Source organism: Micromesistius poutassou (genome assembly GCF_964030765.1).
Source record: "Micromesistius poutassou genome assembly, chromosome: 16".
Taxonomy (NCBI): Eukaryota; Metazoa; Chordata; class Actinopteri; order Gadiformes; family Gadidae; genus Micromesistius; species Micromesistius poutassou.
The window spans coordinates 5,269,667-5,332,601 of NC_140286.1; the positions used below are offsets into that span (position 1 = coordinate 5,269,667).

The 62,935-nt window shown below is 45.9% G+C and overlaps 4 protein-coding genes and 1 long non-coding RNA gene across 7 annotated transcripts in view; all 5 read left to right on the forward strand.

Annotated features, from left to right (window-relative positions):
- LOC311361126 (regulator of G-protein signaling 5-like) overlaps positions 1-899 on the forward strand; it is a 2,400-nt gene extending 1,501 nt beyond the window's left edge. Inside the window, exon 5 of the mRNA XM_084481327.1 lies at positions 1-899. This exon is cut by the window's left edge and continues 48 nt beyond it. Within this exon, the coding sequence (XP_084337453.1) occupies positions 1-129 (129 nt within the window). The 3' untranslated portion in view covers positions 130-899.
- A 4,615-nt stretch (positions 900-5,514) lies between these two features.
- On the forward strand, positions 5,515-20,773 carry LOC311361272 (carboxyl-terminal PDZ ligand of neuronal nitric oxide synthase protein-like; the record flags this gene model as incomplete). The annotated part of the gene is made up of 12 exons (XM_084481451.1): positions 5,515-5,619; positions 5,835-5,906; positions 8,189-8,281; positions 8,379-8,437; positions 9,114-9,222; positions 12,815-12,947; positions 15,053-15,180; positions 17,704-17,850; positions 18,890-19,058; positions 20,142-20,227; positions 20,296-20,312; positions 20,356-20,773. 12 exons carry the CDS (start codon positions 5,515-5,517, stop codon positions 20,771-20,773), a joined length of 1,536 nt encoding a protein of 511 aa, XP_084337577.1.
- A 3,076-nt stretch (positions 20,774-23,849) lies between these two features.
- On the forward strand, positions 23,850-39,762 carry ddr2b (discoidin domain receptor tyrosine kinase 2b). 2 transcript variants are annotated; one of them, XM_084480848.1, is made up of 17 exons: positions 23,850-23,930; positions 25,950-26,056; positions 28,131-28,233; positions 29,021-29,258; positions 29,592-29,739; positions 30,296-30,398; positions 30,946-31,129; positions 32,564-32,804; positions 33,385-33,450; positions 33,908-34,044; positions 34,646-34,904; positions 35,484-35,713; positions 36,220-36,350; positions 37,034-37,249; positions 37,674-37,908; positions 38,340-38,489; positions 39,307-39,762. In XM_084480848.1, the coding sequence occupies exons 2-17, from the start codon at positions 25,972-25,974 to the stop codon at positions 39,439-39,441; spliced, it is 2,661 nt and encodes an 886-aa protein (XP_084336974.1). In that variant the 5' UTR covers positions 23,850-23,930; positions 25,950-25,971; the 3' UTR covers positions 39,442-39,762. The 2 variants fall into 2 exon arrangements, with proteins under 2 accessions (XP_084336974.1, XP_084336975.1); XM_084480849.1 differs by having other exon boundaries at positions 33,385-33,417.
- A 1,623-nt stretch (positions 39,763-41,385) lies between these two features.
- Positions 41,386-47,948, forward strand: LOC311360749 (uncharacterized protein). Its single transcript, XM_084480838.1, has 4 exons — positions 41,386-41,445; positions 46,533-46,616; positions 46,817-46,934; positions 47,044-47,948. The coding sequence occupies exons 3-4, from the start codon at positions 46,835-46,837 to the stop codon at positions 47,577-47,579; spliced, it is 636 nt and encodes a 211-aa protein (XP_084336964.1). The 5' UTR covers positions 41,386-41,445; positions 46,533-46,616; positions 46,817-46,834; the 3' UTR covers positions 47,580-47,948.
- Positions 47,949-49,397: 1,449 nt separating this feature from the next.
- On the forward strand, positions 49,398-59,591 carry LOC311361044. 2 transcript variants are annotated; one of them, XR_014638543.1, is made up of 5 exons: positions 49,401-49,709; positions 50,386-50,541; positions 50,891-51,049; positions 51,169-51,264; positions 58,665-59,589. It is a non-coding gene; the product is annotated as an uncharacterized lncRNA (long non-coding RNA). The 2 variants fall into 2 exon arrangements; XR_014638542.1 differs by having other exon boundaries at positions 49,398-49,709; positions 50,386-51,049; positions 58,665-59,591.
- The last annotated feature ends 3,344 nt before the right edge of the window (positions 59,592-62,935 follow it).

The following is a 62,935-nucleotide window of genomic DNA, read 5'->3' on the forward strand; positions in this document are numbered from 1 at the left end:
CAGGCGGGCCCCGGGTGCTTTGACCTGGCCCAGGCCAAGATCCACGGCCTGATGCAGAAGGACTCCTACCCCCGCTTCCTCAAGAGCCCCGCCTACCTGGAGCTGGTCAGGGGCGCCAAGACCGGCTAAAGTGGCCGCCACTAAAAGAGCGGCAACCCATCAAACTGAAGCCCTGAGCTGGGGGCCTACTCGTCTGGCAGTTGGTCTGCGCCGGCAGCGACCCCCCAATGTGACGCCGGGACTCAAAGTCCTCCCTCGTCTCAGAGAAGCAATCCCACTGATCCAGGAAATGCAGGGTTTTTTTGGATGAGGAGGGGCCGCTGGGCCCTTGCTCAGACAGCGGGTCACATGACATTTGACTCTGGAGGAACCGGAGTTCTAGAACAATTTACTACTGACCTGAATTTATTTATTTAAATATGCAGTGAACTCATTCGATATGAGCCTGTGCATGTGTATGAAGGATTGTGTGCAAATGCCAGTTCAGTCGAAGTGAAGCGTTGGCCCTATTTATTTTTGGATGATTTACAGCTGAACTGAATTTATTTATTTACTCATTTACTCATGAATTTATTTATTTACTCATTCAATGTGAGTCGAATGGGTGTGAAGGATTGTTTGCGAATGCCAGTTCAGATGAACCAAAGCTTTTACCAGATTCTAGAATGATTTACAACTGAACTGAATGTATTTATTGAACAAAGAGAAGAATGTCAAATTAAAGCTTTCACCGATAGAAGGCATATTTATTATTTAATATTCTTAAAATCTTTTTTTTTACAACACCATTTAAATGTTTGCTGTTTAAGTGTCAAATGAAAATAATATTTATGACTATTTTATATTTTTTTAATCGAAATGCTGGATGCAAAAATTAGCTGAATAAAATCCTTACTGTGTTCAGAAAAACGATATTGTGTGTTTTCTCTCAGTGGGGTTCAACGTGTGGAAAAGATGGTGCACACTTAATGAATGCTTACGCACAGACTTACAATGATGACTGACGTCTTGGGATCCATCTTATGAGCAAAGGCGGTGTCTCTTGTCAGCCTGAAAGTGAATTATATTGAATGTTGGCAAGCCCCATGGGTGTGCAAATGTGTGTGGGTGTCTGCTTGTGTGTGTAGGTACCTGTGTGTGTGCATGTGTATTTTTGTGTATGTGAGTGTCTGTGTACGTGTGTGTACGAGTGTATGTGTATTTGTGTGTGTGCGTGTGCATGCATGTGTGTATGTGTGTGTCTATGTATGTGTGTGTGACGTGTGTGTGCTGTATGTGTGTGTGTGTGTGTGTGTGTGTGTGTGTGTACCATCCAAACAAAGAGGAATCACCGGCACATATTTCTCACCAGAAAACATCTGTGTGGAGCGCGAGGACCGGTCTCCATGACGACAGTGTGTTCATGTAATGTGTATCTGCACAGTGCCGTTTGTGTAGTTGCTGGGAGGGTGGGGGCTGTGACTCACACCTCCATTCACTCCCCTCCTTTCCATACGTTCCCCTCTCTCAGTCATCCCTGTTGCCTCCGCGTGGTCCTCCTCCCACTCCTTCCGACTCACTCTCTCACCCCCCCCCCTCCCCCGGTGTCCACTCCCACTCTCCCACTCTCCACTGACGACTTCCTCCCTTACCCACACCATCCTCCTCTTACACTCCTACACCTCGCCATGGCAGCCCAGCAGACCAGCCCGCTGTGTAGACATTTACACACCAGTGTGTGTGTTTGTGTGTGTGAGTGAATGAGTGTGTGTGCGGGTGCATGTGTGTGTCTGAATGTGTGTGTGTGTGTATCTGTATCATTTTTTTTGTGTGTGTGTGTGTGTGAGTGAGAATGTGAGTGAGAGTGTGTATGTGTGTGTGTTTGTTAGTGTGTGCATGTGTGTATGTCTGTGTGTGTGTATGAGCATGTAGATGTGTGTGTATGTGTTTGTCTAACAGAGCGTGGATGTGTGTGTGTGTGTATGTGTGTTTAACACACTGTACTGTTTGTTTGTATGTGTGTGTGTGTGTGTGTGTGTGTGTGTGTGTGTGTGTGTGTGTGTGTGTGTGTGTGTGTCTGCGTGTATGAGCGTGTGTGTGTGTGTGTGTGGGCTCTCGTCATACAAGGGGAAATAACTTTGGTCACCACTAACTCTCACACACAAGTGAGTGGTGACTTTACATTGCCACAGCCCGCCTTGCTGCCACGTGAAGTACTTCCTCTTCTAGGTTTCGCTATCCCTCTCAACTGGGATGAAAATAGTGACTTTTGGGGTAGGAAGTAAGTATCTGTCAGATAGAAACATGATGTAGTGTCACAGATAAAACCAATAATAGAGGAAGGCCTGAATGACTTGAATAGACTGTTGGAAAGTACAGAAATCATCATCGTCAGTGTTGTCATTGTAGTTAAATACAATTGAACTGAATGAAATAGAATTGGACACATTGGACATATATTGGACATATGATTCGGTAGGCAGATGGTATGTTAATACAAGTGTATAGACCCTACATTTAAATAAATCGAAATACAATGACCTTTCAAATAAAAAAATATATTGTTTAAAATAACCCACATTTATTTAACCCTCTGCTGCCTCAGCAAAAGGTTACCTTCTCGTAACACAGATGTCCCCTCGTCTACCTGGAAAAAAAACGCTAACGTCTGAGTCTGTCACACGGAGCAATTGGCAGTCTCTCTGAGTGTCATACAGGAAGAGAATCATCAGTGGGGACAAATAAGTTAGGGCTCCGATCGACTGGTGGCACGCCTGAGTCACATCAGGCCTGCTCATACACCATGAGTTGCGGCCGATAGACTTAAAAATAACACTTTTGGATTTCAAGAGTGCATATAAAAACACATGAGAGCACTAAAGCCATGGTTACCAAGTTGCCAAGGGAACAAACGGTGGAGCGCTGAGGAGCGGTGACATTTGTGGAGACAACGTGAATCACGATATCACGTGGCGGTCGTATTTTTAAACGCAAGAACCACGTCTCCAGACTTAAACCTCTCGTCACTTAGCTCTGATCCCATAATATGTTATATTGATTTGTGGTCTGAGAATTACACTGTGGGCTGCTCCTCCTGTCTTTACCTCTGCTAATTGGCGCCAATTGTTGCTCTCCTATCAAATTAAAGGTCCCCGAGGGAAATACATTGTGATCGTGAGTCGTACAGTACGTCTTGACTTTGAGAAGGTATGGCGTCCTGCACGATGTGAATTAAATACCTGCTTTTAGATTGTTTTTAATAGCATAATACGAAAACCAAGTTCTTCATAACACTTTCTTTTCTGAATACAGCACATTTGGTCCTGAAGTTTGAGCTCCAGGAAACTTGGTTGGATGTTTGATTGGTTTGGTCTTGGGGCCTGAGTTCCAGTGAAAACCCCGGGCAGCGGGGAACACCCCCATTTCCCCTGACAGACTATTAGGAAGAAGAAGACTTGGGAATTTTTAAATGGACTCAAAAACCCCATTTAACCAGAAGTAAAAATAGGTTTGATGAGTTACAGCGAGCTTCAACAAGAATGGAAGTTTTCCACCAAAATGTGTGGATGATTAATTTTTCTTTTTATTGGATTGACACAATGATGTAGGCCTACTGATAATTCAATGTGTGAGTTTATTGATCATTGGTTGTTTCAAACCATTCAAAGCGAAACAATCCACGCATACAACAGGCCTATATCATGGACTGTAATGGAAACGGTCGTCATTTTCATCCCAAATAAACACATATGGGATATTGTGCTCATTGAGGCTGAAGAGAAAACGTGGCCACAGGGCAGATACGGAAAACCCCTCACACCGTTTAGGACACGATCTCACTTGTAGCCGCCCTGAAACACGCCCTGCAAAACACGTGTGGAAGGTGTATCGGCATTTTCATCCGTGCGGTAATGACAATATATATTGTATTCACAGTGGGCCATAATAACGTTCAGATTCTTTGAGTAGGAAAATACCTGCTGGCATTGAGCACGAGAATATCTTCGTAAGTCTGACGCACAGACACGCAAGCGCCACCTCTTCAAACTGCGCTTCTATTAGCCTACGTACGTACATAGCCAAAAGCCAGTGTACCCAGCTTTATCTAATTACTTAATTAGACTAGATAACTTAATTTTATTTAAATTAAAAAGCTACTAGGTCCTATGCATTACGAATGATATGATGATTAATGTTGTGTGAGTTGCGTATTTGCATACATATTAAGTCATTGACTGGTTCCGTTCTTCTTCGTAAAAAATAAAATAAAAAGGTACCGTCGTCCCATCGCTTGCACTGAGTTTAATAGAAAGGAAGGGCCGTTTGGGTTTGGTGAATGTGGACGGTCCTGGTTGGTACCCGGGAAGTTGGAGAATACAGCCTGTGTATATAAATCTATTTTGAGCCTATTTTCTGGAAAAGGTGGCAGAGGACTGTGTCCGGTCTGGCTCGGGAATGATGAGAAGAGGAAGGTGATGTGTTGATTCTAGAAGGCGTCACGGCGTGGCGTATAGACGAGGTCCCACATGAAGGGTCAAAAAAGACCCCGAGGGTTAAAGCAAATTGTTTCGAAATTCAATTACTTTGAGTTTTAAAGAGTTTCAATGGTGTCGAACAATCATCTTTGTGGGTCTTATACCCTCGATTATCATTCAGGTCTTTTCTGACTGAGTCTGGAAACTAGAGTTATACTGCCCTCTGTCGGGAAAGATAGACGTTGTTACAAAAACGTCATTATTTTAAAGTAAGAAACAGCAATCGTTTAAGAAAGTATGCCAAATAACAACCAACTCACCGTAAATAAATAATTGTAATTTGGATTTCAATTGTAAAGTGACTTTTATTCGTCAGTTAAATGCCTACTTTTCGTCAGTCATTATTCACGCACTGCAACATTAGGCCTTTTTCAAGCCCCTTCCTTACATTATCTGAAGACACAATTTGCACTGCGACTGCAGTGATTAATTCCCTGTTGCAGTACCCCATCATGCCACTAGATGTCATACCATCGTTATCATATAGGCCTACCAACTGTAGCTGTAATGTCCTAAAGGGGGGGGGGCGGTCTCGTCTACAATAGGTTGCTACTAAACAACACAACCGGCTGCAGTATTGGGCTTGTTTTAATGTTTTATTCAATGCACTGTCCTATATCGATATAAGTGGACGTTTACCGGCAGTATCGCATGATAATAGATAGGCCTACATGACAACACGGGTGTCTTCACCTACATGCTTCATCGGAAACCCGACAGCATCCATCCCATCCCTACGGGTGTCTTCGTGTCTTTGAAAACCGGAGTGAGTGGGGGAAGAAACTACGGGATCACTTAAAGATCGATTTAATTGTTCCCAATACATCGACCAATCAGTCCGTCGCCCAGTTCTCCAACCTCAAACGACCTCTGGGCGCAGACTCGCGCCAATCAGCGTGCGCGTGGCGATGTTGAGCGCGATGCGCATTCGTGCGGGTCACTAGCGTTGTCATAAAACAAGTGTGGTGGTGGTGACAAGTCGCACGCCGTCGTTGAAGCAATGCCAGGCGTAACAAAGTACAATTTAGTGGACGATGTACACGATTTGAGGATCCCTATGCACAACGAGGACGTGTTTCAACATGGGGTGTGCTTCGAGGCGAAGGTAAACGTACAGGTCTTCCTGCTGCAACAGATCATTGGAAGTGGCACATAGTGGTGTCATGCAGTTATTATTATGATCATCACTTGTCTGATAAGCTACGCTCTCTCCTTCTGGTGAGCGATTTGAGACCGGACATTATGATGCTAGCTGGGAGTATTATATGTTCATAGAATTAAGATTTCCCTTTTTTCTTTCTTTCCTCATGGAATGTGCAGTACATAGGCAGTTTGGAGGTGGGTCGACCAGGCAGCCGAATGGAGATAGTTGCTGCAATGAGGAGAATACGGGTAAGTGACATAAGTGACCGGTTTGAACTAGTAACTAGGTAACCAACTATTAATAACCGTACAACTGTTTGTGTTTGTGACATTATTGTGCATGTTTTTTTCATTCTTTTTAAACAGGAAATGTTTAGCCTGGCCACATCTCTCTCTCTCTCTCTCTCTCTCTCTCTCTCTCTCTCTCTCTCTCTCTCTCCACCCTCTCTGTTCATCCCGCTCTCTCCATCCCTCCATCTTCAGACACTCTCTCTTCTCCCTCTCTGTCCCGCCCTCTCTCTCCACCCCAGCCCCCTCAGCCCCTCTCATCCCTCTCCCCCATCTCCCCCATCTCCCCCATCTCTCTCTCTGATTCACTTAATTTGCTATGCATATGTTTAAAGAACCCTTAGTCATTCCTATCTTCAGCATTCATTATTATCCATAGGAGCTAGTCCGTACATGTATCCTGCTGATTTCTAAGAAATCATATTAAGCCATATGATACACTGTATAATGGCTAAATCATGAGATACAAGCGGATTACAGAATATTACAGTCTGTGCGATTATTCTCAGAATCACAACCGAACATTTTTTTCCTCGTCAATCACAGTTCTCCTAATTCCAGATTAGACTCTCGAACCATCAGTTTCTTTTTGCACTCGTAGTCTAATCCATAGCACGGCGAGTCAATACATCGTAAAGTCCTGTACGAGCCACAGCAAAACATATCCAGCTCACGAGACGGATCAGCGTGTTGTCTGTCATGAGGTCGTGACCCCGGGCGTTAGGGGTCTCAAAGAGGATTTAGCCGTAGCGGTGGAACATCTCCTCTGTTGTCACCGGGAGGTCAGACTGCATCCCCACCCCCCTCCCCTGGTCTTAGTGTGTAATCCACCGACCGTCCTGGGTGCGGTACTACCCACCCACCCATAGAGTGTAAGGTTGTCTGTGTGAGGTTATGGTGCTGTCCGGGTTTATGGAGACCCAGACTAGTCTAGTGTAGTTAAGTCTGGTGTAGACTAGTCTTGTGTAGTCTAATGTAGACTAATCTTGTGTAGTTTAGTGTAGACTACTCTCGTGTAGTCTAATGTAGACTAGTCTAGTGTAGTTTAGTGTAGACTACTCTCGTGTAGTCTAGTGTAGACTAGTCTAGTGTAGACTAGTCTAGTGTGGGGTAGTCTATATTACTACAGTAAACTAAATCACATATCCACACACACACACAGACACACACACACAAGACAAACCGTTATGCACACACATATAAAAAAAGAACACAGTGCTGAGAGTATGGATGGAAAGTAAGCTTTAAAAATTAGGGAATCAATATTATATTAACTTTTTTAAATTGTTTGTCTTCTATGGCGCCAGAAGCAGGTATTACGTGTGATTCTGTGGGTCTCAGGCGTATTTTTGGTGGCTGTGCTGCTGAGGTAACCATGGCTTCTTTAAGTATCATTTATAAACAGACCTGAAGTGCTATGCAGCTTTGTAAGAAAGCACTTCATCATGGATGGAACAGTAAATCACTGGTGAAGGACCACCACCAGAACAGCGGCTCCATCCCACCTTTGATCTCCTCTCGATCCACGTCTCGTCTGACGTGTCCCATGTTCTCACGTGGCAGAGGCTTGAAGCCGTCGCCTGTCGGATGTCGGCCCTCAGATCTCAGCTCATTCGCGTGACGCAGGCGTTTGTCCCCGTCTATGTAGCGTCTGTCTGGAAATACAGGAAATACTTTTGGAACACGCTTCTCTCAAATGCTTCTCGTTTTTTTCTCTCAAAGCTCGCTGGAGCCTAGCATCACGTAGCGTCGTTCTCAGCACACACAGTTGGTTTTAGGTGAAGCACTATTTTGTTTTCTTGTTTCCTGTATGAATTGACATGGAAATAACAGGCCATATCCACATCCCGCTTGTGACTAGAGCGTCTCCCTCACTGCAACACGGACACACTCACAACGGACACACACCTTCCACGCCTTCTTCCATAATATATACAATATGCGCTCCACTTTATGTAGTTACGTTTGTGTTGTGTATAACATGAATGTAAACATGTATACCTATGTTTTGAGTCATTTATTGTCTTCTTACTGTTCTGTTCCATTTTGCGTTAATGTACCGCAAGCAAAATGAGACAGCCTTGGCTGTGGTTCTACTTTTAAATGTAATTTCATTTGAATTGAATTGAATTGAATTGAATTGAATTGAATTGAATTGAATTGAATTGAACTGAACTGAACTGAACTGAACTGAACTGAACTGAATTGACTTGAATACGATTCTTTCCCTTCTCTCTCTGCAGTACGAGTTCAAACTGAAGAACGTGAAGAAAAAGAAGGTCAACATCATCGTCTCCACAGACTTTGTCCGGGTGATTTTGCGTAAGAAGAGGAAGGTCAGTCGTGTATCGCAGATTTTCTTTTTCTTTCGTTTTTTTTTTTTTCAGAATTTTGTTCCCGATGTTCCTCATGTTTCTGTCCTGGTGCTTGCAGAGGAAAGAGTGGTCCTGGGAGGACAACGCCATTCTGGTGACTCAGGACCCCATCTACAGGTGATTAACAAACGTTGTTATTAGACACCATGAAGGAAATGCCCTTACAGAGTGAGAACACTGCAAGGCCCAATCACACGGAACCCTCTTGAGCAGCAGGGGGGCAGCTGTTTTGCCGTTGTGTCCAATGGGAACCCAGGGTTCTGCTCGCTGCTTTTGCATTGTGAAGCCTTGAGGGTCTCGCATTTATACCAGAGAAAACATCCATAAATGGAAACTTCCATTGGTGTTGTAGGTTTAGATGTAGAGGCAGCTTTGCTAACAGTCAAAAGGTGCAATGCGCTGCTATGCTTTTTTATACGCCTAAACCAAAAAGCAGTGTCACATGTTACAGCCTGTAAACGTTTTCACTGTGATCGGAACCTAACACATCAAGTTTCAACCTTGAATAGATCCAAAAGGCACAGAGATGAGATAACCTGATAAAGATAAGATGGGTTGGGATGGGATAGGATGAGATGAGATAAAAATAAAAATAAGACGAATGAAATAAATGAAAGAATTGGATTGGATTAGAATGGCTTCGGGTGTATCCTTTACCTCGGACTCCCGGGGTTAAAAGATGTGATCATTCTTGGGCGTTTAAATAACCGACAAAAAAACAACAACATAGTCCTCCTGCCGGCCGCGAGCTGCCACAGACGGTAACCATGTGACCCTGACGCCGTGTCTCCAGGATCTTCTACGTGTCTCACGATGCCCAGGACCTGAAGATCTTCAGCTACATCGCTCGCGACGGCCAGAGCAACGTGTTCCGCTGCAACGTCTTCAAGTCCAAACGAAAGGTACGGCCACGGTACGGCCACGGTACGGCCACGGTACGGCCACAGTATGGCCACGGTACGGCCACAGTACGGCCACGGTACGGCGCCGGGAGGATTCGGTGTCCCAGCGGCGCAACACACACAAGTGGAGGAGGAGACACGGGTTTGATTCTGACCCTGTGCTACTGTTTTTTTCTTCTCTGTGGTACGACCCACTGTCCTGTCCATAAGGCACACAAATCCCATAAAGATATATATATAATCCTCTTATTATGATAATAGTTTGACTAACCCCACAACACACACGCACACACACACACTCATATAAGCAGACTGACAAAATACCCAGTAATTATTAATTGAAAGTCCTGAGATGTACACACTGGCCGATGTGATGTGATGTGAATGATTAGGTACCTTTTCTCTCAATGCTAGATTGAGCCAACGAAACCCCTCCCACACACTCACACTAACACACACACACACACACACAGACATCAAGGAGATAGCTCTCTTCATGCATTACGGACCTTGACTATGGAAAATAAATGATTTGCATGCTCCCATCCACATCTCTCATCCACATACAGAGAGAGAGAGAGACTCTTCTTTCGCCATCTCTCCTCTCTGAACAATGACTGCCATCTCCTCACCATGGAGACCGGGCCATCAGGGACGCTGCAGAAAGCGGAATACACAATTCAAGAGGTGGGGAGAGAAGCGGGAAAGAAGGAAAAATATCAACGGAAGAAAAAAAAGCAGGGCTTCTTATTGGAACCCTACCCTTAATGACATACTGACATATGGCTTTCTAAGGTGGCTGACACCCACCTGCACCCTAAGGATATGGGGGAGATGAATCATTCTCTGGGGCCTGAGGGGGGGGGGGGGGTCTTATCTGGGGGTTGCAGGAGTGAGGAGGGGGGGGGGGGGGGGGTGCGGGGCTCTTGAAGAGTGGGAGCAGTAGCTGAGAAAATCTGAAGATCGGAGCCCTTCTCCCCCTGGCAGTGGAGGGTCTTGATGTGATCCTCGTCTCCGGGGCTTAGCGGTGTGTCCAGCGCGCTGCGTGGTAGCGCTCTGACAGCTCACCAAGTCCTGTTACGTGTACGGTTTGCTTTACACATACGTTTATATGAACACCGACACTGGCATCAAGCAGTCACTGCCAGCCTTCTGAAGCTGTGGCGGACGCCCCTTCTTCCTCATTCTTCTTCTGTGGTGTCTTCAATGGTCTTTACTGTAGACCAGGTCTTCTTCTGTGGTGTCTTCAATGGTCTTTACTGTAGACCAGGTCTTCTTCTGTGGTGTCTTCAATGGTCTTTACTGTAGACCAGGTCTTCTTCTGTGGTGTCTTCAATGGTCTATACTGTAGCGGATGGGGACCAGGTCTTCTTCTGTGGTGTCCTCTATGGTCTATACTTTAGCGGGAGGTGACAGGGTCTTCTTCTGTGGTGTCCTCTATGGTCTATACTGTAGCGGGAGGTGACAGGGTCTTCTTCTGTGGTGTCCTCTATGGTCTATACTGTAGCGGGAGGTGACAGGGTCTTCTTCTGTGGTGTCCTCTATGGTCTATACTGTAGTGGATGGGGACCAGGTCTTCTTCTGTGGTGTCCTCTATGGTCTATACTGTAGCGGGAGGTGACAGGGTCTTCTTCTGTGATGTCCACAGACTGTATACCAGGTCTTCTTCTATGGTTGATTGGCACCCGGTTCATACTGGGTGCAAATTGTTTTATGGACCGGACCAGAAAGAGCCTAGAGCTACTGCAGTGGAAGGTGGTGTGTGTGTGTTTGTGTGTGCTTGCGTATGTCTGTGTGGCTGTGTTTGGTTGGCTGTCTCCATGTGTGGCTGTGTGTCTGTGTGGATTTGTTTGTGTTTGTCTGCGTGTGTGTGTGTGTGCGTGCATACGTTTGTGGCTGTGTCTGTGTTTGTGAGTGTGAGTGTGTGTGTGTGTGTGTGTGCATGCATGTGAGTGTATGTGTGTGTGCGTGCATGCCTGTGTGTGTGTGTGTGTGTGTGTGTGTGTGTGTGTGTGTGTGTGTGTGTGTGTGTTTGTGTGGCTGTGTCTGTGTGTGTGCGTTATTCATGGTGTACTTGAATGACTTGTCATCACTCACCGTCACTACCCCTGCAGAGTAGAGACACAAACACCGCCCTCACATTTACCACCGAGGCCGAATGACGCGTCCCATGGTCCGGCTCTTTAGATTATGAGCTCATTGCCGCGGTTATATTAATTACCTCAAAGCATGTCAAAACACTGTCCAAATAGTATTTTAAAAAGTGTCTGAACTGACAAATTGACGGCTGACATTTTACCCAATTAGTACTACAAGATATTTCCACGTCCCCGCTTTGAAATCCTCCTATGAGCTAATGGCTAACACACAGCTGGCCAGCGTGTTTAGTCACTCCTGCACAATCCAATCAGAATCCCTGAAGGGGTCACATGGTAGTCCTCCTACGTGGCATCACATGCCTAATTACCTGGCCTCCTGTGCAGATGGAGGTGGGCATGTTGGAGGCAACATCTGGTCCTTAGAAGATGTCCTCAGTACTGAGCTGTGTTTTTAAATATCTGCCCCTCACACGTCATGACTATTGATAGAATATTTGCTTCATGATCATATGATCTCTGTAGTATGCATATGATGTAGATTATGTAATAGCATTTAACACCTCGCATAGTAGCATGCCATATGCTACCTGCTATATTCTGTGCACTGTTATTCCACACATATTTGTCGTCATATATATTCTTGTCATTTTGGCTTTTCCATTTTGACATTCGGAGCTATGAGCCCCTTCAGCTCAACATTTCTCCTTCTTCACTTTAAAGCCTCCAGAATCTTTTTCCCCCTTAGAGCAAAACCAGCCAGATATATCTAGTCACGTTGAGCCATCCTGGACAACAACCGTAGGTCAGCACGATTCTAACCCACTCTAGACTCTAGACAACATAGTTTGTGAGTGCAAAATAAACACAGCTGTGTCTGCGGAAGAGCGGCTTAGAAAACGATCAAAATGATGTAAAACGCAGTTAAAACTACCAGCAGGGAACAGCAGGGTTAAAGGTCATTGACATTTTACCATAAATACCCAAGCTGGTTTGATTCCCAGCCGCACCAGGGCTACCTGTCTGCGGGACGGAGCCATCCATCACCAAGACAGCGGTATTAGCCGGTAGATTGAGTAGACAAGGTTAAGACGATGAAATCCCTGCTGTAAATATCTAGCGGCGATTCGTCGGTCCTCCTCTTCTCTCCCCTCCTCCGCTCATCCCTCATCCCTCATCCCTCCTTCAACGTGTTATTAGATTATTTCCTGGAGCTTTTAGTCTCCTTGAAGACAGTTTGTAGCCTTTCATTTTGCTCTATTTCCTATGTTGACGTTTGTGTCTGCACCACACGTTGTAGTTGGGCAGCACCTTTCACACGGGACAAAGTGGGAACAAGAAATTAAACAATAAACAACAATAAAAAGTAAAACGATGATATGCGCAGTACACCCACACAAAAACACACACTATGTTGAGTCTGCCCTGACAACCTTTTCTCCTTTCTCTCTCCCCATCTGGTCCCCTCTCTCTCTCTCTCTCTCTCTCTCGTCCAGTCTCAGGCGATGCGGATCGTCCGGACGGTGGGCCAGGCGTTTGACGTGTGTCACCAGCTGAGTCTGCAGACGGGGGAGGAGGGGGAGGGAGAGGGGGAGGAGGGGGACACACAGGGGGAGGAGGCTGGACCAGGTGACCACGCACACACACAAACACCATGTGCAAGCACACACATGCATATATACACAACACAGGCATACGCATACACACACGCACATATACAACACACACAAATACCACGTGCACGCACACACATGCATATATATACGCAACACAGGCATATGCATACACACACATATTACAACACACACATCGCCATATACAAACAGCTGCACGTGCACACAACCACACACACACACCAGAATAACATGCACGTGTGGGAACACACACACACATACACATATCCACAGGCACATCAACACAGGACAAATTAGAGTTTAGATTTTTCTTAGGTCACAAATATTGTCACTTTTTATCATATCAACCCTCCAATACACCACACTTTGATTTGATTGACAGATGACGAATCGTTTTGATAGCCTTGACGGCTCTGAGGTGTCTCTGTTAGCATAGATCAAAATGGAGGCGATCTCCGGTCTGGCTCTGAACAGAGCCGCTCGGAGAGTCTTCTCGTCAGTTTCCCATTTCAATACACACTCTGTCGTGGTGGATCCCTCCATCCCATTGTGCACACAAGCCACAAAAGCCTGAATCCATGGGAATCTACTATTCCTCTGCCTCTGCTCTCGCTCTCGCTCTGTATTTATCCCTCTCTCTCACTCTCACTAACTCTCTCTCTCTCTCTCTCTCCCCCATCTCCTGTCCGCTGTCTTTCAGCCCACACACTTCTTTTATTCTGTTTTCAATCACACTCACATCATGCGGTGACGCGCGGCGCACACACCGCTGACGTGAGCGGTCCGCGCTGTGTGGTGAGCCATCACATTTCATTGTTATTCGCTCCTCATCATGTTGATGTTGAAGAGCCAGGAGGAGCCCCTTCACGTCTGCAAACATACATCCGCCGTTGCTCGAGAGCCTCCCAACACCCAGCTGAATTATTCACACAGGTTTCAGCTGTGTTGAAGCGGCGTGGCTGAAGCCCAAGCTAAGCATCCTGCGCAAGCTTATGGAATATGTTCAAAAGACATGACCGTGGAATTGACATGGGGCTCTATTCCATCACGCTCACACAGCCTTTCATGGGTACGCTCCACCACCAACACATTAGTGATCAAATTAAAGCAAGCTGTTAGCAACAGCATTTTATTGTATTGACAGATCACAGCTCCAGCTCCAGCTTTGTGTGTGAGTGTGTGTGTGTGTGTGTGTGTGTGTGTGTGTGTGTGTGAGAGGCCCTCTGCCAGCAGCAACCCCTCTATTGCTTTGTCATCCTACAGAAAATTTACATTCCTAAACCCTTAAAGAGACAACCCAACATCTCCCTGGTATTCCCTTTCCTTTCCATTCATCCGTCTCCATTTATCTGTTCCACTCTCCCTCGTTCTCTTCCTCTGTCACCCTTTCCTCTCAATGTGAGTTTCTTTCCATCTCTCACTTTGTCTCTATTTTTATGTAACTCTGTGTTGCTTTCTTTCTTTCTCTCTCTCTCTCTCTCTCTCTCTCACTCCCGGCTGCTTAATGATACCTCCCCCTCTCTGTTTCTCTCTATCTCACTGCATCTGTCTCCCTAACCAATATGTATCTTTAAGCCTCTCTCTCCCTCTGTGTTACATCCCCTCTGCCTCAACCGCCCTCCACCTCTCGTTATCTGACTCTCACCATCTTCATTACTGTCACTCTGCATCCCTCTCCCTCTTCCTCTCTCTCCATGTAATGTGGATTTCTCTCTCTCCCTCTCTCTCTCTCTCTCTCTCTCTCTCTCTTCATTTAATTTAAATGTCTCTCCCCATCTAATGTGTATGTCCCCCTCTCTCCCCATGTAACGTTTATGGCTCTCTCTCTCTCTCCATGTTACGTGTATGTCCCTCTCTCTCCATGTAACGTGTATGTTCCTCTCTCTCCATGTAACGTGAATGTCTCTCTCTCTCTCTCTCACTCTCTCTCTCTCTCTCTATGTAACGTGGATGTCCCTCTCTCTCTCCATGTAACGAGAATGTCCCTCTCTCTCCATGTAACGAGATCTCTCTCTCTCTCTCTCTCTCTCTCTCTCTCTCTCTCTCTCTCTCTCTCTCTCTCTCTCTCTCTGTGTACCGTGCATGTCTCTCTCCCTGCAGCTAAGAAGCGCGTGGCATTGTGCGAGGAGACTGACCTTGATGTCACCACCGAGGAGAGCCTGGACGGCGTGTCGTCGTCAGAGGCGGAGAGGAGCAAGCGGGACGACGGCTTCACAAACAACCTCAAGGTAGCGCTATATTATATTTAAGCAATAGATCACGACAGGCTGTGGTATACTCTCATTATACCGCGTTGTCCGTCAACAACGCGCAGCGGACCCCCTTGACTGTTACGTACGTAAGTATAGCGAAATGAAAGTCATAGACACCCTCAATTTTGAAAAAGCGAGAAAGTCGGAAAAGCATTTTTTTTTTTTTTAAGAAATACAAAAAAGTAGTCCCTCCTGGCTGCCTGCAAAGTGTACGGCGGTTGCTATGCAACACACTGTAGCGTCCTTCAGAGAGAAGGCTAGGCTAGAGACGGTAGCTTGGTTCGCCGTCAATTTAGCCTACTATCGAGTTCACTCACCGTGTTCACTCACATTGCTTTACAACATTTCCACCCTCTCCAGCAATCAACATATTTTTAGGCTTTAGTGAACTATGCTATTGCTTTTATATATAAATAAACAACAGTTCAAGTTAGGCGCGGAGTGATACTGAACTCTGTAAACTGAACGGGCGTCATAGCTGTGTGTATACGCTCAATATACAACAGATGGGAACCAATCAGATCGCTTGATTTAAGCCACCCGTTTTATAAATATCATATATATCATATATATTATACAGTACATATCGTTTATGGGTGCAGGGGATGTGCCATACATGGTTAATGTATGGCACATCCTGGTCAGACCTTGTCAATCCCTTGTCAATCCCTAGGATTGACAAGCCCCCCCCCATTGGTTGTGATGCCTATCCTATCTAGACGAGCAGATAACTATAGAATCATCACATAGAAACCTACAGACAGAAGCAGACAGACAGACAGACAGACAGAAAGAGGCTGACAGGCCGATATACAGATGCTGACAGACAGGCAGTCAGAGGCTGACAGACAGACAGGCTGACATAGAGAGAGAGAGAGTTAGACGCACAGACAGTTCTATATATGTATGTATATGTAGGCCGGTGGTAGATAGATAGGCAGAGGTGCATACACCTGTATTTGAGTGTCTGTATGTACATGGAGGTGTGACATTGTTCACAGTGACTGCCATCTTTAAAAGGCTTCATCCCCCCCTCTGTGCGTCTGCAAACCTGCCTCTGAATCTACCCACTATAGCAAAGGAGAGCCTCTCCACAACCACTGCAGAGATCACCCATTTAGTCACCACACTCCCTCAGTAATGTAGCCTAACTCTCAGCATAGCGGCAGCTATGTGGCAGTAACAGCATTAGATTGTTCCCTAAAGGTTGTGGGTTCAAAACCCAATGGCCACAGTCTACCTGAAGTCATCCTTGAGCAAGTTGCCCTACCCCCACCCCCCCCCTGGTCTTTACTAGCATGTATCGAAATCTGATCCAATAGTCACCGCAAGACGCTTTGGATAAAAGCGTCTGCAAAAAATGGTTAATCCCAGCATGGCTTATGTGCCAGTTTCACGTATTTAGGCAATATTTGAGCTGAAAGATTAAAACGATAAAAGCCCCCCCCCCGCTGTAGGGCTAAAGAGCTTTACAGGTCTGTGACCCAACGACCGCCAGGATGAAAGGGAGCGCTCGCTTCAGTGGTACGAGATTCCTTCTCAGAGATCACTAATGTAAAAAATGGATGAGGCTCTTGAATATTAATGACATCAGATGGGTTATTCATTTGGAGGAAAGAAATCCACGACCAGCCAGGTCTCTCTCATGGCGTAGCTCCAACTGACGGTCCGATGGACCAATCAGACGCGAGGCTGCCGCCAGATCCTCCTTGCGTTTCGCAACAATGGACGCAAACTCGATTGTGTTCTTTCATTTCTGTTTTTCTTTCATCTCCTTCTTTTGGGTTGAGACAAGAGATGGGAGGCTGCCGGTTCATAACACTGCTGGGACGTATGTCTGGTGTATTCCCACCCGATGTCCTTCTGCACTTGAACGTCCTGAGTCCCATCGCCCCCGCGTCTGGGCTAGCACATCTGGGCTAGTTAGCCTCCTGCTAGCAGTAGATTACTGAAACACCAACACCAGCACCATTGAATCCACCTCACGCACAACAGAAAAACTCCAGCCTCCCGATCACTCCCTTCTCCGGCCGTTTGAGGTCCATTTGTCAAGCCGTAATTACAGTGAGAAACCATCGCACGGACCATCACACGGCAGCCTGTCCAATCCATTGCCATGCGTGCTATTTATAGATGGATGATTCAGTCTGCCCTCCGAGGAGCCCTAATTACGCCTCGTCTTCCCTTGAAACGGGATCGGGTGATGTCATCCCTGTGGTTTAGAACGCACGTGTGACGTTGTGTGTGCACGTGATGTCATGCCTGTGTATGTGTGTGTGTGTGTGTGTGTGTGTGCGTGTGTGTGCTCAGTGAAAGATTGTAATTATCAGGATAAAAGTGCCCCAGGTCAGCAGATAGCCTATCTGACGTCCTCCGCTGTCCCCCTGACCCAGTACCACAGCCACCCACCGCAGCCTACAAGAGGTTCCTTCCCCGGTTCCTCTCGTCGTGGTCCTTGTGTTCATCCCTCGTCTGATCTTCGCTGTCTCTGCTCCAAAGGACCCGCCTCTGCTGCCGAGCTGCCCAGCGCTCGGTGCCCCGCCGGGGGGTGTGATGAGCGTGGAGGTGTCCGGACCGGTGGAGCTCCAGTTGCTCCAGAGACAGCTGCAGCAGCAGGAGCAGCAGGCACAGGCGGCCGCAGCCCAGGTGGAGCACAGTGCAGTGCACTCACACACACACACACACATACACACACACGTGGCACATCACATACATGCATGCACTCACACACACACACGCATGCAGTGCAAGCACATATAAACACATGCAGCACAGTCACATACACACACATGCGATGCATGCAGTCAAGTCACATGCACACACATACAACACATGCAGTGCACTCATGTACACACACACACTAATGCACAACAATGTGTATGCCTGCATGTGTTTTTGTTTTTTCCCCCACTAGAAAAACAGTGACTTTAGAATTAATGAGGAATCATTATTGTTATGCACCAAGTAGCAGATATCAAAATCACAAACAATGTGCTTCTCTGTATGTGGTTTATTCTCAAAATAGTTTTTTTTCCAGATAAAACCTCCAGAAAAAAACGATCACTGGAGAATAATAGAAGAATTATGGTTATCAGTCAACAAGCTGCATATATTCGTTATTTCTGGCTGTATGTCATAATAAAATCTAAAGATATTGAATGAGTGCATATTAGCATAATCCCTCCTATCCTGCCACGTATCTTGTATTTTCTGATTGCCTGTGCTCAAAATGCAGCATTCATTACCAGCTTGCTTAATGAACAAGGTCTGTTGTGTGAGATGCAAATGAGCGTGGTGAGGTTTTATAAACAGGTTGGTAGTCATGGGATTTAATCTAATGTAATTGTATGAAAGACAGGGAATTATGAGATGCTTCTAGACACATTTGGACTCTAAATATATACATATTGTATGGGGTAATACGCCTTTATGGATAAAACATAAGACACACAGAAAAGTCTGTTGAAAGAGACATGGATACATAGCATAGCATAGGTGGGAATGGAACCCAGATCACTTCAAGGTATAATTTCAACATGATAAGCACAGAACAACAAAGTTGGACCAGTGACATCATTGGTCCGTGATTTGTTATCTCCAAATCGACCAATGACTCTCCTCTCCTCTCTCCTCTCCTCTCCTCTCCTGTCCTGTCCTCTCCTCTCCTCCCCTCCTCCGTCCCCAGGTGTGTGTGCTCCAGGAGCAGCTGACTGTGGAGGCGTGTGGGCGCGTGGAGGCCCAGGCGCGGGTCCAGAGGCTGCTGCAGCAGAACACTGACCTGCTGCAGCACATCTCCCTGCTGGTCAAACAGATCCAGGAGCTGGAGCTCAAGGCGGCCGGCCACCTCCACTCCAGTGAGTCGCCCCCCCCCCCCCCCTGACAGCCCGCTCTGCTCCTCTCCTCTCCTCCGTTCTGTTCTGTTCCGTTCTCTTTCCCTCCGTTCTGTTATATTCTGTTCTGTTTTCTTCCTCTCAGTTCTTTTCTGTAGTGTTCAACTCATCATGACTTCCTCGCTGTAATTTGGTGCATCATGCGTGTCCTTTTAATTACATTTCACATTAACGTTTAGTCACTAAGCACACGCCCTTAAACCAAAAGTGTCAATCAAAGTTTGGAGCAACTGACACAAACTGAGTTAAACTGCTGCACAAGCAAGTTTCTAGGTAACCATTATGTAAACTGGGATCTCACTTGGCAGCATCTCCCCCCCCCCCCCCCTCTCTCTCTCTCGCTCTCTCTCTCTCATTTTCTCTCTCTCTTGCTTCATTGACTTTTCGTTTTCTTCCAAAATGGCTGCTTCCCCTCCATGTTTACTCTCCCCTCAGCACTTTCTTGGCCTGTCCTCAGTCCTCTCTCTCCCTCTCTCCCGCTCTCCCAGCTGGTTATAAGTAACGTGGGCAGTCTATTAATTATGACCCAGTAGACAGCTCCGAGGAGTCCCAGCTGCTCCGAGCTCCGAGCCTGCAGCCAGCGCCGCAGTGCAGCCGCAGGCTCCTGCATTATCAATGCCGGACGCTACGATTGGGCAGCAGCGATGTCCATCTGGTGCCTCTAATCCGGGTCCTTCTTCCTTCCTTCCCCCCCCCTCCGTCCCATGGTGGTCTCCTTTCCCCGGGGTGATCGGTTCTGCTGAACTGTCTGTCAATCTCTGTTGGGTTTTGCTCTCTCTCTCTCTCTCTCTCTCTCTCTCTCTCTCTCTCTCTCTCTCTCTCTCTGTCTCTGTCTCTGTGCTTTAACTATGCAACATTTCATCAACTTCATTTTCGGATTGTTTTCTCGGGGGGGAAAACGACCGTATTTCTTAGTTTGTTTACCTGTGCGTCATTAGAAGTGCTTTAACAAAGGAAAACCCCTTTCTCTCCCGCTCTCCCTGTCTCTCTCCCTTCCCGCCCACTTCCTGTCCTGCGTGCCGTCCTTCCTGTGCTTGGACCACCCAGTGGGCTCCCAGGACAGCCTCCTGGAGATCACCTTCCGTGCCAAGCCCCCCAGCCTGCAGCGGGACCCCCTCACCCCCTCCCCCTCCTCGGCCACGCCCCTGGGGCCCCTCCACCTCCACCTCCACCCGACCACCACCACCACCACCACCACCAGCAACAGCAGCAGCGCCAGCAGCCCCTGGATCTCCCCCCTCCCCGGGCCCTACTCCCCCAGGGGCCCGACCGGGCCCGGCGGCGGCGGCGGCGGCGGCATGCGGCTGGAGTGTTTCCGCTTCTCCACCCGGGGCCCGGGGGGCCTGGGCCACGTGGAGCCCGGGGGCCCGGGGGGGCTGGAGCTGGGGGAGACGCCCAGCGACGGGGCCCCCAGCATCGGGGAGGACGGCTCCTCCCCGCTGGGAGAGCAGCAGGTCCTGGGGGCCCTGGAGCTGCTCCGCTTCCGGGAGTCCGGGATCGGCTCCGAGTACGAGTCCAATACGGACGACAGCGAGGACCGGGACAGCTGGGGGCCCGGCGAGGGCGGGGCCCCGGTGGGCGAGGGAGGGGCCGGCGTTGGCGTGGTGGTCGGACGTCTCGCTAACGTCCTCGACGCGGAGGGCCCGTCCGATAGCTTAGGGGACGACATGGCGGTGTAGGGCCCCCCCCCCCCCCCCCGTCTCTCTCTAACCCCGGTGTATTTCTGTTGAGTTTATTTGATTGTTACACGTGGAACGTGTGTTATCTACTGTGCTATCTGTGTGTGTGTGTGTGTGTGTGTGTGGGTGCCACAAGTTTGATTCTCTGTCTTCTCTGGGGGGTGTTGTACTCCTTACTGACTTGGGGTTGTGTGTCCCCACAACACACACATCCGTCCCACCCCCGTCCGTACACACACACACACGCACACACACACACACCCATCCTTGTAACACTGTGGTCTGTGTTGATAAGCAGCTCTACAACGCAACACTCAGCATGGACGCATCAGTCACCGTTTGGTCGTCGAGGACGAGGAGGAGAAGCCAACCGTTGTCATGGATATACTAACACACTGTTATTTATTTATTTTTTTCATGTGGGATCGTCATTGATGACATGTCTGTGCTTGCTATGACACTGTGTGACACATCTGTAATTTAAAATCACATTTTAAAAATAAGCATGTACTAAAAAACATTTGTCTTTACAATATGAACTATATATTGCTTGAATCAAGTAAATATCACGGACAAAACTACAATCATTGTGTGGGTTTCATTCATTCTGTTCTCTAGTGACTATACCTTGGCTACCTTGACTAGTTGATTTAATTACGTTCTCTGAGTCAGACGCGGGTATCTCTGCCGCTATTACTGTGAGGCTACAACCACGAGCACCTTGACCGGTCATACGACCACGTCACAGGGGCGTGACACGGAGAAGTCATTTGGTGCCAAAGCCCACGGAGCAGGTAGGCCGACGGGTCGGTGTGCCATCTCCTCTGGCTATCTACATAGTGTCGCTTGCTTGTATTTCAACGGTCAGCGATATCGCAGTGGGCCAACTTTTATTTTTGTTTTATGAGGACAGACCGTAAACTAAATTCCCTCAACATCTCTCTCTCTCTCTCTCTCTCTCTCTCTCTCTCTCTCTCTCTCGCCCTCTATCTATCTATCTCTCTCCCTTTCTCTCGCTCCCTTTCTCTCACACACTCTGCTTGCCTTTGTATTATCCAGTTTAATACCTCTTCATCAATCCCCAAAATCTCTTCTGACATTTATTTTCAAGATAATGCGTGTCTGGTTGCAGTGCTCAGAAAATGAAAAGTGCTCCCCGGAGAATGAAATGACCTTTCCGAGATGCTTTCCCCTTTTGTGCTTTAAAACCTGCATTCAATCTCGCAATAACGTTAACAAATTCCAGACATCACATTCATGTCTACAAGTTTACAATTTGCTATGCATTTAAATGTACATTTACAACATGCGGTTATCGCAGTTACAAGCACACAAGCAATCTCTTTCTTGCCTCATTCCATTACAGCGACACACACACACACACACACACACACACACACACACACACACACACACACACACACACACACACACACACACACACACACACACACACACGGACACACTGACCTTTCCATCGGGGTTTTTTTCTTCGTTGTTGTTTCTATCCGGCTTTGAAGGGGTAAAAAAGTGGGCTATTCAGATCTGTGGGTGTACATCCTTCCCATCTCGCCAAGGATACGGCTCATTGTCACCGCCAGACTGATCATGCTCCGCTTATTTGTTGGCTCACACCACCAGCGTGCTGCTGCTCTGCAGATAAAGCAGGCGGAGTGTAGCGCCCATTAGCCGCCCAGCTGCTCGGGCCGCCGCGTGGTGCAGCTCCGTGATTAGAGCTGCTGGAGCAGATAGTGTCCAGGGCTCCACAACACTTCAGCGGATAAACTGCCGGTTTGTAATGGACCCTGTCCCCTGATGACATATTGTAATATATAAACATAACACCGAGGTGTTATTGTTGATGTGGTGTTATACTGCTCTGCAGAAAAGCAATGCTGGTTGCTGTGTTCGGGGCATGCACCGTTAGGTCTACTGGGGAACTGCCCAGAGCGGGCACTTTGTCTTTCTGTGATTGGTAATGTGATGTTATGGCTTCGGCCTAGAAGGGGTTTCTGTTCATTTTGTTGTTATGTTCTCCACTTCTAACGTCTGAAAGCGAATGACTACTATGATTCAGTTATCACGCACAGTTTTCATAACATTTGGGACGAGGTGTATTGGTCTCTCTCTGGGTAGTGAGAAGGTCAAAACTCTCTCCCTCTGTCTCCGAGGCGATCATATCATATTAAAACATATTAACATGGTCCTTCATTTGAAGCACCATTTGAAAACCCATTTCTCCTCATAACAATTGCAGACAGCTACGGAAAAATATAAAGCTGTGGGTTTCAGTTCCTTCAGCCAAACTTCGTCAAGTTTCGTCAAGATGGGGTACGCATTTAATTTGTGTGGAAAATGAACTCAGTCATCAGTCTGCTTCATACTGTACAGACACAGCACTAACAGACGTTTCATTACGTTCAGCACTTCCCAATAACACCAGTTTGTTCAGTGAAGCCAGAGTTGAAAGTGTGGTATGCCAGCCTCTGCATTTTCCCTCTCTGTCTTCTTGTTATGGTGTCATAGCTGTTATAATAGCCATCTCTTTTTCAGTAATTAACAGGTTTAACTCCAAAAGATGTAGAATTACTCTCTGTCTCTGTGTGTGTGTGTGTGTGTGTGTGTGTGTGTGTGTGTGTGTGTGTGCGTGTGCGTGTGCACGTGTGTGCGTCCCTCTCTCTCTCTCTCTCTCTCTCTCTCCCTGTCTCTCCCTCTCTGTGTCTTTCTCTCTCTCTCTCTCTCTCTCTCTCACTCTCTCTGTCTCTCTCTCTCTCTCTCTCTCTCTCTCTCTCTCTCTCTCTCTCTCTCTCTCTCTCTCTCTCTCTCTCTCTCTCTCTCTGTCTCCTAGCCGTTGGAGGACGACCGCAGCCGTTTGTTTCCCTCCTCCGGGGCCATAAGTGGAACCGTGTGTGGATCAGGTGGACTCTGGGAGCAAATATCCACCAGTGTTATTTTCTCTTTCTTTCCTAGCACCAGAAAGCTCTTACATCAGCCCTGGTTTCCTCCCTCTTCCTCTTCCTCTCTCTCCCTCCCTCTCTCTCTCTTTTCCCCTCCCTCAGATGAAGGGGTCAGTAGCCTTCGAGGAGGGCACAACGTGAACTCCCGGGACCTGTGGAATATTCCCCGGGACAGATGAAGACAAGAATATTTCACCAAAGTAAGGCTTCACATTTCTACGTTGAATTTATTTTCTCAGCTTTTCCCTGCCCCTGGGACCGTCCTAACCTGATGAGTCGGTGGTTTTACTTTAGACGGCCAGGGAAGTCACGAGCGTAACTTTGTTGGGAACCCAATGTGAAATGTCAGCAGTCAGCACTGCTGTAAACTCTGAGGGGAAAGTGTCACGCTACCGACGTAACCTGGTGGTTCAGTGATGTTAGGCTGCTATACCATGTCTTGATAAAGTGACCATATTATTTTCATCATTCTTCAGCACTGCCTCTATATTTACAGCCGACATTCACCCTTTTTGAGTTCATTCCTCAGAGCAAACCGTCCTAAAGCCTTGTTACTCCTACACTTTATGAATCATGAATAATACTTTTTTTTAAGACAGGACCACACAAAATCTACAGGAGCAGCACATTTTCTCCCTCTCTCACTGCCAGTATAGTTTTAACTCTCTCTCTCTCTCTCTCTCTCTCTCTCTCTCTCTCTCTCTCTCTCTCTCTCTCTCTCTCTCTCTCTCTCTCTCTCTCTCTGGTAGAGCCAGTATAGTTATAAATCACTCTCTCTCTCTCTCTCTCTTGCTCTCTGGTATAGAGCCAGTAGAGATATAACTCACTCTCTTTCTCTGGTAGAGCCAGTAAAGTTATAACTCACTCTCTCACTCTGGTAGAGCCAGTATAGGTATTACTCACTCTCTCTCTGGTCTCTCAGTGCTGTGGTCGTGCAACGTCCCCCACGTGACCAAGTCAGCCCCAACACAACAACACTGTTACTAGTGTTCGGCACAGCGCTGCTACTCCACTCTGCTCTCCTTCCCTTTTAGCCTGTAAAACTGACCACATGTCAGACTGTAAAGGACTGTTAGCTGGATGCTAGCTGGCTGCTCTGCGATGCTCTATGGAGCATACCTGAACGTACTGTAGGGATATGAGCAGGCCTCTTCCAGGCTAAACAAACTGAACGCTCATACCACAGATACTGTGGTGGGAGTCACATACACACGCTCACAAGGAGGGCTGTGTGTGTGTGTGTGTGTGTGTGTGTGTGTGTGTGTGTGTGTGTGTGTGTGTGTGTGTGTGTGTGTGTGTGTGTGTGTGTGTGTGTGTGTGTGTGTGTGTGTGTGTTTGAATAAGAGAGTGATTGTGTGTGTGTATATGTGTGTGTGTGTGTGTGTATTTGTGTGGGTAAGAGAATGTTTTGGTGTACATGTATTTGTGTGTGTGTGTGTGTGTGTCCGTGTGTGTGTGTGTGTGTGTGTGTGTGTGTGTGTGTGTGTGTGTGAGTGAGTGTGTGCATGTATGTGTGTGTACGTGTGTGTGTGTCCCTGTGTGTGTGTGTCTGCGTTGATCAGAGAATGTTTGTGTATGTGTGTGTGTGTGTGTGTGTGTGTGTGTGTGTGTGTGTGTGTGTGTGTGTGTGTGTGTGTGTGTGGATCAGAGAAGGTTTGTGTGTGTGCATGTGTATGTTTGTGTGTGTGTGTGTTTGTGTATGCGTGCGTGTGTGTGTTTGTGTCACAATGGATGCCATCAGCATCCAGAGAATGCAGCGTTGCCTGCCGCTGGCGACCAGGCGTCCTTCAGAAGGAACCCCGCTGTGATGATGAACAGCAGAAGGTGGAATGGCCATGGAAGTGAAGTTCATGTTCGGGTTCTTCGGCGACTGCTGTGGCCTTCTGGGGGAAATAAATGAAAGAGCTGGACCTTCAACCTGTCTTTCTTTTCAACGGTTTTGATCAATCTTTTGTTGTTCTTGTTCTCTTTCTCTGCAGACAAAATTGATTTACACGAGTAAACATTTCAGGGTTGAGCTGTGGCTGGAGGGCTTTTATAGAAATGGTTTAAGTTAAGTCTGCAGTGAAAAATAACTTTTTTTATTTCATATATGAATTATATTGTATTACGTATATGGCTCTTTCATTTTTTATAAGTAATGATTAAACAACTTTTATATAAAGAAATTGTCTTCTACATTATACATTGAATATCATTTCTATTTTTGTATGATGTAGGAGTGCAGCTCCCGGACGTCCGATGAAGGTCATGGGGGTCGTGCAGATACGACATCACTTCCTGCTCATGCTCCTGTCTGCCGTGGCGAGGTCACAAGTCAACCCAGGTATGCTGAGACACTTTCACCCCAAAAGTCTTACAGTGAAGTCTTCAGATACGATGTCATGCCTCAGAAGTCATGAAGGAGCTGGCGGGGGGGTTAGGCACGGGAAGATGCCTTCTGGTAGTCCGCCAACAACGGGGATCGAAACCCAGGACCTTTCGGCTGGGTGTCTATAACACCGCCCCACTGTGAGGCTGCACTCTCTGCACAGAACATAGTGACTTACCTTGCCATCATGTCAATTTCATGAATGCTTTCTCTGTGTGCCGCGGCCTGAAGGCAATGTTTACCAGAGCAGCTCCCCCGTCATGAATTAGTCATGATGTAATTACTCAGCTATCAGCCCGTTTGGCTACACAATTGAAGGCTGTTGTAATGTTTTATGGGTTCATGAATGTTCACATGAATGAGAATGAAAGGAAAATTGTGTTGGGTGGGCTCTGTGTGTGGGTTTATTAGTGGGTTAGGGTGTGTGTGTGTGTGTGTGTGTGTGTGTGTGTGTGTGTGTGTGTGTGTGTGTGTGTGTGTGTGTGTGTGTGTGTGTGTGTGTGTGTGTGTGTGTGTGTGTGTGTGTGTGTGTGAGAGAGACAGCATGTATGTTCCTGTGTGTATGTGTGTTAGAGAGACAGAGTGTATGAACGTGCGTGTGTGTGTGTGTGTGTTTGTGTTTGCGTGTGAGTGTGTGTATGTTTGTCCAGTTAACCTGCAAATAGCTTTGAAAACAAGCAGCTCTTTCACAGGCGGGAGCCTTGAGAGGCAAAAAAAGTAAAAGTTGGAGGTGTAGCGATGATGGAGAGGAAGAGTGAGCGAGCGTCTGTGTTTACTCAGAAGTGTGTGCGTGCGTGTGCGCGTGCTCGCGCATGTGTGTGCGCTCAACAAAGCGTAGGAGACGGACACAGCGTGCTCAACTCTAGCGACGCGTCACAGCAGAAACAACAGGAGCAGCGGCAGCAGCTGTGATCCGCTTCAGCAAACATCAAAGCCCCAGTTTAGCCACCACATCCCACCTCCCACTGCACACCCACCACCTCCCTTCCCGTCGTACAAGGGAGGAGAGTCAAAAGGCCGGTACAAACCTTAAAGAAGGCTGAATACTGACCTGTGTATCTCTCTCATGCCTGCGTTTAGGAAGTGTCTGTGTGTGTGTGTGCCTGCATGCGCATCTGCGTTTGTGTGTGCGTGTAAGGAGGATGGGGGGGTGCAGAGTGTGGGCCCAGGCGGTGTGGCCACTCCTGTCTGGTTCTGCTGGCCTGGCACTCACACACTGATGCCTCTGTTGGAGTGCGGGGGCCTCAGGAGGGGCCTTCAGGAAGGGGCCTCCGGGGGGGGAGGGAGGTGGAGGGGGGAGGGGGTGGAGGTGTGGATGGGGGTCGATGAGGTCCGAGCAATTTAGACTCGATAGTATACACAGCGACACTGTGTGTGTGTGTGTGTGTGTGTGTGTGTGTGTGTGTGTGTGTCTGATTTGTGTACCATGTCATGCGCACAGGTAGCTTGGGCCCGAGGATGCCTGTAGGCTAGATTGTCTACAAGTAGACAGGGAGATGTTTTACATTTTACATTTAAGGCATTTAGTAGACGCTTTTATCCAAAGCGACTTACAACGGTTAATACACACCGACGGCGGAGTCAACCATGCAGGGCGACAGCCAGCTCGTCAGGAGCAGTTAGGGTTAAGTGTCTCACTCAGGGACACATCGACACTAGGAGGAGCCGGGGATCGAACTAGCAACCTTCTGGTTACAAGTCAACCTGCTCTACCTCCTGAGCTAAGCCGACCCCAATGACCCCAACGACAACCCCACCTTAAACTGGGAGTTAAACACCCTTAACCCGAGACTATCCTGTCCCATCACATCAAAATATATATCAACTGTAATACTTTACAATGTGGGTACATTAATTAACCATTAATTAACATTTGGTGTTAATTTGATCATAATGTGTGTGTGTGTGTGTGTGTGTGTGTGTGTGTGTGTGTGTGTGTGTGTGTGTGTGTGTGTGTGTGTGTGTGTGTGTGTGTGTGTGTGTGTGTGTGTGTGTGTGTGTGTGTGTGTGTGTGTGTGTGTGTGTGTAGAGATGTGTCGCTATCCCCTGGGGATGACCGGGGGTCAGATCCTAGACGAGGACATCACAGCCTCCAGTCAGTGGTCCGAGTCCACCGCCCCCCGGTTCGGCAGGTATATCAATAATCATATCAATAATCATATCAATGATCATATTAATAATAATATAAATCGCTGCGAACTCACAGCACATTGAGCTTTTGTTCTGTTCCCTCCGATTAAAAAAAAAAAAAAAGAATAATTCATAATCTGAAATTGGATTGGAAATGGAATTGGAAATCATGAAATGCTGGTGAACTTACTGACATATTTATTGTATATATATGTGTATTGACTTTCATCGCTGTGCTGCTTCACTCCCCCTTTCCTCACTTTATATTTTTTACTCACCTTTTGAATGGATTTCTTTTCTTACTTTCTTCTCACACATACACACCCCTACACACACACACACACACACACCCCTACAAACACACACCCCTACAAACACACACACACCCCTACACACACACCCCTACAAACACACACACACCCCTACCAACACACACCCCTACAAACACACACATACTCCTACAAACACACACCCCTACAAACACACACACACACCCCTACAAACACACACCCCTACAAACACACACACACCCCTACAAACACACACCCCTACAAACACACACACACCCCTACAAACACACACACCCCTACAAACACACACCCCTACAAACACACACACACCCCTACAAACACACACACCCCTACAAACACACACACACTCCTACAAACACACACCCCTACAAACACACACACACCCCTACAAACACACACACACCCCTACAAACACACACACACCCCTACAAACACACACTCCTACACACAAACCAACCCCCCCCGCCCCTCCCCTCAGGCTGGACTTCGACAACGGGGACGGGGACGGCGCCTGGTGTCCGGACGTGATGTCGGAGGCGGACGGGCGGCGGCAGTACCTGCAGGTGGACCTGCGCTCGCTGCACTTCCTCACGCTGGTGGGCACGCAGGGTCGCCACGCCGACGGCATGGGCAACGAGTTCGCCCAGCGCTACCGCATCCACTACAGCCGTGACGACACCCACTGGGTGGCGTGGCAGGACCGCAAGGGCCAGCCGGTGAGCAGGGGGCGCCCAGTTTCTACCATATGTGTGTAAAGAGGTGATGCGTGGTGTTTGATGGGGCTTCACATCAGTGGGTTTATTACCGCTGTTTGTACTGGGATGTGGGGTGTGGGGGGGAGGGGGGGGGGGGGGGTAGGGTGGTGCAGTGGTGAGGAAGTGATGCCCAGCTGAAGAGTTCTGGGTTCGATCCAAAATGGCTACAGCCTCACCTGTCCTAGGGATCCCAGAGGCGTACCTGCTAACTGCTAACACTAGCCCTGTGTGTGTGTGTGTGTGTGTGTGTGTGTGTGTGTGCATGTGCGTGTGCGTGTGTGTGTGATCCTGCAGGTGATCGAGGGCAACAGGAACCCGTATGACGTGGTCCTGAAGGACCTGGAGCCCCCCATCGTCGCGCGCTACGTCCGCTTCATGCCCGTCACCGACCACTCCATGATCGTGTGCATGAGGGTGGAGCTCTACGGCTGCCAGTGGCTCGGTCAGTCAGTCAGTGTGTGTGTGTGTGTGTGTGTGCGTGTGTGTGTGTGTGTGTGTGTGTGTGTGTGTGTGTGTGTGTGTGTGTGTGTGTGTGTGTGTGTGTGTGTGTGTGTGTGTGTGTGTGTGTGTGTGTGTGTGTGTGTGTGTGTGTGTGTACGTCGTGTGTATGTGTGTAAGCGTGTGTGTGTGTGTGTGTGTGTGTGTGTTTATGTATGTTAAAATACTGCAAATATGAGTGCAAACATGTGGACTAGACTAGACTAGAACACAATAGAAGAGCATTGACTTGAATTAGACCTGATTAAGTATTGGAGACTACACTGCATTGCAGTATGCCAACAACACAATACAGCCTGCCATCTCACCACCCATCCATCCAATGCAGAGTGGTAGTGGATGGTCGATAGAACAGGTGCATTATGGGTAATGACATGGTGAACCGCAACCCGCATCGAACAGGAATCCATTAAGCACATAACGTATGAGCACCTGCTGCCTACAATGCGTCCTCACGACAGCTCCTGAAGAGGTGTTATTGTGTTTGTCCTTGTGTCCAGACGGCCTGATGGGCTACAGCGCCCCCGAAGGCCACCAGATGATCTACCGGGGCCTGGACGTCTTCCTCAACGACTCTGTGTACGACGGCATCGCCTCCGACAGGTCTGGTGTGTGTGTGTGTATATATGGCTGTGTGTGTGTGTGTGTGTGTGTGTGTGTGTGTGTGTGTGTGTGTGTGTGTGTGTGTGTGTGTGTGTGTGTGTTGGAAAATGTCATGCGCTGCATCAGCATGCTTTATACCTGCAGTAACAAAACCACAGCCAACACCACAAAAGCACCATTACAATGCTCATATATAATATATGAATATCTTAATTATGAAATACATCTCATGTGTAATTGTCATATACATTTAATGCATGGTTCTATCTGGCTCCCTTGTTAATGCCTTGCATCAATACTGCCACGGTAATCGGTCTGATTCACTCTCTGGGCCATTCCCATGCTTAGACGACATGCAGTCATGGTACTGTGAAGGATAGTCTGGTGCTATGTTGTGTTTGACACCCTCCCAATGGTAGAGGAATCAATCCCCAACACTAATAGTAAATATATATAATGCAATTTCTGTATAATTGACAATCAACCCTTCTACTATATCAATAAGACAGTTTGCCTCATAACTGGCTTCATAACTGCCCCCCCCCAGACTCACCAAGGGCCTTGGGCTCCTGACAGACGGTACCTGGGGCCTGGACGACTTCCTCCACAGCCCCATCTACGGCATGTTGCCTGGCTACGACTACGTGGGTTGGACCAACCGGAGCTTCCCCCGGGGCTACGTGGAGATGGTGTTCGACTTCGACCACGTCAGGAACTTCACCTCCATGAAGGTCAGAGTCTGACAGAGTACCTGGTTCCTGCACCTTTTTCCGACCCTAGGGACCCAAAAAATAAAAAATGTCACAGTGTCCTGGGGACCGGACCTTAGAAAACGCTGTGTCTCGCACACCAGAATTGTTTCTGAATTGCTGGATCGCATGGTTCAAGTTTGAGATCATAGTTTAAGATTGTAGTTTAAGAAGTTCTGACCCAGAAGTTCGGGTGTTAGAGACCCCAATATTTCAAGTTTGAGATCATAGTTTAAGAACCACTGACCCAGAAGTTAAGGTGTTCAAGTCCCGGCTGAAAGGTTGTGGGTTTGAACCCCATCGATTTCACGGTCTCCCTGTTGTCATCCTCGAGCACCTGCACATCCGTGGCGATAAACTCTAGCATAGAACAATGAAAACAAAAAAAGAAGAGGACTCGTTCGTAATGAGTGTGGGAGGGAGGCCTGTACTTAGGTCTGTCACAGCGGTCGGTGGTTGGTGGTGGTTGGGCCCGTGATGGGGGTGGTGGTTTGGAAGTCTCTCATTAGAGGACTGTGACACTGAGCAGGGGTCGAACGAGGTGAGATCCACCGGGAGAAGTCGAAGAGGTGTTGTTCCTCCGCGCACGGAAAAGTACTGCCTAGGAATACGCGACTGCTGCAGGCCGCTGCACTGCTGGGGAGGCTGCTGCTGCTGCTGCTGCTGAACTTCATCTCCCTCTCTCTCCCTGTCCGTCTTCCACTCACATCTGTTGATTAAGCAGATGCTTTTATCCAGAGTGATTCGCACAAAGTGAGAACCATCAATACAAAGCGATTACTGTTGGAGCCACTTCAAGTGTTAAGTAGCTGCACGGCCGCGCTTCCAGCTGCAGCCAGATGCTCGGTCTCTGTACACAACCGCAGAGACGTTGGGTTCATGGTCAATTGTTAATGCTAATCTCTGCTTGTTTCTCTGGCAGGGTCTCTCCAGGTCTGGGGGCTTTTGTCTATACATTCACCGTGACTGTTCATTTGTTTGTCGTTTATGATGTTTGTTTTTGATATATTTGCTGCGACTTGCTGCCAGGGTTACAGGTTTGATATGTTCACCGTTTGGGTGTTTATTTATCTATTGTGTTGTCTGATAAATTCACATTGACTTGAATCACTAGGACTCCCTGGTCTCCTGGTTGTCTCTCTCTATATCCACGGTGATTCCTGGTTTGCCTCCTTGTTGTCTCTGTCTATATCCATGGTGATTCCTGGTTTGTCTCCTTGTTGTCTCTCTCTATATCCATGGTGATTCCTGGTTTGTCTCCTTGTTGTCTCTGTCTATATCCATGGTGATTCCTGGTTTGTCTCCTTGCTGTCTCTCTCTATATCCATGATGATTCCTGGTTTGTCTCCTTGTTGTCTCTCTCTATATCCATGGGGATTCCTGGCCCATGTCTCATCCGTTTCCACGACGACGCAGGTCCACTGCAGCAACATGTTCAGCAGGGGGGTGAGGCTCTTCCGGCAGGCCAGCTGCTTCTTCAGGTCGGAGGCGGAGTGGGAGGGGGACCCGGTGGCGTTCAAGCCCCCCGCCGACCGCGTCAACCAGGGGGCACGCTTTGTCACCGTGCCCCTGGGGGGCCGCACCGCCAGCTCCATCAAGTGTCGCCTCCACTTTGGTGACCTTTGGATGCTGATCAGCGAGGTGGCCTTCCAGTCCGGTGAGGAGAGGGGGAGAGGGGGAAGGCGGAAGGGGGGAGGCGCAGAGGGGGGGAGGCGCAGAGGGAGGGAGGGGGGGAGGAGAATGACAGGAGAGGAGGGCGGGAGGGGGGAGGAGAATGACAGGAGAGGAGGGAGGGGGGAGGGGGAGTGAGTCAGGAGAGGAGGGAGGGAGTTGGAGAGGAAAGGACAGACAAACAGAGAGACAGAAAGAGACAGAGAGAGACAGAGAGAAACAGAGAGAGACAGAGAGAGACAGAGAGGGCTGAGTCACGGAGATCTTAGTTGAAACCCTTTTTACGAGGACAACTTTTATTACAAGCCAACTTTTTTCTCTGCATAAACAAAATACTAAATGATGTACCAGTTGTTGTTATTGAACATAAACAGTTTATGAGAACTGAATCTAATTTGAATGATATTGTCCTCGTGAACACAAAGGATTTGAAATGATGTACCTGCGTGTTGTGAATAACTTGATTTGCCCTGATGTGTTTAGACAAAGGGCCAATTGAATACCGAATCTCCTCGTTTAACCTCTTTCTTCATTCGTTCGTTCCTTCCTCTCCTTCTCTCTCACAGGCTCGGCGGTGTACAACACGTCTCTGACTCCTCGTAAGCGTGGACACCCAACAAATGCACTCCCAGGTCAACAGAAACAGCTTGGATTTAGGAATTGGACAGTAACGTAGATCATGAAACAGAGGAGCATAATATAATACTAAATAATATATAGAGCAAAATGTCCAGCTGGCGTAGAGTGGCTGTTCATTAAGCTGTGGAGAATGTTAAGTGTGTTTACCGGTGATGTATATTATGCAACACTTCTATGATAATATGAACGTGTTTACAAGTGTCACTGTTAAGCACTGCTGGAAGATAACCGTTAGCCAAACTCAACTGGTTTTATGGTTAAACAGCGCTCCCTGCTGGCTGTGTTTATAACTACTATTGCCTTCATGGAAATAGATAACCCTTGTAGGTCATACATTTTGGCACACCGGTATATGTAGATGACGTCATACTAGAGGGAGCAACATCTTAGCCAAAAATTTATATTATTTACATTTCTGTTGAATTCCGTGTTTCATGTGTGATTGATTAGGAGAAGACCCCACCCACAAAGTGGACGACAGTAACACACGGATCCTGATTGGCTGCCTGGTGGCCATCATCGCCATCCTGTCAGCCATCATCGTCATCATTCTGTGGCGACAGGTGTGGCAGAAGTTGCTTGAAAAGGTATTATATTGAGCTACCGCCACTCATCAATGTATTTCCTGTCTGGGATCAATAAAGTCGGCTACTATCTCATCTGCTCTGTACTGTGGCTCACTTCCTGGAGCACTCATTGCATCACAGCTGGGGATGATGCCGGCTTTAGGCCACAGCTGGTGATGGCCCTGTGAGAGACAGCACACCAGCTCGTCATGAGCCTTTAGGAGTTGGTTTCCGTTCTCAGGAAACCCATGAGCAAGGCAACCTAGATCTGGGGCTGGGTGGAACCGAGTATGGAACCAGCGACTCTCTCGTTGTCTTGGCAGGATGACACATGCTCTTTCTTCTTTATTTTCTTAGATAATTTTGTGTTTTCGTTGTCACTTAATTCCTCTGTTCTACTTTGACTCTTGAGCTGCTGTAACCAGTGCATTCCCCCGGCTAGGAGACAGAAAGTGTCTCTCATGTTATCCTGTCGATAGCCGCTAACGCTATGCCTCGGCATGTTTCCGTCCACGTGTTTCGTCATTTTATTTTATTGTTTATCATTGCTTATTTTTTTTTCCTTTTTCTTTTACTTCTTCGAAATAAAAATATTTCTCAATTCAATTAAATTTCCCTCAAGGCGTCGCGGCGCATGCTGGACGACGAGCTGACGGCCCGCCTGGCCGTGCAGACGCAGGCCTTCTCCTTCCTGCGCTCCTCCTCCTCCTCCTCCTCCACCTCCTCTTCCTCCAGCGAGGTGGAGGAGAGGCAGGGGGCGGGCGGGGGCTCCAGCGGCAGCTCCACCTACGAGAGGATCTTCCCGCTGAGCGCTGACTACCAGGAGCCGTCCCGACTCATCCGCAAGCTGCCCGAGTTCGCCCAGTCGGCCGAAAACCTGGGTGAGGGGTCCGCGCATGTAACCGTGGCGACGGGGCTGGCGTGGTTGTGTGGTTGTGTGCATGTACCGGTACATGGGTGTGCGGTGAGGAGGAGTCTGTGATTGAGGGACCCTGAGAATTAATAAGACACAAATTGCAGGTGTGTGTGTGTGTCTGTCTGTGTGTGTGTATGCCTGTGTGTGTCTATATTAATGTATGTTTGTATATATATATATGTGTGTATGTGTAAGTGTAGTATATACATAGTGCGTGTGTGTGTGTGTTGTGTGTGTGTATATATATATAAAGAAAGACAGACAGACAGACAGATTATGTGGCTAAGCTTGTGTATGTGATGTGATATGATGTGTATTGTGTGTGCGTGCGTGCGTGTGTGCGTGAGTGTGTGTGTGTGTGTGTGTGTGTGTGTGTGTGTGTGTGTGTGTGTGTGTGTGTGTGTGTGTGTGTGTGTGTGTGTGTGTGTGTGTGTGTGTGTGTGTGTGTGTGTGTGTGTGTGTGTGTGTGCGTACGTGTGTGTTTGTGTGTGTCGATATATATGTGACATGACACATGACCCCCCCCCCCCCCTACGGCTCCCAGCGGCGAGCCGTAGCTCCAGGCTGCTCCTGCAGCAAGCCGGGGGTCCGGACGGGGCCCCCCACTACGCGGAGGCCGACATCATCAGCCTGCTGGACGGCCCCGGCAGCGCCTCCTCCTGCTCCTCCATCGCTGCCTTCAGCCTCCTGGCCGGCAGGGAGGTGCCCGTGAAGGAGTTCCCCCGGGACCGCCTCTCCTTCCGGGAGAAGCTGGGGGAGGGCCAGTTCGGAGAGGTAACGGCTGGACCTGACCCCGCCTCCACCCCCGCGCGCCGTCACCTCCAGGACCCCCCCGAGACCGCTCGCTGTGTGATAGTGTAGTGGATCCATGCGATCAAGGGGCAGGTTGGAGTTTCACACTCTCACGAGCCACCCAGTAAGACGGCTGACTAACCGGCTCATAAACATCAGATTTGGCCAAAAATATGTTGTAAAGTGCAAAACAAAATGCAAGAACTGGCATCACGTCAAATAATACATCTAGTTACCATATTGACAACAGGAGCAACTTTCAATATTGGCTGCTCACTGGCGTCGTTGTAACCCTTGTAAGCATATATCCTTGGAGTTGCAAGGTACACTAGTTGGAACCCATGGGACTGAATGTTAAGAAAAAGATAAAGGCTGGCATTTAGATTTTTTCGAATGAGAGACATATTATGTTGAGAGACCTCACTGGTGGGAAGAAATGACGGGACGAACGGTGGCTCAGAGAACGGGTGGCTTTTATTTTGAAACAGGTGCACCTGTGCGAGGCGGAGGGGATGCAGGACTTCCTGGATGAGGATGCGTCCGTTGAGAGGAGCCACGGGGGGTCTCCTCTGCTGGTGGCCGTGAAGACGCTGCGCGAGGACGCAAACAAGAACGCCAGGTTCAGACGTCGTTCAGCAGCTCTGCATGTTATTTCCTTTTGGTCTCGCCAACCCCTTGGTTCAAAGGGTTTTACTATCAGATGTGCAGTCTAACATGGTCATTCTGCACATTTCCCTTCTTATGACAAGGCAAGGGCTATTCAGGGCACCTCGGTGGTTCACCGGGTAGAGCGGGTACCATCAAGGCTTAGTCCTGACCGTAGCAACGCGGGTTTGATTCCTGCCCGTGGTCCTCTGCCGCATGTTCTCCCCTCTGTCTCCCATAGATTCCTGTCTATCTTGCTATCATAAAGTATTAAAATGCAAATATAAATCTTAAAGGCAAGGGCCATTCAGCAGTGTTTCATGTGTAAACACTTAAATAACTGTGTTTTAGTTTTGATATAGTTTATAACTCATCAATAACGTCTCAATATAACGTCTCAATGTTTATAACATTGAGACGAGCCTATCTTGTCCGTAACGTCCTCTGTTCTCATCCCAAACTGTGTTCAAATTCAATAATCCTTTGTCACGGTTTATGATCCCTAAGGACTGGCTCACGTCCAAAAACAATTGAGCGGGCCGGCGCCTCCTCGCCACTTGGCTCACCACTTAGCCCGATCCCCGACGAATAAACCAATGACATCCCAATAAACAAAGCAATGAACCAATCATGCGTCAATAAGTGACTGCGTTCCAGGAACGACTTCCTGAAGGAGATCCGCATCATGTCGCGACTGAGGGACCCCAACATCGTGCGTCTGCTGGCGGTGTGTGTGGACACGGACCCCCTGTGCATGATCACGGAGTACATGGAGAACGGGGACCTCAACCAGTTCCTCCACCAGCTGCAGCTGAGGGAAGGCCCCCCCACAGAGGAGGCGGAGCAGGAGGAGGTGGTGGGCAACGTGGTCAGGTATGGCGGTGCATGTGAACCATCTGTGTCCGAACATGACCTATTTTGGATGCATGCCAGCTAAATCAGTCTAGAATGAACCAGGGCTGTGTGATTCAGCGAAATTCCATTTTTGTGTCAAACGTACAAAACACGAATGTAATTTGTATAATTCAGAACTTTTTTGGTCTATTTTTTTTCTTCATTAAATGTCTTATATACATTGCAGAACTGCTGGATACATAGTTCGATCTGAGCATTTTATATTTGAACATTTTGTGTATTTTTCATACACAAAAAACTGCATCATGTTTTCAAACTGAAAAATAATTGTTTGAATAATCATCATGATTTCAATATTGACCAAAATAATTGTGATTTTTCCATAATCGAGCAGCCCTAGAATGAACCCCCATGGCCCCCTCCGCCTCCTCCCTCTCCCCAGCTACAGTAAGCTGATGAGCATGGCGGTGCAGATCGCCTCCGGCATGAGGTACCTGTCCTCCCTGAACTTCGTGCACCGAGACCTGGCCACGCGCAACTGCCTGGTGGGCCGCAGCTGTACCATCAAGATAGCCGACTTCGGGATGAGCCGGAACCTGTACCGCGGGGACTACTACCGCATCCAGGGCCGTGCCGTGCTGCCCATCCGCTGGATGTCCTGGGAGAGCATCCTGCTGGTGGGACGGGGGTCTTCTGGGTGGGGGGGGGGTGGCTTTAATATGAGGGCTGGGTGGATGGATCCATAGGTGGTTTGAATGTGAGGGGTGTGTGGATGGATGAATAGATGTGTTAATGTGAGGGGTGGGTGGATGGATGAATAGATGTGTTAATGTGAGGGGTGTATGGATGGATGTGTTAGGCCATACATATAGGACTACATATTATATATTCTGATGTCTAATCAGAATGAGACCACAGACATCAATATTTGAACATTCATTCATATTAAATGTATAGTTGAAATACATTATATTATATATATATAAAATATGTATTATATTAAATTATTTCCTTGCACCAACACACATTTCCAGTCCATCTAGTCCCCCCAGAGCAGGCAGGCAGTGTAAGCTATGGTGCCTGACGCGCGGCCCGCCTGTGCCTGCAGGGTAAGTTCACCATGGCCAGCGACGTGTGGGCCTTCGCCGTGACGCTGTGGGAGATCCTGACCCTGTGCCAGCAGCAGCCCTACTGCCAGTTCTCTGATGAGCAGGTCATTGAGAACACCGGAGAGTTCTTCAGGGACCAGGGCAAGCAGGTGAGGGGGGAGGGGGGCTGGACACACACAGGACCACTGCACCCTTTCACTGAGCTCACTCCAGCTCACAGGTCCCATTGGTCTATGCTACAATACTATGAGGTCATGTTCCGTTTAGATTGGACTCATAACTGGACTACTACAGATTAAATGTGACATATTATACCACCAGGTGTGAGTGTGATTAGCCATTACAAGCCGTTTTGAAAATCTGCCTCTTCTGACATCACAAGTGGGCGTGTCCACCTAGATGTGTGACGGATAGATGAGCAACGTTTGCTACAGTCCACTGGCTGGTAGACTGATCTATCTGTCATACTTTGGATGTCAGAAGAGGCAGATTTTTAAAACGGCTAGTCACACCTGGTCACCTGGTCATAGCTAATCACACCTGGTGGTATTATATGTCACCTTTAATGTGTAATGACATTGAATTAACTTGATTGTAATTCATGCCGATCACAACCTGACTATATGACACATATCACAATATGACCTGACTATATTGATGTATTGATTGATATCAACATACCAGCTATAACTATTCAATAAGCACATGCTATTATCAATGACCCTGTACTCCGCGAGTCCTGTCAATGGGTTGCCTTCAGAAGCCATAAGAGCAGTTCACGTCAACGTAACGGTTGTCTTGCACACCAAACTGATTATCTGTACACAAAATGCAAATAAGGCTGCATCGACCTAGCCTGCTCACCCTGTTCGCGCCTGTTTTCATCTTTAACGTGGTATGATTGTATCATAAATGTTGTCTTCTTGACGGACTCTTGACAAAGTATTTTGAATTGAACGGTGACAGGTGTATCTGCCGAAGCCTGCGTGTTGCCCAGACGACGTGTACACAGACCTGATGCTGAGCTGCTGGAGGAGGAACGCCAAGCAGAGGCCGGGCTTCCAGGAGATCCACGGCCGCCTGCTGGAGAACGCAGCGTAGCGCTCTAGCTAACGCGTAGCGACTTGTACTATTGTAGATTCCTAGAGGCTTTGACTGTAAATAAGAATATACATGTAAACTATCACTGCTGTTGTGTAAATATTGCCTTTCCTGTTTAGTTTTTAAACCCTCTTGCTACCCCACATATGCACGATTTCTACACCCAGGTTAATTTTTCATCTATAGGCCTACTTGTCATATTTGGTTGTATGTATTATTTATTAGAAATTATATCAGACTGCTTGTACAAATGTATTGTTGCTGTTGCTGCCTTTATCTTTTAGATATGTAAGTGTAGAATAGTGACATTAAATTATATATATATATATATATATATATATATATATATATATATATATTCCTTTAGAATTAGTAGGCCTACTGTATATTTTTTATTTTTTAATTACTTTTAGTAAAACTTTATAAAGGATTTGCTCTAAATGAAAGTTTCAGTGTGTATCTTTTCGTGTATGAAGAGAAGACCCAAATAAAAAACATACAAAAAACGCTACGACCCTTCTGTTGCCACCGAACCACTCGGACAGTGGAAAGGTAAGCAGGTAAACTAGAGCAGAAGTGAACGGGCCTGGCTGTTCTCTCAACGAGGTAACGACTAACGACTGCGGCCTGCGGGAAGGCAGAATTGGACGTCCAACCACGCCCACATCCGGATTGGAAGGTCCAGTCCCGCCCACATCCAATACCTTTACCGTGCTTCATTGAGGGCGAAACTTGCTGCATTTACGAGACCTGCGAACTGTAGGATTTCGTTTTATTTTGGACTGTTTGGACGCCCCCCGTAAATATACGTATTCTTCACATATTCTTTCAGTGAGCGGTGATTATTTGTGAAATTGTGCAAACGACAGCCTTTTCAATGCATTTGAGAAAGGTGGTAGCATATAGTTAAAGCTCTCAAATTGACGCTCGTCTGAGAAGCAGAAAAAAATGTCAGCTTCGGCTATACTTGCTAAAATAAACAATGACTCAGGAAGCGAGTCCAGTGACGAGTCCATGGGTTGAATTTGTTATTACCCAGTGTGCACATAATAGATTAGCCTTGATCAGCTCCTTACAGATTTTGCACTGGAGCACATTGACCCGGAGCGGCCATTGACCGTCGTTGTACACCGGCGACGGTCAATTTTCATTTTGAAAAGTGCCTGCTCGGTGCTGAGCCGCCCCTACTTCCAGTCAGTGGTGGTGGCCAGTTAGGTTGGCCAGGGCAGTCAGGTTCCAGAGGTGGCCACGGCCACCACTGGAACCTGCAGTGGGCCCAGGAGGGAATTCCAAAGGTAAAAATGCTGCTTGAAGTAATGTGTTACTGTAAAGTATTTTACTTTTCTACTGTTATCTAGTTTCTCTTTAATCCACCCTATCAATTACTTTTCTACTGTTCTGGTCATCTAGTTTCCCTTTAATCCAGTTTCAATTACTTTTCCCCTGTTCTGGTTATGTAGTTTCCCTTTAATCCACACTGTCAAATGACTTTTCCCCTGTGCTCTGCTTTACAGACTCCTAATGATGGCGATTCAGGGAACCCTCTGGGTCTTTGAGGGACGCCCGAATGACCTTTTTTTTTTTTTTTGACCTTCATGCCCCGGAGCATCGGAAGTACTACAATGTGGTGTCCCACGGTGGCCCTGGGCCCAGGTCCATTAACAGGGCTGTTTACATGCTCATGTGTGGCCAGTCCGTGCCCCTCAGTGACCTCGACATAGGGGTGCTGCTCGATGTGGAGAAAGGGGGAAAACTGCAACAGGTGACATTAATGAAATTCTGTTGTGTGTTGCAATGATAAAGTAAAGACAAGTTACTTTAGAGGATGTCTTATTTAGTTTTTCATATAAAGATGTAGATATTTGCATTATTGCACAGCATACCAACACAGCAAATTGAAGACAAAGCTTTTTTTTCTCTTTGTTAATTTTGAAAAGTTGAAGGCGTGTCGCACTGAGGAGGACCTGCAGAGCCGAGGACACAGTTGTGTCTTTCCACCATAAGGTGAGCAGAATAAAAACGAAAAAAGATACAGAAACAAATGAGGGACACACAAAATAAGTATTTTGGATTTGAATAAGGGGGGGGGGGGTCATTTAGTTGCATCCAAAACAAAGTGTACTTCTGTTCTCCCTGCAAGTCGTTTTTGAATGCAATAAAACAACAAAAAAAATATTTAAAAAGCAAAACTGAGGCAACTTCAGTGGCTTCAACCTCTCCATTCATGGATGACTAGTCTATCCCATGCACAACTGTCTGTACATCATTATAATACATTGCAGTGCTTGCAATAAGACAAACAATTGAATGGTTTAGCTTTTTATTTGCGAATCCAGAGATGTACTTGTTAGGAAATTCCACTTGTGGTGAAATCTATATATATTTTAAAAGCGCATTGTAGCTCGTTGCTCAGAGAGAGAGAGAGAGAGAGAGAGAGAGAGAGAGAGAGAGAGAGAGAGAGAGAGAGAGAGAGAAGAGAGAGAGAGAGAGAGAGAGAGAGAGAGAGAGAGAGAGAGAGAGAGAGAGAGAGAGAGAGAGAGAGAGAGAGAGAGAGAGAGAGAGAGAGAGAGAGAGAGAGAGAGAGAGAGACTCTGCGACTGCTTTGGACCGGTACATTGGTGACCTTATTTAAAAAAATAGTAGAAGTCGATGTGCGGTAATGGCTGGAGGAAAACAAAAATCCCAACTGGGGCATCTCCAATAACATTCCACCCTTCCCTCTGGCAGCGGCCCTTTAGCTCTGAAGGGCAGAGAACACAGACACATTAACAACAGACATTACTCCTGTTAGACAGGGCTCATACCACGGCTGCTGCTGCCGCTCAAAGTGGACATCACTTAAATTACCTGTAGCTCAAACAAGGCTAGTGAGATGAACACAAGACAATTTACTGCTTACGCAAAACTGTTATTTATGAGGTATCAAGATCTTTGGTCCCGTGCTGTCTAGGTGGAGACTAGATGTATGTAGCCTATAAGGTTATTCAAATTCGGTTAAAATTCTACCTCTGCTGGCCCACAACTAGATCGTCTCGTTGTCTCGTTACACGCTTTCTAAGTTAATTAGGGACCGTTCAGAATTTATGGAATGGACCACCGGAGGAGGGGTTATGACTTAATTTTTTTTGTTTTTGTCATTAAACGGCAACATTTCAAAGTGCTTAAAAAAGTGTGTTTGGAGCATATTTTCCCATGTAGCTCTCAGTCTCGGCCCCCACCCCACCCCCATGATGAACCACACCTGACCCTTCCCCCTTAATCACAGGCATGTTATCAACAACGAGCCAGGGCCCGGTTTCCAGAGACCTTCTTAAAGCCTTCTTAACGCTACGTCATTCGTAACCTCTAGCCTACTTTAAGTTCTACCTTAACATTACGTTAACATTACCTTAAAAACGTAGCAAAACTTAGAGGGCTCATGTCTACCGAAGACTTACAAACACTTGTACATGCCTTTATCACTAGCAAGCTTGATTACTGCAATGGTCTCCTTACAGGTCTCCCAAAAAAAACTCTAAGGCAACTACAGCTTGTTCAGAATGCTGCTGCTAGAGTTCTAACAAAGACCAAAAAATGTGAACATATTACACCAATTCTTAAATCATTACATTGGCTCCCTGTATGTCAGAGAATTGATTTTAAAATCATGTTGCTAACCTATAAATCCCTACATGGTTTAGGGCCAAAATATTTAACTGATATGCTTCCACTACATAAGTCTTCTAGAGTCTAGGATCTTAGTGGTCTAGAATCTAGACCACTAAGATCCTCTGAGACCAATCTGTTAATTATCCCCAGAGTCAACACGAAACATGGGGAAGCAGGAAATCCCGTTGCGCATGGAACTGCCACATTGGCAGTGTTGTGTTTCACCAATATTATATACACTACAGTAGCCTACATATATAGGCTACGGTACAGCAGGAGAGGTCAGATCGACTCGCTTCCAATAATTAAAAAAACTCGCAACTTCACAAAAAATGTAAATGGGAATAATCACTCAAAGTTAAGTTGTGGCGTGGTTGGAGTCCACAAACCCGCTCCCGAGGGGGACACTGATCAGCGTTTCGCCGTGTGTGTCGCTCCTTTCCCGGGGCTAGAGTTAGGCTGCGTGTGGTTGTGTGTCGGGCGTGGTTGTGTGTGTCCGACGTGGCTGGAGTCCACGGACCGACTCCGGAGGATCAGCGTTTCGCTGTTTCGTTTTAGTGTCGTTCCTTTCCCAGGGCTCGAGTTTCGCCTCCATCAACATTACCGTATGACAACAATAGACGTGCAATCATTGCACTTTTTATTTTATTTTATTTCCCATCATAACCTTTCCCGGGAATCAGGAAATAGTCTTGATCAGATTCAGATTTCCAGAGAATCGCGTCTCCCGTGATTAAAACCTAATGACGACCCGCCCTTGTTGGAGAGGTTCTTTTCTACGACCCACTCACATTGAAGAGGTACTTTTTTAGATGGAAACGCGACCAAACCGAGTCGAGTCAAGGCGAGTTGAGTCGAGTCGAGCTGATACTGTCGGTGGAAAAGCGGCATAAGTGGTCTAAAGATTTTTTTCAACCACTGCATCTTTCCCTTGACGGCGCGCAAAGCCCGCACACAGACAGGTAGCAAAAAGCAAAGCAGTCTCAGCATAAACAGTAGCCTATTATATAATAGGCTAAATAAACAATTCAAAATTTAGCTTTCATTTAAAAATGTATATTTTCTGCAACAGATGTAATTAAGGATGTGATTGCCTCAATCTCCTCCGCTCTTTCTATATTTTTTATTTTTTTTAAATCAGTGTAGGCTATGCTATCGCCCATGGTTAGATAAATGTTTAGGCCTACTAGAAGGATTTCGAGCAATGTTTTATTCGCAAAGACTGCAATATATTTAGAACACTGTCATGCACCTGCGCATGAAATGGAAAAGCACATTTCAGCACGTTCTTTCTTTCCCTTTACGAACGACGTAAGGAGTGTTTCCTAAGAAGACTCCTAAGAGACCGTTCAGGAACCACGCCTATAGAGGTAAACAAATGATACGTCTAAACATAGGAGTCTTTGTAGCGTGCTAAGAGTGGACATTATCGGGAAACCGGGCCCAAAGCTCTTCTGAATGCACAGAGATTCCACAAGATGGATCATATCTGAAGCTGACTGGTTCCATGTTGCGTAGCAAAGTCAACATTCGTTGAACGCTTACCATCAGAAACGCTAGGAACATAAAGCATGTCAAATGTAAGTAACATAATTAATACATCTTTCCCATATCTGACCCAACTCTGTCTCTGGGACTTGCTGGTGGTTGACTGGTGTGCATTTACAGTAGCTGCAGGCATTGTCCTGTGGTGGCAGGTCATAGTCCACCCATTCGTCGCACTTCAGGCACCTACCCCTCTGCGTGCCACGTTTATCCTTCATGTTCGTTTTTTTCTGGGTAGCAGTTACTCCTCCTTGGCCTTGCGCTGTGCCTTTCGTATACATATTCTTCACATATTCTTTCAGTGAGCGGTGATTATTTGTGAAATTGTGCAAACGACAGCCTTTTCAATGCATTTGAGGAAGGTGGTAGCATGTAGTTAAAGCTCTCAAATTGACGCTCGTCTGAGAAACAGAAAAAAATGTCAGCTTTGGCTTTACCTGCTAAAATAAACAATTACTCAGGAAGCGAGTCCAGTGACGAGTCCATGGGTTGAATTTGTTATTACCCAGTGTGCTTTGTGGAATGGTCTCAATGTTTTATTGTTTTATTTCATGTGAATAGCCTTTTTTCAGAAAGCAGATGTTCGTCACACAATGTCTTTTATGTGAAATATTAATAACTGACCATTCGTCACTCAATATTTGTGATGTGACATATTGAGTTAGTAAATTACTCAATTGTTAGTAAATTGTCCGGGGGGGGGGGGGGTCATATTAATTCTGTCGACTGCAGGGTCATGTCAAAATAAAATGATATCTCCGGGGGGGGGGGGGGGTTATGCATAAAGTGATCAGAGGTCCAAATCCCTCCAGTGGGTCTTAAAATAAATAACGAACAGTCCCCAAGTTACAAACTTACAAGTTGTAAGTTACTTGTGGAGACTAGATGCGGTTGGTCCATGGGTTGAATTTGTTATTACCCAGTGTGCTTTGTGGAATGGTCTCAATGTTTTATTGTTTTATTTCATGTGAATAGCCTAGGCCTAGTTTACTACCTTTTTTTCAGAAAGCAGATGTTCGTCACACAATGTCATTGATGTGAAATATTAACGGAGGCTATCGGGTGACAGCGGCAGAGGGCTAACCTGCTGTGGGACTCCCAGCATCCTGCTCTTAAAGGTGACATATTATACCACCAGGTGGGAGTGGGATTAGCCCTTACGAGCCGTTTTTTAAAAATCGCCCTCTTCTGACATCATAAGTGGGCGTGTGCACCTAGATGTACGATGGATAGATGAGCAACGTTCGCTACAGTCCACTGGCTGGTAGACTGATCTATCCAGCGCACATCTAGGTGGACACGCCCACTTGTTCAAACGGCTTGCAACGGCTAATTTCCCTCACACCTGGTGGTATAACATGTCACTTTTAAACACGCTGACGCTGGAGGGGTTTTCTGACAGGCAGTGTGGCGTCGTTCTGATAGGCTTACCTTTTTTTTGTGATTTCATATGCGTCTTCTCTCTCCCCTGCTCGCTGTCTCTCTCCCCTGCTTGCTGTCTCTCTCCCCTGCTCTCTGTCTCTCTCCCCTGCTCACTACAGCCAAGGAAAGGTCCTCCGCAGATGGGGAGGGGGTGGTGTGGGGGGGGGGGGTTCGGGGCTCGGTACTAGCCGCTGCCACGCAGCTTTTTAATGGGAACACGTCGTCAATTAACCTACCTGCTTAAATAAACGGATGAAAAAGAAAAGGATAAAAAAAATAGAAAAAAGAGAAACATTTCCCCGACAAGACCGCGGATCAATGTAAATTTTCCGGCGGAGTCTGTGGCCTGGCTGACCCTAATTAAAGCGGCGCGCTGTCTGTGAATAAGATACGCATGCTAATTAATCAGCGCTTGGGCTCATTGTGCGGCGGCGGCGGCGGCTGCCCTCCGCGTTCGCCTGCTCTGGTTTGAGAAGCCGTTTTCCGACTGTGAGGAAGAGGACCAGGGCAGGACGCCCGCCTACTGCTACAACTGCTCCAGAAAGGGCCACTTTGGCCACGTGAGTCGCCGCTTCAGTCTGCACCGCAGCATCCTCTCCTCTTGTCCCTCCCTCTATCTCTTTACCCTGCTCTCCCTTTCTTCATTTTCTCCAAAGCAAATAATGAATCAAATTTATAATCTAAAGATGAATATTATCAAAAAATATAGCGAGTGTGTGCCCTTTTTGCAAGATCAGTAATAGGTGTGTGTGTGTCTCAGGCATGTACACAGCGTCGGATGTATAATGGGACCTACCCCAGCACGCCCTTCATCAACCACTACGACACTCCCGTCGACTTCAACCAGAGGGAGCACAGGGTGAAGTGGAAGGTCAAAGGTAAGCTCTGTCTCTCTCTTCTCCTCTGACACACAGCACCCTGATCCCACTAGTTTTAGAATGCCACTAAATAACATTGTGATTTTATTTACTTTTCCCCCCCGTCCAGAACTTGAGGATGCTGGCCTGCTCGGCACCACACCCAAACCCCCCGCCGCCCTGGGACCACCAAAGAAGAGGCAGAGGACCAGCCACCATCACGACTACAAGAAGAAGAACCACCACCGGCAGCAGGAGAACGCCAACACCCGCCCCTCCTCCGCCAGGGTCCCCACGCCTGGCTCCAGCTCCACTCCCACTCACACCCACGCCCCGCTGGCCTGCCGTCGTCTTCAAGACGAAGATGTCCGCCAAGCTGAAGCCGACGCCCGTCAGCGGCGCCGCCAACCAGTGGAAGCCTGTGACGGCTCCGCCCTCCTCCTCCTCCTCCACCACCGCTGCCACACCGCAGAAACGCACGTTCTACGAGGAGGAGTGCTTCCGCCGGGGCGGGGAAGAGAAGGCGGCGAAGAAGAGCAGGAACAGGAAGCGGAAAGTAGAAGAGGTTATCTAAAGGCGGTGGCGCAGACATGTACCCCACCGACGAAAACCTCTTCACCATCAAACAGAGGAAAGGGAAACGCAAGCAGTAGAGCAACGCGGTAACCTCTATAGAGCTGAGCTGTTGGTCTTGTCAGCCTGAATTCTGTTGGTTTATATGAACACACACACACACACACACACAACACACAACTGGTTGAAATACTGCAGTAGCAGAAACCTCAGAGATGAATGGAAAGCAGGTTCAGAATAAATGTGGAGATGTTTCTTCATGGTCTTCTAAGTGGGTTGGTTTATTTACTTCCATGATGTTAAGTCAAGTGAAGGCGAGTTAACCAAAATTGATATTAATAAGGCTGTCAAAGGAACCAATTGTTAATATTTTACCTTAATTTCCTTATGAGTCTGCTCAACCTCTGTTCAAATAAAAAAGATTTTGGCTTGATTTTGTCAAGCCTATAGAATTTGGTCTCATTTACTTTCATGCTGTGCGTTTGCAAGTTCCAACTTGAGAGATTGAATATAGTATAGGAGACTACCATTGTGCCTCTGATTTAAGCTGGTAGTTTTCAGTGTTTCAGTGCTTTACAGTCTACTTATTCTTGTAATAGGCCTATAAAACAAAGTCTACTGCAACACCTCGTGGTTATATTCTGCTTATCAAGTTCTCGAATGGAGGACCAAGCAGAGGAATCATTCACGTTGGAAGTAATCTCTCTTCAACTCACTAAACTCCATTTGTTTTTACTATTCAGTAGCTTTTAAATTTGTTTTTCATGATTGATGGACGAGATAACTGTTGTAATTAGTATAGTTGTAATTAGAATAGTTGGTTGAATAATGGACTAGGCCTACATGGACGCAAGGCCAAGGCAGTGGGAGTATCCGGAAGGTCCTTTACTACTATGGATTCCTCTCAGATGAGTGCGATGTTTTAGATCTTGGGGGATGAGGCTTCAGCCACACAGTCCTCAAGGACATACAGAATTCCCACAGTGACTCCCTTGGCAGCCACGTCATCTGGATCAGTTTCCTGTTTGAGGACATAAAGAAATTCAATTCAAACTCACATCACACACACTACATGTCTTGTAGGGAGCCAGGCATCCCTTCTACATCTCAAATTGGATTGTCATATCCAATATGAAGTTGTCTGTCATTTTAGCTTTGTTGTTGAAGGACCATTCCGGTGTATACTGATCCATATCCCCGTCGTTCAAGCTTATCTGGTGCTGTCCATGGGAAAAATAATGAGAAAATTTGTAAAGCTGACTTAAATGTGGTAAAGAACCTTCCCTTTCTGTGCCCTATTTGGTCAGCTTTATATCTCTGTCCATAATTTTATCCATGTTTTTTATCCTAATTTTCCCATTATTTTCCCTATGGACAGTATGCAATGACCTCAAACAGGGCTATGAATGACGTTGGCTCCTCACTCTAGTCACAAAGAACAAGGCTCTGGGCAGCACCGGTGTTACACCGAATTCTGCGACCCACCGAAAAGTGTGACCCCAGGGGGCGGGTCTTTCTTTTCTTGATACAAACGTTAATTCTAAACAGCCTTTTACATAGTAGCCTATAATAGGAAATGCCCAAAGGTAAATCTACGTAATTAAAGACTGACTGTAGCTTTTAATGGGGAAAGAAGCAACGGTGATGGACCGTACTAAACGCCCTAAAATCTATTTATTAAGCACATTTATTAACAAGGTGAGGGGGTGTTATGTTTTATTTATGTTTTTGTTATAATGCACACCGTTTTTTCGACTTCATGGCTGTCTATTTCAAACTCATGCTGTGTGCATGTATGCAGAAAATGTGCAACGGTGGGTCGCAGAATTCGGTGTAACACCGGCGCTCCGCACACGCAGAACACGCACTGCGCGTAGGGCACCAAGTGTCTGGGGGGGCACCAAAAAAATCTGTCTCGTAAAAAATCATCATCATAATAATAATCATAATAACGCGATATATTTAAAATGAACATGTGTAAAACGTGTTAATAGCAATACAAAAGTAACATTTGCTCGAGAAAAAGATGCGTCTCCTGTGCGGCCCTCTCTCTCTCCCCTTGGTGCCCCCCTCCCCCACATCCCAGTGGTATGTTCGATTAGATCATTCTCAAGTTTGGCAGACACCTGTGTTTGGACATGGCCTAGAAAAGGCATTAAGAGTCGGGGGCGGATAAGAGAAAAAATAAGAGACAGCGAGATGATGCACGCACGTCGATGGCAGGTAAGACAATGTTTTAAATAAAAATGGCTAATTCTGTAATTTAGTCCTTGTATGAATGTCTATGCTCATGCCAGGTAATGTTAACGTTACCGTTAACGTCAACAAACTAACGTTAGCTCCTATATTCTATTAGCCATCAGAAGTCGTCAGCCAAGTATTAGCCAAGTTTACTTATATAGGCCTAGGTCTACTGCATTTCAGGACGTTTATTTGGCGTTTGTTATGTAGCCAACGTTATGACGTTATGCATGTGTACTGTGAACCAACGAGTATGCAATTGTGTACTGTAGTGGAAAAAGTAATGCTACAGATGATACTTTAAAGTAATGAGTTGATGAATGGAGAATGGCTCCTGCTAACATGAATTCTGAGAAACCTTGCATCTACAGGGCAACATCTGCAGGTGAAACTACAATTTGAAAGAAAATAAAGAAATCTTAGTTATGTCTCCCTTCACATTCATAGTTTTCAAATTATGTAGATTTTTTTTTAGATTGTGAGCCATCAATCATTGTCTTAAAGGTAAAATAGTTTTAAATGTTGTCATGCATCAGTGATTTACACATTGGCTTACATAAACCTGTAATTAATATGTAATATTGTTTTTGAATCAAGGTGCAAAACTGTATTTCAGTGTACAATCCCTGAGTATTTTTTCTTGTATTTCTGAATGCAGGGTCAATGCTTAGATATGTGCAAGGAGTTCCTCAAGACCAGGAGGAAGATTTAGATGATCAACCATCCACCAGCAGTTCAAGCACACATCATCAACCACCAATCTCTGCAGACTCTGCAACAGCACCCAGCCCTGACCAACAACCATCAACTACTAGTTCAGGACTTAATGTTTGGTTAATGTTTGGTGCTATTGTTAATGCAAAATTAGTGTAGTCTTTTATCAAGATTTTAATTTCTCTTTATTTGCACATTACATTTTGCAAAACTGTTGAGAAGTTATTTTGGAAATAAAGAGAAACGTACTGACAATTACTGAATTGATGTTTGATTGATGATTTTCGGGGGGGCACCACAATGCATTTGTGCTTAGGGCACCCAAATGGCTAGCACCCTAAATGCTTTTAAAAATGATAATGGCTATAGACAATTTTTGACCGGTTACAAATTCTCCCAATTTACTTACTATTCCTCTGTACATATTTGTTTTTTCCTGCATTTTACAGATTTGTGAGGATTTTTTCTGTATTACAAACAAAGATCTACTTGGAACATTCAGAGCCGCTGTAGAAAAATATGCGCCCCTACTGCTGAGTTTGTACCGCGCCCGAAAAACAGAGTTTGGCAAGGACCTGAAGGAGATACTGAGAAAGCTTGATGATGAGGTGTGTGCACAGTACAGTACCAAACAATACTTTTGCCCAGATTAAATTCAATCTGTTGAATTACAATTAGTCTTGCTATTATTAGAGCTATCTTTCTGTTTTTTCTTTTTTTCTTTGAGACCACCAACATCGTCAGACACGGCAAGGAAGCAGCCATGAAAGGACTTCCTGTGTTCCTACGTGAAGATCCTAATCTACTTTTCAAGCAGTGTCTTGTAAGTATTAATGGTCATTAATATAAATTTTACAAGCATAGAGATACAATTGTAAAATGAAGATACTGTAATTGAAAATACTACACAAGTAGAAAATCTGAAAGTTTATTTCTGTTTCTCGGACTGCTTGAGAGAGGGAAGGGAAGTTAATTGCCTGTCTTATATAAAAGCTTATTGGTTGTGAAGTGAGTCCCTCTAGCGCATTTGACAGGGGTTTCAGATTATACCATGAGGAAGATGCTGCTTTGATATACAGGTTGTTGTCGGCAGATGTTAGACCGAGGCTACCTGCTTTGGCTAGAACTAGGGGGCTAGATCACAGCCATATCACTCACCACCTGTCAGGTCATTCTTTTGATACTAGTGATTAGGTCTAGGCCTCTACAGGCTACAAGCTATTATTTTTCTTACAGTCCGAGTCAAATGTTCTGGGCCACATAACTACAAGGGTGATATACTCTTCTACATTGGGTTGGAACCATTTCCTTGGTTTTGTGGACATTGCAGGTTATGCTGGTGAGCTGGCACGCATCTCACAGGGGTGAATTATACCATAGATTATAGATAGATAGATTATACCATGAGGGAAGATGCTTTTATTGAGCTGGCTCCTCTCTGCTCTTTTATCTGTTTAAATGTGCGCTATGCATGATGGAAGTTCAGTTTGTATTATTTGTTTAAATTTCTTGGTTGATGCTTTTGCCCAACAGAACGTAGAGTAGGTTTAAAGTTTAGGATCACTTTGAATTTTCTTGTTTTCAATGGAAACACACATGAGTTATCCTGCATAGGAAATATAGGAGACCAAATCCTGTCTTTATTCATTTTTTCCAGATTCATATGGCGGTCTTATCATGGTAAACTAGCTCATTGTCAGGTGTTTAACAGCGACACACACTCGGAGACAGTAAAGAAAGACAGGTCCTAGCTGCTACACGCGTTTGATGTGCTCTCACCGTTCTCATGCACACAATTGTTTTTTTTAATACATAAATTAAAGGCTTGCGGTTTGTCCACGATGCAGCCTATATGTGGGAAATTACGGTAGTGTAGTTTACATAGTTTTCATAGTTATCAGCCTACGTGCTGCTGAGAAGACCAGAGTTTTTTTTACAACACCCTCAGGGGTCGCATAGCTATTGGATCATGAGGAGATATTAGCTGAATGCTAGGAAATGTTATTTGTTTAAAGGTCCCATGGCATGCTATTTTATGGATGCTTTAATAAAGGTGTTAGTGGGCCCCTAATACAGTATTTGAAGACGTTCAAGAAACTCAGCATTGGTGCAGAGAGTTACAGCCACTACGAGCCAGTCCCACAATGAGCTCTCCACAAACGTGCCGTTTTTAGAGGCGGGTCAAGGTGGAGGGTGGGAGTGTGGCCCTGAGCAGCTTGTGGCCACGGTACCATGCGCTAGTGTTTACAGTGGAACACTGAACACTCCGGGTGCTCCGGCGGGAGTCCTGGAGCTCTATATCTAAATAATATCATATTATATTTAGATATCTATATAATATATATTATCATGGTCAAAAGCTGTTTGCGCCTCCGTATGATATTATGAATCTCAAACGACTGCGACGGGTTCTCAGACGCCTCTGGTTCTTCCACTTCCACGTCAATATTAAGTAGGCTACAGACTCAACGGAGAAACGAAATGGAGGAGAAGGGGATTGTTGCCCGCGATTGTTGCCCGGGGTTGTCTGCGTCGGGTTGGTTGAGAAGGAATTGGGAACCGCGACATGGAGGAGAAAAGGATTGTTGCCCAGGATTGTCCGTCAAAGCCCCGCAGAACGCTAGCCGCCCCCGGGGCTGCCCGCCCAGCCCCGCTGCCATGGCAGCGGTCCGTCGGAACCCCACTGCCCGCTGGCCACCCCCGGGGCTACCTGCTGAACGCTGGCCAACCCCGGGGCTGCCCGCCCAGCCCCACTGCCCGCTACAGCGGGGCTCCGACGGACAATCCTAGGAAACAATCCTTTTTTCCTCCACGTCGCGGTTCCCAATTCCTTCTCAACCAACCCGACGCAGTCTAGTCTTTTCACCAAATGGGAGCTTTATGCAAGCTTGCATTATTGTGTTGCATGTTATGCGCCATGAAGGCCGCCTCATACCTCCGGATCCGGACGAAATTCGTCCGTCCGTACTAAACGTTGTCTCCGGGACTACCCTTCATACCTCCGTCCGGTTTCAGTGTTATGGATGTTACGCAAAACAACCTCTAGAGGGCAGTGACTGTCGTGTATAAAATGACCGGCATCGACAATCGCAAACATAGTATCTGTAGAGGAGATGATTTTGCTCTGTGTCATCTGGCACAAAGTGTACGTGGCGGTGGCATGTGGCACCCCTCACCAACCTGCAGATTCTCTGCTCAAAATTTAAATTCAAAACAGTTTTATTGGCATAAAAAATATACATTTGCATTGCCAAAGCAGGTGAACAATAAAATTATAAGGTGAAGTACATAGTATAATATAAGTATAAAACGTTAAATACAAAATATATATACATATCAGTTATTATAGGCCTACTAGTCTCGTGGTTGGGACTTCTGCCTCTACTGCCGCCATGATCTCCGGTGGTAGTGCTCCGGTTTGTCCGGAGCACTCCGGATTCGTAAGCTCAGAGGCGACGGACCCACTGACGGACGACCTCCGGGACCAGACAAAAGCGTCCGTATCCGTATTTACCGTAGGGTGTGAATGGGCCTTTACACCAACAGCGGAACGGTTATCCAAATAACAAAGAACACTTGTGTTACAGTGTGTGTATTCACACACACACATGTGGCGCTCGCACGGTCCTAGCTCATTGTCTCATTGGCGGGCCAAATTCTCTGGGCGGGCCAAGCAGAGAAAGGGGAGGTAACATGGCCCCATATGACGTCATATGGGGCCGGAAGCCAAATCGAAGCGTTTCAGCGATCCTTTTTTCAAAGACGGCGCAAGATAGCTACTTCTCGGTTTACACCTAACGCAATTTTTAGCTACTGGGGGACCATAGGGAGGCTAGGGGAACTCAACTTAATGTTAGAAAACCTCAAAGTGAAAATGTCATGCTATGGGGCCTTTTAAATGGCTTATTAATTCATAGGGCTCCTTTTTAGGTATAGGCCCATTTGATTGTTGTTTCTGCTGATCAGGTGCACCAACCCATTGCAGCAGCAAATTTGATGATGGAGGTGTGATTGCTGCATCACATAGCCCTGGGCAGAGCCGTATATAGAGAGAGTTCTGCCAACTGAAATCATGGGTGCCATCTTGTAGACCCAAGTCAGCTCACTGTACAACGTCTGCCAATGGAACGAAGATGGGATGTTGCAACAAATCGCTCATTATCATCATAAACTGTTTGTGAATGTTAAAAGGTTTCTCATACTTTGCTAAAATATAAACGCTTTTACAAATATATCACGTTGAACGTCTCGAGAAGACAGACAATTATGCCTACATCACCTACAGGGCTCCAGACTAACTTTTTCACAGGTAGCACTGGTGCCACCTAGCTTTTCATTTAGTAGCACCAAAACAAATTAGGTAGCACCATATTTTTCTTTGTATAGCGTGTTATTAATACATGACCTTATGTTTATGAAAGATTGACAAATAAATAGATAAAGAATAAAAATAAAGATAGATAAACGCCTTTAAATTAAGCACATAACATGGAATATTTATATTTACACACACACACACACACACACACGTTATTCTGTGTGTTTTTATAAGATATCTGGGCATGATGGCATTAAATAATAATTAATTCTAAAGGAAATTATAATTAACCTATAGAGCATTTTTCCATATAGTTATTATCATTTGGCTATATGAAACAGAAATGAGACACACTCCTTACCTTCTGCATGGGCATGTTCAACCACAATATGGCCAATAAGAATATTGCACGGTTTTCCATCTTCAACGATACAGGCATATATAATCTCGCACTCTTTGGTGGATTTGTCAGTGGAACCGTCAAGCATGAACGAGAGGTAGGGGGCGGATGCGACTTTGTCAGCGGTCTTTCCCTTGAGTGTGTCTGCTATAACTCCCACAAATTGTGCACACGCAGTGTCGTTGGAATATGTGGGGTTGACGTTCAGTCCGTTCTTCATCATTTTGTGAACGGGAGTTCCTCTTTAGCGATGTTGTAGGCGGTGTTAAACTTGATGATCATTTGTTCATTCTCCGCCGACCGATTGGTCTCATCTATCCGATTAAATGAGGTGGGGAGAGACTGGGAGCTTCATGTGATGCAGCGGTCCCTGCACGTCTTGTGCTTTTGGCTTTCATTGTGTAATTTTAATGACTGAACTTTGAATTGTGTAGACCCGTTTACAAAATGTGTTTTGCCTGCAACGGACGGGCCACATGTCCTGCAGTACACACCATGGTTTGTCCTTCATAACGCAACAACGGGAACTGCGCCAGCCATTTTTGTTGAAAACAATACTTTTTTTTTTTCTCCCCACTGCCCCCCGCCTCTTTCGCCAACCTGTCACTGTCCTCTTCAGAATAAGAATCTGAGATTATTTTTGCTTCCTCTGCTAACCCTTCTCCAGCACCAACAACAGCCTCATTTGTTTCCTCCTCCGAGACATTTTTCTTCTTAAAATAATCTACTATCGACCGCTTCGTATCTGCTCGTCCTCCTGCAAGTAGCACCGGAGCGACCTCATTAAATTTTAACTCACACCTTAAGAAATTAGGTCGCTAATAGGTCGCACTCTGGAGCCCTGATCGCCAATCAGTGGAGCCGCGTTCACCTTACCTTCTCCGATAGCCGTCGCCGTGTAGCCTACGATTACTTATTGAGACATTGGCTAAAAATTACAACTTCTTGGTTATTTATTTTAATCTAGACTATAAATATTTCCCCTAAACATCAAATTAACCCTTCTCGTAGCCTACTTAGGTGTCATGATCAGACTGTGTCTATTGTTAAAAGTCTGACTGATGACTAATGCCCAAGGGAAAAAAGACCATACACGTATGATTTTGTTTATCAATTAAAGAGTTTTCTCTTTCATAAAAAATGAATCAGATGTTAGCAATATAAAAATAACTTTGGTTACTTCTTAGACTATAACTTATAATACATTCTGAATGTTTGCATTCAAATCCTAGCAGTACGCAATAATTTGTACAACGTTTAAACAACAGACTCTCAGGAAGATCCTCCAACAGGAAAATTCATATTCAATATTCATATTAAAATATCAACAGTGAAATCAGGGAAGAGCCATTAAAACATCTCAAATATTACGGTAAAAGTATACATTTTGTATAAGACAATCTTTAATATCTTTACTTCTGACACTATATAGCGTATAATACATTCTGAATACATTCTGAATGTTTGCATTCAGAGATGGTTCATCTTCAGTCCGTTTCGTTTGGTGGGTCTGCTGGGCGGTGTCGGTGGGGTAAAGACGAACAGTGTTGGGATGGAATTTGGCTTGAGCTTCCTAACACCATCAGCTCTGTGACTCTGTGACTGTGTCTCATCGAAGTGGTCCTACAAACGGAGTCAGACATTTTAATGCAATTTCAAAGAGAAAGTAAGATGATGGTAATGGATTTTCACAGAATGGCATCTAACCAATGCATAGTTATTGCATGGATTACATAAGCGCTTTGGCACCATGCTGTTTGCACTAGACTCTAGACAAGAGTAACATAAATCTCTCCAGCAAACATGAACTGACCATGTATTATCTGTAACTCGAGAAATAGCTGACCAAGCAATGCTGCAAAAGGGCATTTGTTTGCAATATATCCACATGATTTCCGTGCAAAGTTAATCACAATCTTTCTGACATGCATGAACATAAACAAAGACAATGCAGCCGGTGTTTTGAAAGAATGCAGGGTAAAATGCGGCAGTGCAGAAAGCAATGATGTAGTATTAATAGTTGTCATTATTCTAAAAATTGCATAGATTTTCACAGAATGGCATCTAACCAGTGCATACTTATGCATACTTATGCATAAAAGAGCCTGGTGGAAAAATACAGACGGCAGATGCAGGTTGTTTGTCCCGGAGTTCAGTGCTGCTAGCATTAGCATAAAAAAGGCGCAAAGAGCTAGCGAGCATCGTGTAGCTTAACACTACTAGGCTAAGTTCAAATCAAATTCACTTTGGTTAGTACTTTTTTCGAAGCCTGCCAGGAATTGATGGGGTACAATAATATTTTCCAAATGTGTTTTCTTTACAAAGTCCATGATAGAAATGTTCTTACCTCACACAACAAGGAAAAATTATTCGGCTTCCAGTTCATCCTTCTGACCCTCTGCTCCCACAATTTCCTCCTAGTAGGGTCCTGAGGGAAATGATGCAGACGTTTACCACGTCCGGGCCTTAGAGAGCAACCATAGGCTACACAACACAACATTTTCTTTCGAAAAGTAATGATATTACAGATATATATTCCTCTCTTGTAAGTTGTCGCACTTGCCTTGATAGCATGGTAATGACGATTGATTAATGTTTGGTCTGTAAGATGGCGTACACAAAACACTTGACTACCTTTGAACCAATCCATGACAGAATTGTCCTGAACGTTCTAAACAGAGTTGGCGGAACTCTCTCTATATACGGCTCTGGCCCTGGGAAGCACTTGTGCTGAGGGATAGTGGATGTCACATTTCCTACTCTGGCCACCTGTGATCGGTTCTTTTAAGCAATCTTACACAAGATGGCGTTCTTGAATGTCATTGGTATGCAAAGCACAGCCGTAGGAACGAGGCGCTTGCGCCGAGTTCCGAAGTCCTGTGCTTCAAGTACCAATAATGACATTCAAGAACACCATCGAGTGTAAGATTGCAAATCAATAACACAAACCATCTTCATTATTAACAATATTGTAAAATGTTTTCATATTGTGGGTTAATTTGCCCACAAATTCAAGCTTTCTGCCCGAGTTCATCTCAATCAGAAAATAGTTCCTATAGTAAAAGTGCCTCGTTCCTACTGCGCAAGTGAAACAATGTAACAGTTGAACGTTGTTATGGAAACTAGGCTCATGAAAGTAGTTTCAGCTAGTTAGCGTAGCGATACTTTCTGTAATTAGGCACATTATTTTTGTCCGTTCTTTCACCAGGCATTTAAACACACTCTAGAATGGGAATTGACCAATCGGAGTGCTTGCTTAAACTTGTGTGTTATTGAATACCACATTAATTTTCTAATTTTTCCCATGGACAGCACCAGATAGGCTTGAATGACGGGGATATGGATCAGTATACACCGGAATGGTCCTTCAACAACAAAGCTAAAATGACAGACAACTTCATATTGGATATGACAATCCAATTTGAGATGCCTGGCTCCCTACAAGACATGTAGTATGTGATGTGAGTTTGAATTGAAAATCATATTTCTTAATGTCCTCAAACAGGAAACTGATCCAGATGACGTGGCTGCCAAGGGAGTCACTGTGGGAATTCTGTATGTCCTGTGTGGCTGAAGCCTCATCCCCCAAGATCCAAAACATCGCACTCATCTTAGAGGAATCCATAGTAGTAAAGGACCTTCCGGATACTCCCATGGCCTACCTTCTCGGCCTCCTTTATGCACTCAATATTTCCTATCCGGAGGACCTTAAGTACACCTTTGAAACACGTGTTCCTGGATAATGGCCCAAAGTGCTCTGTGTGCGATCTCTAAAGAAAAAGCTTTGTCTTGTCTAAACGTTGCAAAAAGAAAAGTGAAATAAAGAAACAGGTTTTCCCTCTTGGAGTCAGCTCTGATTAGCAGCTGTGAAATTTGACAAGTTCACATAATTGTTTTGTGTTGTGTTCTCAGACTAATTGCTGGTTAATAACTCAAAAGTTTGTAAAATGTGTGTTACACCCATTTGTAAGTTATGTAGTTATTGCTAATAAGGCAACGTGAAATTTGACATTGATTTATTTTATTTATATTTTTCTACATTGTTACATTGCTACATTGATTGTTCTAGCAAAATGTTAATGCAGAATGTATTTTCAAGTTAGACCTGTGAAGCCATACGTGTCAAGACAGCTGTGAATGACATGTTATGTGAATTTTAACAGAACTTTTTCATGTTCATTCTCTTGATGCCCATAGTCATCTCTGACCAGCAGCTGCCAAACTAATGTTTTAAGTGTTTATCACACATTTTATTGTCTTAAATTGTATTTTAGATGCATCTGAGCAGGGATTATTGTTCTAGCATAAGTGTAACTGCAGAATGTTTTTCAAGTTATACCTGAATATTTGGCCATATTGTTGAATTTGAAATTCACACTTTGATCACTGACTAGCAGCTGTGAATGACATGTGTCATGTGAAATTTAACACTGAACTTTTTCATGTTAATTCTCTTGATGCCCATAGTCATCTCTGACCAGCAGCTGGCAAACTAATGTTTTAAGTGTTTATAAAGTGAAGAATGGGGAGATCTCACACTAGGGCTGAGAAGTTTCAAAAGTATTTTAAAAGCCGAAACAACAATTACAGGACACATAAACAAGGGGAAACGTTTCGGGTCTAGCCCTTCATCCGTGTTCCTTGTACGTTATGCGTCACAGGGCGCAGCGGCCTTTTATAGGCTCGCCTGCCAATCACCCCAAGACACAAGTTACACCACAGGTACTATAATATCACAATTATATACAAACATGTACAGGAGATATAACATTTGTATACAGAAACATAGTCACATTTTAATAGTGATACCATATTTAAATTATATATATATATGTATAAAACATAACAATATTTAGAAAAAGGTACACATCACCCTTATCAAAAGCAATATCATCATAGCACATTAGGTTATCTTGCGTCCATGTTGGCCTAGTCCATTATTCAACCAACTATTCTAATTACAACAGTTACAGCGAACATGTTAAGGTAAATTCATCAGTGATACCACATAGACGGTCTCCTAAGACCAGTTCAGACCAAAGATTCGCAACGCAACGAGACTCTTTTGGGACGTCGCAGGGGAAAAGTTGCAGCAGTGTGAACTGGTCGTCGCAAGGCGGCTGATGCCGTTGCATGGAGTCCCCAAAGATTGAACATGTCAAATCGCCAGGTCCAGTTTTAGTTTAGTTTAAGTTTAAGTTTATTTAATTTATATAGCACTTTATAAGCAAAACAGGTTTTGCACCAAAGTGCTTCACAAAGACAGACATATACATATGTATACACATACAAGCATGAATGTATACACATGCAAGCATCGAGGCATATATGCATGACAGATGTGAAAATAAAACAAGATTAAAATAAGACATGTTAGACACAATTTAAAATCCAATCAATCAGATAAAAAATAAAAGTAGAAACAGCTTAAACACAGTTAAAAGCCAGAGAATAAAAGTGGGTCTTAAGGCGTGTCTTAAAAGCAGCAACAGACTCAGCCTGTCTAATGGCCTCCGGCAGGCTATTCCAGAGCCGAGGAGCCGCAACAGAAAAGGCCCTGTCCCCAGCCTTTTTTTTCCACGAGCGGGGCACAGCCAACATGCCACGGTGGGAGGATCTGAGGGGTCTGGCGGTGCTGTAAGGGGTGAGAAGTTCTGAGATATATGTAGGAGCGAGACCATGGAGAGATTTGTAGACAATTAGGAGGATTTTGAAGTTTATCCTGAAATGAACGGGGAGCCAGTGTAAGGATGCAAGGATAGGGGTGATGTGGTCTCTTTTCTTGGATCTTGTTAATAACCGGGCAGCAGCGTTTTGAACGAGTTGTAAACGGAAGATGGTAGCCTGAGAAATGCCGAGGTAAAGGGAGTTACAGTAGTCCAGTCTGGATGATATTAGTGCATGAATGACTCTTTCTAGGTCTGAGGGTGATAGGAAATGCCTGATTTTGGAGATGGTTCTGAGTTGAAAGAAGCTGGACCTGACGACGGAGTTTACCTGCCTGTTAAAACTTAAATCACCATCAAAGATAACACCCAGGTTCTTGGCATGTGGTCTGATGTAGGTGGAAAGGTGATTGAGGTTCTGGGCAGTAGCAGTGGTATGATGTGGGGGGCCAAAGAGTAGGATCTCTGTCTTGTCCTCATTTAACTGAAGGAAGTTGTGATTTAACCAGTTTTTGATATCTTGAAGACAGTTTTGTAGTCGAGTGACATCGGCCTGATTTTGGGAATTGAGAGGGAGGTAGACCTGTGTGTCATCTGCGTAGCAGTGAAAGGAGATGTTATGAGTTTGGATGATTCTTCCCAATGGGAGCATGTACAGACAGAAAAGAAGTGGACCTAAGACTGAACCCTGTGGAACCCCACATGAAATACCTGCTGTTGTGGAGGATGAGTTGCCAATGGAGACAGTGAAACGTCTGTTAGAAATGTAAGAGTGGAACCAATCAAGGGCGGACCCAGAAATGCCAACCCAACGTGTCAAGCGGTCAAGGAGAATCGTATGGTCGATGGTATCAAAAGCTGCACTGAGATCTAGAAGAATTAAAATAGAGCATTTTCCGGCATCCGCAGCACAGAGGAGGTCATTTGTCACTCTTAGGAGAGCTGTCTCTGTGCTATGGTGTTCACGGAACCCTGACTGGAATTTTTCAAAAATATTGTTGTGGTTTAAAAAGGCCAGAATCTGATTAAAAACAACCTTTTCTAAAACCTTAGATAAAAAAGAAAGCTTAGAAATTGGCCTAAAATTATTTGGAATAGCCGGGTCGAGACCGGGCTTCTTTAGGAGCGGCTGAACTATGGCATGCTTAAAACAAGACGGAACTGTACCTGTGGCTAGAGAACTGTTAAAAATTGTCAGTATGGTAGGACCAACTGCTTCAAAAGACTGTTTTAGGAGCTTTGTTGGAATTATATCACACTGAGTGCTGGTGGGCTTCATGCCTGCAATTATACGTCCAAGCAGGGGTAAGGAGACTGGGTGGAATTTACTAAAAACAGGAGGGTCCTCAGTAGCCAGTGAGAGATCTTTAACAGGGTGCGAAATATTAGACCGAATGTTGTCAATTTTGTTTAGAAAAAAATCTTTAAACTGTTCACAGCTGATTGGGGAGGAATTTGTAGTGGAGCAGGCAGATGGGTTAACTACGGAGTTTATAGTGCTGAACAAGATCCTGGAGTTGTGACTGCTCTTGGTGATGATATCTGAGAGGTATTTTGCTTTTTGGTAGTTGGATTGGTAGTTGATTAGAAGCTCCTTGTATATTTCGTAGGAGACATGCAGTTTGTCTTTTATCCATTTGCGCTCAGCTTTCCGGCAGTCCCTTCTAATAGAGCGTGTGGATTCATTTAGCCAGGGTTCTGCATTGGTCTTTCTAGCTCTAGCCTTAAGAGGTGCAATAGAGTCTAGGATAGACAGACAAGACCTGTGGAAGAGGTCTATTAGTTCATCCGTACTTAAATTGGTGGAAGAGGATTCAATGATAGGGACTGTGGAATCGGCACTATAGGCACTGGAAAACAGGCTGGGTGTAGTAGAGTTTATTATACGGGAGCGAGTTTGGGCAGGCAGTTTTGGTATAGTTGGAGGAAATTCAGTGTCAAATAAAATAACCCTGTGGTCTGACACACAGATGTCACGTAGAATGAAATTACTGAGTGAGAGTTTTAGAACGCAACGATGTGGCTATTTCTCTTCAGCCAATCAGGACAGAGCACAACAATTTAGGCTTATTAAATACAAGTTGTAGATGCTAACGGTATTATCTTTGGT

Coding starts and splice junctions, on each gene's coding strand:
- ddr2b (XM_084480848.1), top strand. CDS start 25,972: ATGAAGGTCATGGGGGTCGTGCAGATACGACATCACTTCCTGCTCATG. Junction 26,057..28,130: donor GAGGTCACAAGTCAACCCAG/GTATGCTGAGAC, acceptor GTGTGTGTGTAG/AGATGTGTCGCTATCCCCTG. Junction 30,399..30,945: donor GACGGCATCGCCTCCGACAG/GTCTGGTGTGTG, acceptor GCCCCCCCCCAG/ACTCACCAAGGGCCTTGGGC.
- LOC311360749 (XM_084480838.1), top strand. CDS start 46,835: ATGTATAATGGGACCTACCCCAGCACGCCCTTCATCAACCACTACGAC. Junction 46,935..47,043: donor GGTGAAGTGGAAGGTCAAAG/GTAAGCTCTGTC, acceptor CCCCCCGTCCAG/AACTTGAGGATGCTGGCCTG.